The sequence below is a fragment of the Odontesthes bonariensis genome, chromosome 3 (assembly GCF_027942865.1).
Source record: "Odontesthes bonariensis isolate fOdoBon6 chromosome 3, fOdoBon6.hap1, whole genome shotgun sequence".
Classification (NCBI taxonomy): domain Eukaryota; kingdom Metazoa; phylum Chordata; class Actinopteri; order Atheriniformes; family Atherinopsidae; genus Odontesthes; species Odontesthes bonariensis.
In genome coordinates, this window is record NC_134508.1 from 33,544,864 (window position 1) to 33,616,952 (window position 72,089).

General features: G+C 41.5%; 1 pseudogene; it reads right to left on the reverse strand.

Moving 5' to 3' along the window:
• Positions 1-902: 902 nt before the first annotated feature.
• Positions 903-57,729, reverse strand: LOC142376955 (dynein axonemal heavy chain 8-like; annotated as a pseudogene).
• Between the last annotated feature and the right edge of the window lie 14,360 nt (positions 57,730-72,089).

A 72,089-nucleotide genomic window follows, 5' to 3' on the forward strand; every position in this document is an offset into this window, starting at 1 on the left:
TCAAAAGGCAGAGGCCTGCAGGCACTTACTCTGTGTGCAGCTGTCACATATTCAGTTGTACCACCATGGCTGTTAAAGGAACCTGTAATAGATTTAGCACTTCTAGAGTTGAAGAAGCAAGAGGAGTTCAGCAAAGAAATGGTTGAGTGCCATATCAGAGCTCAGTACAAGGATAAACTTGTGTGTTTTACAGACGCTTCAAAGTCACCTGACGGGAAAGTGGGTGTGGCATTTGTAGTACCAGAGCTTAAGATGTGCAAAAAAGAAAGGCTAAACAATGATCTTGCTGTATACACCGCAGAACTAGTAGCCATCCTCGCTGCTTTGACCTGGATAGAGGGGAATAGACCAAGGAATGTGTGAGTATGAGTGCTAATTGCCTCAGATTCTGCTTCTGCCCTGATGAGTATTCAGAGTGCCATGTCGGAGTCCAGACAGGATATTGTTTTAGAAATTGCACAGATGGTAAATGGAATTATAAACTCAGGCACCGATATCAGCTTCCTATGGGTACCAGTGTATGTGGTGCTACTGAGACCGTGGAGCATGTAATAGAGCAACGTGTCAGGTTTGACCAGGAGAGGCAGCACCTCATCCTAGGACTAGAGTCAGAAAGTGTGCAATTAAACATTAAAACAATACTACAGAAGAACTCAAGTGAGATGTGCTTTAAGTACCTTTTTCACTATCTAGAAGCCACATGACTGATTAGAAGGATATAATACCTTTTTTTAATTATTTATCTATTCTTATTTTTTTATATTTAGCTGAGATAGTTTTCGCCCAGACTCACACTCCATTTCAATAGGTGGCGGTAATGCTTCCAAAAGTTGTTTGCCAACTGCCAACAAAATAGAAGAAGAAGAAGAAGGGCGAGGTGAGACCATAGACATCATATATGATCTCCATGGTAAGAAAAGAGCTGCTGGAGCCACCGGAGCTTTTACTTACTCACTGGCTCATTAACGTCCTTGTGATAAGTGGTAAGCCCTCAAAGCAAACTAATGTAATATTTTTATCACTTAAGTAGTTGATCAATGGCTCCATAGATGAGTCTCACATACATAGTCAACAAGTAATTCACCTAATCTGCAGAAAAAACGTTTATTTGTTTTTTGGACAACATTAAAAAGTAATACAGTTGTTTATTATTTGATGTCACAGAGCAGAGCAACCCCACGTAAGATCCAGTGGTCTGGTGACTGGACAGTAGGTAGCACCACTGCTGTGATGTAATTGAGGTCTGTGCGCCTTGGTTTCTTGTAGATGGGGCAGGCGTACAGCTTCGGATCCACAGGAGCATTGGATTTGATGGCAAACATGTGGATGACAGGCATGGGTGTGAAGAGTACTTTGGGTGAGGACTCGATGAGAGTGATGTTCTTTCTGTTCCAACCAGCCCCTTCCAGGAACAAACCATAGACATAAACCCCTTCCTGTAGAGGAAAGGCATTCAATAACAAAATAGCACACGGTTAAATTCCTTTCACATTTCCAGTGAGCAGAAAACACCCACTCACCGTTGGCGAGGCTGTGATCTCCTCCATTGACTTCTTCAGGACATTGTTGTTCAGTGTGACTGTGTCCAGAGCCCAGCCTTTGTTCGCCCTGGTTACTTCTTGTCTCATGGCTGTTAAAAAACCTGCAAACATTCAAGTAAACATTAGGTCTAATAACGTGTAACTTTAGCTGCTGGAAGTCTTTAAGACGTGTCAGCTCCATCATGCTCAAAACTTCAAGGTCTTAACCAGTAATGCAGCCAACTCAGTGTTTGACATTGTAAAAGGCCTCATTCCATCAAAACCACAAACTCACCCTGAGGGTTAAAGAAACCCGTCATCCAAAACGCTTTGGGCCTTCCTTGAAACACCCAACTGTAGAACTGTTTGTTTCTCTGGATAAGCTCGGTGTACCAAAAGCCCAGAGTGGAAGACTCCCAGGAGATCTTCCTCCACAGGCTGGGCACACGAGCGTCAAAAATATTGTCCAGAGCATCACGAAGGTTCTAGGAACAAAGTACATACCAGGAGTTTGAAAGCATTTTAAAGCCTCCTGAAAATCTAATCTAACTCTAACAGACAATCGTTGATGAAAAAACTGAGTAACAAACATACAGAGAAGTGCGTATCTTAAGAAGCAAATATGAAGCGATGTGCTGAGGAATCAGAAATCTTACATCACTCATTATTATTGTGCCATCAATGGCCAGCTTCAGGTCAGTCAGACTCGAGCGCACCACAGAGATGATCCTTTGCATTCGATCCACTTCCTGACGTAGGAAGATGTTCATTGGGTTAAGAGCTCCCATTGTCAACAGTCTGGCTCTGACCTGAACCCATCAAAGTTACAGAGTTTAGATTAAGAGAACGTGTACTTTGGCCTGTAAAAAACCTAATGATCCTACCAACTGACCTCATGTGGAATGTAATTAGCGGGCAGTTTGTCCAACATGTCCTCTGCCATTTTGTGGACGATGGACTCCCGAGTCTCTCCAGATCCCCCTCCACTTTCCTTGGGCTGAATATTTGTGATTGTGTCTAACACCTCAGCAGATGTGTTTGTCTGGTATCTGGTCAACATTCATTATAGAAGAGAAATGCAATAACCTCAGAGACTCTAAGTACAGTAAATACAACAAGACCGCTTTTAAAGCTGCAGTCGGCAGGTTTTCAAAATTGCGAGTCTAAAGTCGGAAAATTCAAACTGATACACTCTCAGGTCCCTCCCCCAACCTCTAACAAGCTCCGAATCGCCCCCCAAACCCCTCCCCCTCTGTGGACGAGGTTGTGCACGTGAGTTCACACCAGTGTGAGCGCACACAAGCTGGGGCAGACTCACGCTCAGCAGCGTGTGCACAAGCTGTGATTGACAGGTAGGATTCCTCCACCCTAACTTGATTGGTTAAAAACAGCCGGGAGCGCTCGGTTTTTGCAAGCATGATTACAGGCTTCAGAGGGAGCTACAGATTTCGTTATTTTTCCTAAACAGCCTATTTAATATTCTCCTTCCAGAATCCCATGACAGTTCAAGCTAATATGACTAAAAAAAAGTTGCCGACCGCAGCTTTAATGCCTCATCATGACGACACTCTCCTTACGTGATATCAGCATTAGCGTGCAGCCCCAGTGCTTGGGGTGAATCCTCAGTGGGTAAACTCTGAATGTTATCCATGTACTCTTCTATTGTCTTACACACCGCAATTTTGTAGCCCGTGTAAAAGCAAAATGTTGGGTCAAACATCTTCTTACTGAACCACACCTGTAATTAAGAACATTGAGCTTCACGTGTCGTATCAAATGTAATACAATGCAACATAAAACACCGGGAGTTGTAACACACGAATCAACAAAAAAACTGGGATTATTACACGAGCAAAACACTTCAACAGGCGTTTGTCATAGTCATCTGTGACCCTTCCTCCATATTGCACCTCAGCGAGCATGTATCGCAAGGTTATCCATGACACATCCTGTGGGGGGGGACACAAAGTAGTGAGTGAGGGAGGGAGGATGACATACAAATATTAAACCAGGGCTGCAAAACGCTCACCTTCTTGGGGCCGCAATCATCCAAGTGTCTTTCAACAAATTCAACACTTGCAGAGAAATCGGCCGAATTGAACTCGTAAGGTATGTTCCAACCTAAGGGTCCAAATTTACGTCGTTCCTTACAAAGCCAAAAAAAAAGAAAAGGTTACCATGTAAAATCAGAAAATCCCTGTGTTATTATGACGAACAGCCTTCCTTCTACTGGAGGAAAAAAGTCACAGACACGAGTTGATTTGTGCTACACTGGAAAATACAAACCACTCAAACTTCAAAAGGCTATAAAATAAACTAAAGCCAACACATTCTCAATATGGTAATGAGGTGGAAAATTTGCCTAATGCATTATTAAAATGGCACAATTGATTTCATTATCAATTATGAAATTAATAAGAAAAAAAAGGCTACCAAATTAAGTAGTGCCATTGTCAAGGTTACGGTACTTCTAAATATGGTTAGTTCACTCTGTTTCTCATATAACCTGTGCCAGGAGCAAAGCATGTATTCTTTTTTAATATTTCCTTTAAATAAAGTTCCACTATGACACGCGTGAACTTAGAATGCGCAGTACCTGCACAGCAGTGTGTAAAAAGGCCACACCGTACAGCAAAGGCTTCCACATGGGCAGGTTGCTGACTTCCAACTGGTTCTGTGAAATTCCTGCAAATGTTCGTTTCAAACCAGCACGTATTCCCTGGGGGGGGTCGTTGGTGAACTTGATGGAAGACTTAAAAGGTAAAGAGTGAGAGACAGTCTGTGCGTGTACAAAAACTTTTAACACCTTCCTTTTTATGACGATGTTGTCAAGTCTCACCTGTAGGAGTGTGATGGAGAACAGATCGTGTGGCTCTGTGGTGATCCACACCCTGAACGTGTCATGCATGCTCTCTGTAACTGTGATAGTTTCTAGCAGCTCATCCATAAACTGCAACCCCAGGTGACAGTTCTGCAGAAGGACCCAACCTCCCTGTACACATCCAGACACAAAAGCCACGGATCAGGTCAAACAGTCAGCCATTGCTGTTGAAAGCAAGAAGCAACACTCTAGCTTGCACATCAGGACAATCCAATACACTCCCACATGAAAGCATTCACCAGATGCCGTCACCTGCTGGAAGCTGCTTTACTTTGTGAACTTTCTATGAAACCATTTGCTTGTCCACATGCACGAGAGCCACTCCTGAGCCTTGTGGTCATATACGTTCGTTCCAACAACACAGTCAGCATTTATGATTACCGCCCTATGAGGGGTGCTTTCACAAATGCAGTTTGCATCTAGGCTTATAAATGGTATGTAATGTTTTAATACTGCCAGCTGGCATTTCTAAGCCCTGGCTGCAATGCTATTTATAAACTCTGATTTCCATTACAAATCCCACTCAGACATGGTCAATTCTGAGTGTATGGCCATTTGCAAACCACAACTGGCAATATTAACACTATCTAAAACATCAGATGAAAGATGACATCATTAGCTTTTCGATGCTATATCGATTTTACGTCTAAATGTTCCCCTTGCTCAGTATTCATTTATTTATCTTTTTAATGGCGGTCAAACTGTTAGCTGGTCTCAGAGTTCACAGGTTCCCTCCAGACCCTGAATTGAGGAGTTCTTGGTCAAAGAACTGGTACCAATCCTGGAACTGCCTCAGTTGGAAAGGCTTAACTCATGCATTATACTTCTTCAGTAACTTCTAAAAGCACCTCTGTCATTGATGTCTTGACCAGCTTCCTTGCATGCACCTCTTGTCCTTGTCCCATAGATATTGCTCTGCATTCTGTAAACCGAAACAGTGGGAGTATTTACATAGACATGAACATATAGAGTGCATTTAAATAGTGCTTTCCCCCCTGGTCTAATCCACCACTCAGGACTTTGCAGTACAAGCCACAGGCCTTTAACTATACTGTACATACAAAACATAATTATCTTTCTAACACAACATAACACACACACTTACACAAGGATGAAACATTACGGGCAATTAAGGGCCACGGATCAAACCACAGACCTTTCAATTAGTGGAATTTTAACAGCCACAATCAAATGAATTTATGCTCAGGAAAACAAATACATGAGCTGGATTGCCCAGTGAACACCCAAGGTGCCACTGCAAAGAGCACACAGCAACCAACATCCAGGATCCTGTTGGTTACCACGGTCACAGGGACATCAATCACAAAATTTGGGTTTCATACCGTTCTAACTGAATCAAAAGTAGATAGCGTCGCAAGTTGGGAACTGGTCTGAATGTAAACACAATCAGACGTCAGGAGATTTTGGCATTACATCTTCAAAAGAAAATAAAAAAGTTCAGTAAAATAAAATAAAAAATGGGGCAGGACAGGGCAAACTCACCGAGATTAAGTTTCTTGGCAAGTGCTTCGATTTGTTCGGTGGGATCTGAGCCCATAGAAAGGAAGCAAATGAGGGGGGTGCGAGGATCACTTTCCTGCCAGGTGCTGTGAAGGTTCAAGAGGACAGGCTCAACGAATCTCATGCCCAAAGAGTCTCCCACATACTTTCTGGCCTGAGACAAGGTGCGATCAGGGCACCAAGACCTGTGAGAAAAAAAGCTTGTGAGGTGATTGCATTTTATAATATGGTGTATTCAAACATGTAATCAACATTCAAGTAGGAGGACCCAACCTTATCAGCAAAAGCTTATGGAAAACATCAAGAGAGTTGTATCCATCTGGAGTGACGCCTTCCTCTGGGGCATCAAGATTGAGCCATGCTTTCCAGTTTTTCCCATTTTGGGACACCTACAAACCATGTCAATACCAAAACTGATGCCACTACAAGCAGATGAAGAATTCAGATGTCCAGATCATTCGTGGATCTATGGCTTACCTGGTTTATAATGTTAGTGAACTGTGGCAGCTTGCTGAGTTCTACCAAGTTCAGCCACACCATATCCAGGATCCAGCTGAATGGCTTTGATGGACAGGTCTTCAGGTCAAGAGCTGCGCCACCTATTGTTTCATCAATTATGTTCAGAGATGTCAAGTCCAAAAGGCAATTCAACTTTTCCTGGGAATGATGCACACCTTACCTTTAATAAGAATCTGAAATTTGTTGTGTTGTATTCTGTTATTCTGTAAGTCAATCTTGAGGGCCAGCAGGAGTGTGAAGATGAACTTGTGGTTTTCATAAAGGCTTCTGACTGTGTATCGGAAAACCTCAAACGTCAGATATTCAATAATATTTGCAATCCGCTTCTGAGTTTTGGAGGCCTTCTCAGACCTGCAAAAGCGCATTAATTAAAAACAAAAAATCAGCATAAAAAAACGAGGGAGACAAAGACACAGAGAACAAAGCATATTTGAAGAATACGACCACACCACAGCGTGGTTAAAGAAACATCTTTGTCAACCTATTGTTCTTTCCAGACAAATTTGTTGGTCATTAGAGGAAGTAATGGTTGGAATAGTTTCCGAGCTTTAATCTCAAACATCTTATGATAAGACTGTGCAGACATACTTCTTAAATCACGATAAAGCCATACCTTGCGAGTGACAGATCAAAGATTTTGAGGAACTGACCCAAGGAGGTCTGGTACATGATATTGACCATGCTCATCTCCGTGATGAGGAAGTACAATGTGCTTCCTCGAGAGGCAACTGGATGGTATTCTTCTTGAGCGACATTGATCTTTACTTCTGCTTCAGCTGCAACACTGAGCTTTGCACTAACTTCCGCAGCAGTTTGCTTAGTCGTGGTCAGAATGCCAATCATGGAGTCATCGTCAACCAAAGAACCTTTAACCAGACAAACAGACACACTTTCACTTTAGGAAAAAGAACAGGTATGACTGGAGAAACTGGCATTAGTCTACAACAGTAACTATAGGACCTTTAGTGCTGCTGAGTTTGTACAGCAAATTGTCTTCCAACTCCTGCATCTTTCTTTTATTAGCAGTTACATCCTCAATTAGTTTCAATCTTTCTGCTTCTAGCTCCTGTTGAGATGAGTGAAAAAAAACCAAGAGCCAGTCAATATCATATTCTTACACTGGAAAAACAGTTATCTAAAACAATCACAGATAAAGTTATATTTTTAAACCAAATGGGGAAAGCAAGCTGCGTTTCTGGAACAAATGGCACACTCACGTATTTTTCTTTGAGGATGACTCGGCCGAGCAGCTGGTTCTCCAGGCCCTTCATGTTTACAGTGAAATCAATAATGGATGTTTTTGCGCTGACCTCTGGAGTGTATGCTGGATTAGGCAGTTTGGTAGTTATATAGAGCTGGAACCCATCCATTACGTTTACCTCTTTGTCTCCTACTTTGACCTATAAAAAAACATTGAAGACAATTTTAAGAGTGTACACATTTTAAAGTTGTATTGGTAAATTTGAATGGACATGAAGGTTAAAAATACCTTGAAACTGGTCCCAGATTTGATAAAGTTTTTCTCGAGCACGTTGTCCAGGGCTGGGTCGAGCTCCTCAAATATATCCTCAATGAGCATTGGGCGTCCCATGGAAATACAATCTTCCAAATGTGTGCGAAAGAATTTGTGGTTGAGGGACGTGACCTGAACATGAAATCAGTTTACTTCTACGACATGCTTTACTTAAGCGTGTAATTAGGGTAAAAATGACACAAGTGAAAATCATTTGGCTATATACTTGAAGTTCGTTGGCCTCTTCCTTTTTCTTAATCCAAGCTTTTCCCTGAGTCTGTGGATCGATGAGGAGGGGATATCTTGTTGCTTTTGTGACGATGATGCCATTCTGAACTGACAAGTCATCTCCCGGGAGTCCCTGAAGGTTCCACTCACTTATCTTAAATATTAAAAATGATAGTCAATGGTTCAAATGATTTTTTTTTACTTTTCACAGGACTAGTATCAAATAAAAATAGGCTGGCATTGTTCTCACATTGGGAGCATCCACCAGGGCAGAAATGATGTTGAGATTTTCTGTAAAAGGGATTTTGTGCTTCCGGAGCTCCGCCTCCCAGATGTCCTTCAACAACATATCACGGAAACTCTGGTTGAATGGACCGCAGTACGACAAGAAGCCGGTGAGCTGGAGTACGTCACCCACAAGTCTGAAAACAAAGGCAGAAGCAGCTGGACTCATATAAAAGCCATTATCAAAACCTTTTAAATCTGTCCTTGAAGAACCAATCCTGAATTCTAGTAATGAACCTCTTTAAAGACTAACCCCCCTTGGAATATAACATTTTGATATTCAATTGCATTTCCTTTGTAACCTGCCTGTTTATTTGTGACTTAAATTCTTTGCGTTGCTCGATCCAGCGAGCTTTCTCTCCACTAAGTCCGTCAATAAGTGCAGATGCAGCCTGCATTTTATTCCTACACATCTCAGCATCATCCACCAATTCCTGAAAGACAAGACGCCTGTGTCAGCTACAATCTCTAGATTTAAGTCAACGCAGTCATGACATTTTTCAAAAGGGTGCGTCACACCTGTTTCTCTTTCATTGCAGCGTCGCATTTGGCCTTGACTTTGTCAAACTCTGCTTGCTTTTCAGCCAGCTGAGTCTCTGCCGCGCACAGCTCGTTATTAGCCACAGTTAGACGGTTCTCTTGAATGGCAAGGTTGGCCTGGAAACAAACAATGCAGTTATACTGTAGCATAAAAAGGCTTTGGGCTAAAAATGAGGTTAAATCACCTATTTACCTAAAATGGATTCAAACAGGCTGAGAATAGAGAGTTTTAAATGGCATTATTGGAGAAGAATAGCCGCCTACGACAAATCTAAAATGAAAAAGAAAAAAAAAAAAACAGTCGCCAACATGATGAACTTTAACTTTACCTTGAGTGGCAACACTTCTTTGTTGATGGCAAAGAATGAGGCCATAGCACGAGTCCATGCGAGCAGACCAGCTACACTACCACACACTTTCTTGGCATTTTCCATGGTGTAATCCTCCATGTCAAAGTAAGGCTGCAGTAGTTCCACAGTTTCCTCGTTAATGCTGTCCTTTGGGAACTGCTGGAGGCTTGTCAAGAAACCAGAGCCACTCATAAGCTGAAAAGGACAAAACAAATGAATTCATGCAAATGCCATTTGTGAGGAAGAACACGCCGCTCAGTTTTGCACTCAGAGCAGAATTATCCAGCTGCCATCTTTTCATCCCCATCCATCTTCAACTTTAAATCGTGCTGCATTCGCTTTAACCCAAAAGCCAGATGTCAAGACTAATTTGTTCTTGCTTTTTGTTTAGTTAAGTTTACTTAAGAAATCAATTTGATAATAATCCAACTTCTTACAGGCCTTCTTTCATTTCATGAGCTTTCAGGCTACCTACTGTACCTTCTCACATATTAATGCACTTTAAGGGTTTTTAGGTGTGAATTGTGTCCAAATTTACATTTGCATGGAAGCATCAAAGCTGTAGAACAAATCTCAAAAAAGGCACACCCTGCAGAAGAGAGGAGCAGAGTTGAGTCCGCTGGCTCACTCCACCTCCTAAAACTAATACTGAAAAAAAGGCCTGCAAATGTGGGCTTGAAAAGAGCTGCTGTGTTATATCTCTGTAGTATTTCAACCAAACATGACACATTTAAGACCTCAGGGCACAATGTGTCTCCTTTAATATATGAGTGGAATTCATATATTTATCATTTGCAACAACTGAATTTTTAGAAAAAGGAAATTTGTTACCTTCAGTGCTTCTGACCATGATGGTTTAAGACAGCTTCGTTCTGGATCACATGTAACAGGGTCTAACTTTTTGTTAAATAAAATCAGACAGCAGTCCATGATCCTCATGACCAGGTGTGGAGGCTTGGCCAATTTTCTCACTGTGGCAATGTCAGCTGGCTTGATGGTCTGTGGAGTTTTTAAGTATATCATGTAACATATCGTAGAATGCACGGTGTAAATATCTTCAAATAAGTCAGAGATATCTCACATTCAGTGCAGCTGTAGCTTCTTCTAAAGCTGGCCTGGCAGCCTCCAGCTTTTCCTCAGCTATAGCTTTCTCATACTCTATTCCATCCACAATTTTCTGGGCTCTGTCCTTCACAACTTGGACCTCATTCTTCACAATGGTTGCAGCTTTAGCACTGACTGTCACCTCTGCCAGCACCTTGGTGAATGCAAAAATAAACATCTCATGCCTTCAAATGCATCATACGCGTGCGTCCATGGTGTTGAGCTTTCAAACAGCTTTTCAGAAATGACAAAACCTCTGTCAGCTATTCACATCAAACCAGAAGCTAATTTCCACAATGAACCTATGAATAAACTGATTCTGCTACCTCACTATGTACAGAACTCAAATTGTTCTTAATTTTATGGTTTTACATTACTGTGGAAGTACTGATTGGAGGAAAGTTGCTCATAAACATCCATCCATCATCAATCTTATCTGCAGGTCACAGGAGCTTGGACGTATCTGATTTACCTTGTCAGCTTTGGCAGATGCAATAGCGAGCTCTTTTTCCTTTACTTCAAGATCTTTTGATAATTGAGCCACCGACTTACTGGCCTCCATCAGTTTGTCCAACCCTGGAAATCAGTAACATCTGGTGTAATCTTTTACAGGAGTAGACCATACAAAATCCTCCATAAAGTACACAATCTTTATAAAGACACAACTGCCTTCCTGTTCAAATTCCTTACCAACATTCATGCGCTCTGCCAAAGTGTTGATATAGTTGTGCTTTTCGGCATATAATGTTTTGTAACCATTTATAAAAGAAAGGTAAGATTTAGGGGTGACGTGAGCTCGTCTTCGAAACCTGAGAGATGAACAACATACAGCGTTAGGACTGTGTTTGATAGCGTATGTTTCTGAACAAATTGGATTTGTGTAAATGTGATACCTTTCAAAGTAACTTTCACATGTTTCAGATACTTTGTGATGATAAGTTCCCATGGTGGTCATCACTAAAGTCTTCACATCAGCTGGACAAACCATGTGAAACTTAGATAAGAAATAGGTGGACACAGCAACCAGAGCCTCATTGGGCCAAGGGGTGAACCAGTCCATTGTGCAGCCGGAAATCAAGCCCGGAAACTTCAGACATCTGGAGCGAAACTTCTGCCCCACCTTTAAACAAGAGTAGAGTAAAACTCCAATGAAAAGGTTCATTTATGGAGGTAGTTATGGGTGTAAGTGTCTATATAATGTCACTGTTGAGCATCTAAACATGCTGTGAATAAAAAGAGATTTGGAATAAAAGTAGCAAAAGTTTGGGCGGTTGCTTTTGGGTATAAACAGAAAATATACAAAGTTTCAACTTACCGGTGAGAAGCACAGAACAACGTGTAAATTCTTCCTAAACCGAGATATAAAGTAGTCATAAAGATTGTCAAAAGTTGGTGGAATTCGAGGAAACTCCTTTTTCATAACTGGGATCAGGTTCTGGGTGATCTCTTGCATCTCATCTTTTGCAAAAAGATTGGAGACCTGAAACGATTACAACATGGTCAGGACCAGCGAAGCTTTTCCTTTGAGACGTTACATTCTGCCCCACCTCTTTGTTTCAGTCATACAGGACCAATTCCAGTCCGTTTCAATTAGACTGAAGATTCCAGTGTTCAGTTACACAATCAGCAGATATTCAGATACGCCTTTATACCTTTATGAGATCTCACCTCTCCAGAAGAGAGAATATTGTTGAGGTACTCGAGGAAAGCCTCATCCTTGATTTCGTTGTCTGTAAAGACGAAGGTGATGCCTTTGCCCTCAGCCCCCGCTGTGTTATACAACAGTTTCAGGTCATCCATGAAATTACTCATGTTGTATGTTCTAAGTAAGGAAAAATAAACACCACATAATTGGAAAGAAGGCCCAGCATTTCACTTTCAGTGCAAATGCAACTACAAACAGCTCATGGCTTCATAGGACACTCATTCTTGTATTTTAAAGGTAGGGTAGGAGATCCTGGATTTTGGGTCCAGCGAAGCTGCATTTTGAAAATACACAGGTAAAAAGTCCCAACCCTTTTCTTCACTTTCCCCCCGAAGGCACGCCTCTAGAGTACATGAACGCGCACGAGCAAGAAGGTGCACGAGCGCTGTTCTGACAGCAAGCATCGATTGTTGCCGTATTTAGTATTTAGTATTTAGTTTATGCTCACTATACGTTTAATAATGCTAGGTGCTAGCCAAGCTGGCTCTAGTTTAGCTTCCTGCCAAGCTTCTGGACGTGTAATTCGTTCACGGAGCAGGGTACGCGCACAGGTGGGGGGGGGGAAGCAGATTGCAGGTGATAGACGGCATCAGAATCCAATCATTGTGAACGGTCCGTTCACAATGATTGCATACTGTTTTTCCTAGATTGTACGTTCTAGAGGCCACTAAAAATTTTCATATTTGTGTCAAAACTTTTAATTAATTGGTTGCAATGGGGGTGTGAAGAGTATTTCAAGCAATATGTAAAAAAATGTTCCAGAAAAAGATCCCCTACCCCGCCTTTAATAGGTACGTTTATCGAATTGAACTTTTTATTTGTTTCCTACTTTTAAGGATAAAATTAATTGCAGTTAATTAGAGCTGATCTTAGTACTGTATTCATGTGCTTGACCAATCACCCGAGACCCTGGAAGAACGTCTATAGTAGGAGCTCACAGTTTATAGAACTCCTTCTGTGGCGTCTTTAATTTCTACTTTGGAGCGGGAGCTTTCCCAGCATAACGGAGACATGAAGGTGACGTGATAGGTCCAGATGAGGTAAGTGTACAGTGACTGGTTGAAGGTATGAACACACCACTGGAACCACTACTATCAAAGGGAAGTAAAAAAAACTAAAACAAACAAACCTATTTAAAACATTGCCTATAAGCAATATATAATAAGAAATTATTGTATTATTATTATTTTTTTGAAACAGAGGAATGGACTTAAAGTGACACCTAGGGCCGACTGAGACAGGTTTGCAGGTTATATCACTTGAATGCAAGCAGAAAAAAAGCCCCTGATGGTTCATTGTCCTTTGGGGAGCGCCTCTAACCCTCAGAGAGCCCCAAGAACAGTTTGATCAGTGTGATTAAAGTCCCTACAAACAGAGCTCTCACAACTATGACTCATCTCACTTGGTTAATGTGATCTGGAAGATGCTGTATCCAGCTATGTATGAGGCCAGGCGCGTCAGACTCTGTTTTCCTGATCCTCCCACTCCCACAAGCAGGGCATTTCCATTGTCAGTGCGAATGATTCGTGAGACCTAAAGAGGAGCAAATCTAAAAAGAATCAGTATTATATCTAGCCTAGTCTACAAGAAATGCATCAGCTATACTCGCTTCAGGTGTCACCTTGACAAGATGAGTCATTGCGTCTTTGAAGAAAACCAGATCCAGGGTGGAGCCCCTTACTACCTCATTGTGCTGAGCTTGATACATCACAAGCTTATCTGATAAGAACTGAAAATCTGGCACCTGAAACAAGTTGTTCATACAGATTATGGTGACAGTTTCCTCCATCAACTTACTACCATGAAACTATCAAGCGCTGATGTACGAATTCAGATTTCACACCAGTTCATAGATCTTAGGGGCATCAAAACAGGCATCATCGTCTTCCTCTCCAGTTGGCTCAGGTGCATCTCGGAGGAAGTCCACAAAATACGGCTCAGAATGAAGCTCTTGAACGAGGTTTGGGTCAACGTGCTCTTGGATGACACGACATACAGCCTTCTCAAACCAATCTCTGTCCTCAGAGCAAATAAACCTGCAACAAAGCAAAGTCTTAGAGTAATGCTTTCTTCCAACTTTTTGTTTTTTAACTTAAAAAAGGATTTTACCTGTCTGCTATCACCCTTGTACATTCACACTTGAAAAGAGCCAATAGGGTGGAGATGTCACCACACTCCTCTGCCTTAACGTTTAACATTCCCTGCCAGATCCTGGACAAGTCCCTCAAATTGAAAATGTAGTGGAACTTTGATGGTGTTGGAAGCATTTTGACCTTCAATGTGGTGTCATAAAACAAGTTAACAAACTTATCAATACCATATACCTATAATCAATTCCTATTATAAACTTCTCATCATATTCCAGGTAAGTACCTTTGTCCACTGCCAAACGATCCTCCCAGCAGACACTAGACATTTAACCATTGATGATATGCTTGGCTGGAATGCCCTGCATTCATGGAAATATCCAGAGCCAATCACACCTGCACAAAAAGAACATGAAGAAACCGTTAACTGTAAAATGAAAACTACAGTAATGGAAGCAGAACAAATGTGATTATTTTAGACCAACCTACCAAAGATCTTATCAATGGAGGTGTTGGCTGGCAGAGTGCAGTTGAAGACTGTAAACTGTCTCTTCAGTCTTTGTGGGATGTCATTTCTACCCCCACCAGGGTGGATCATGGCAGCCAGAATCTGTGCATCCTCAATCGTGGTGAAATCTCCTGGTTTATCCAGATTGTACATGCCAGTCATTTCCATCATCTGGCGGACTATCTCATTTGTGATCTGGTTGGATAGCCACATAAAGTAACTCATCAGATTAAAGCGACAGATAGACAGACAGATGTTCATTAAAAAAAAAAAAGAAAGCAACACCTGATCTCCCCATTCGTTGACAATAGGCATATTTATGTCATCGATGAAGATGGTCATCCTGCGTCCTCCTGGGGGTCCATAGGTGCTGCCAATCCTTTTCTCAATGTAACTTTCCACTGATCGCTGTGTACGAAGAAAGTTTTTGCAAACATGAACCAATGTAGGACTGTAAAAATTCAAGCACAAAAAGCATTTTAAAATATCTTTTACCTGATACATCAAGGGCTCTGTGGCAGATGAGAAGTTCAGTGATTTGAACAGATCCGTCTCAGGATCGTATTTCTTTGCATAGCCTTTGATCATCACTGTCTTCGCTGTCCCTTGTTCACCAATAAGCAGTACGGCCTGTACATATAAAACATTTAGCGTTTAGACCAAAAGTAACATATTTTTAAGTATAAACATTATCTAAATATTCTTTTAAAAACCACAAGATCACCTTGTGTTGTTTGGCAATAGTCTCCAGCAAGAAAGAGGTTCTTGTGTTATCCACATTTGGAACAAGAATGGAGGTGTAGTCAGGCACATGGTCAGTTGGATAGACATATTCCTCCACAAGATTGTTCCAGTGACACCATTCACCTAAAACAAAAGTCGCCATTCTTTTTAGTCACATATAAACCCATTCTCATCCCATCGTTGTCAAAGCTGGCGATGTGCTGAACGTATGCACAATGGGTCCTTTCATGTCTGTGCTGTGGCGCACCACTCGAGGCAGTATCAGACATCTAAAGCAAATATTTCTAATACATCTTATTTCACAACAATTGACAACGTATAACTGATACTAAAGATTACTCTCAGGTGGGTATATGCAGTGCGAAGGGGTCTTAACAAAATCTCCAAATCTGATGCCTCTGAAATGAGACCAGATTCTGTAAACCCTGTTGAGGGTAGCAGGAGGCTGAAGCCTTTAACAGCTGCTATTGGTTAAGAAGGCAGGGACGCTAGAGCGTCCAACACAAGACTAATACAGAGACGGACAATCAGACACTCGCAACTACAGTGTAAGCCATGCAGATACAGGGAGGGCACACAAACCCCGCAATAATACCCTTTTTGCTGTGAAGTGCTAACTTAACCACCATGCCACCACATTCAAATGCTTGTTCACTTTAAACTATACAAAAAAAACATCAAATTGATGCTCTTTTACGTGTCAAATAACTGTACCGTTTGTGTTGACCATGTACTCAAATATAGTCTCTCCCGGCTTGGTTTGAGGCACATCAATTTCGCTTTCATGACCTCTCATGAAGACCTCCAGCTTGTCTCTGTCCTCTAATTCTAAAAGAGCTCCCAGACTCCACATCAGGCAAAAGACAAAGAGGCGCTCAAGGTGCTTGCTTCCAGCAAAGCCCTCTGTCTCCTTGGTTGGGAGGAGGCCCTCCAGCAGATTGACGGACTGAAGAAGGAACATAGTCAAACAATTCAGGCTTCGAGGCATCATCTGATTCTGTTTTTATTCTCAGTCTTTTTTTTTTTTTAAATACACACCTGTATTATGTAGTTACACTCCAAAAGCTCCATTTTGGGTTTAAGGTTTTGCCTCATATACATGTAAACATCCTCAAATGTCTTTTCATATAAACCGATGATGCTCTCTGCCTCTCTAGCAGGGCGCTTCTTGGCCCATCCCTGCAATACAAAAGCCAAGTTCTATCTAAGCACTGCTTACAAAGCATTGTTCTTTTTCAGGAAAAAAAAAGTCTTCAACACTTAGATATCACAAAAGTACCTGGAGGATGGGTAGCCAGCTGAGAGCTGAGGAGCTTATAAAAACCATTCCCACACGGGACACAGTAGCAGGGGAGGCATTATCCATGTTGTGCACCTCAAACACCAACTTGCAGGATGGTGACATGACGATGCGGTCACCATTAGCCAGGGTCAGTGTTTTGTTATCATCCAGGACTGAGTTGAGGTTCTCGATCCATATTGCATCAACGGGACCATCCAGCACAATCCAGATGACTTCCCCTGAAGAGTAAACCCGTCGAAGCAATTAAATGTTTGAGTTCTCCGGCAGCCTCTGGCACTTTGTCAGTCACTAATGAGCCGCTGTCCCACTACTGGATCAAAAGTGGGCGAGCCAGTGTGTGCCAAGGACAACAGCATCTCCACTGTCATTCCCAGAACTTAAAAGGGGCCTGTTTTGGGGTCCCGTAGGAACAGGAGCCTGGGATTTGCCCCAGCTGCTACCCTCGGACCAGACAAGGCTAAGTGTAGTTCCGTATGCGGTGGTGTCAATCTGAAAGGTGGGTTTACATGTCAGGGACGAGGTGCTTACGACCAAGGCAGCTCGGCGGGTCACCATTTTGTTTTGTTGTGTTTTGGTTACAACGCACTGTGCAGTAAACCATACTGGCTGTCTCATGTGACGTCTCATATTTTAGCTCTAAATATGCATGAACTGGCATCTATAGCTTAAGAAAAGTGCTCAGCTTCTGAGCTGACATTTTCATTGTCTTGTTGAAGCCGGGCAGTAATATCGTGCAGATGCAGTATTTAGCATCACATTAAAATTGCAACAACCTTTATATTGTGTTATACTGAATGTAATATGATAAAAATGTCTAAAGTACAATACTATGTATTGCTTAGATATTATTTAATACAATACCGTTTTCATTTGGACAGTTTTATATTTTTTCTTAGGATCTCATCTGTGTTAATCACAAACACTTTCTTAGCTTAGATGTTGACAAAATGTTGGAATTACCCTTCTTAGCTTTGAGTGACCTCCGCCACAGTGTGGAAAAGATTCCATCAGTCCAATCATTAGTTGCTGCATCCAGACGACCAAACATCTGCGGAGCAGTGATTGCTTTGGGGTTCATGCGCATCTCTCTGTGTGGGGTTCCACATTCACTCAGTGATCTCATAAGAACGTTGATAACCGAGGTCTTCCCGGCCCCACTTGGGCCTAAAGTCATCAGCCCATGGCGCACTCGAGAAGACTCATAAAGCTGACCCAGACAGCAACAGTGATATACCAGTAAGAAAAGTACTTTCCAAAAGCTAACTTTATAATAATTATGCTAAACAACAATTTTAAGGCACCTGAACAAGCTTGAGGTTCCACGGTGGGTGGTTAACGAGACCGGCAAGCTCAACTTGATTAGCAACAGCAGCTTGAAGTTCAGTATATGTGCTGTTGTCCTGCTGGATACCAGGGAACAGGTCATTGATAAGACTAAGGAAGAGGGGCTCATCCTCATCCACCTGAAACACACAGATGGATTTTTTTATTCACAGCACTGTATCCAGTGTACAGAGTATACTTTCACACCCACAATTCAATACAATTCAATATATCACAGCTGTTGGTAAGAACTAAGTTTGTGTGATACCAGTTTGGACAGATTCATGTCACGAAGCACTCTCATGACAGTGCTGGACTCAGTGTCATCAGGTCGAGCTCTTTTACACGCCCCAAGTGTTCTCAACACAGACAGGATGTTCCTTAGTCCAAAGTCATAGTGGACCTGTCAAATAGCAGAGGTTATATGTCAGTAGTTCAATAACCAAACAAAATAGGAATTATGAAATGCTAACAAGATTCTCACCTGTTTTGTGAGTTGCTCCTCACAAAGTTTGTAAAGAACAAAGAATTTCTGTGCTAAGTTAACATTCTCATTGAATCCACAACTGGCTAGTTTGACTCTCATTATAATCTGTCGGAGACAAAAGTGTAGAGGGATGTGTTAGGACCACAGCAAAAAGAAAAACGTTTCTCTCCACAGAAAGAAGCCTTGACCCACCTGCCTGTCTGGCACCATCATGGACACTGTCCTGAACTGCACTTTTAGATTTTCAGGAAGTTCCTGACGGCCTGCATATCCTGGATTCTAGATACAGAGGCATGACATATCTTTGAATATACTGTATATCTAATGTTTTCCATCTAGTTTCAAGGAGTTTCTTTTAATAGGACTGTGTGTTTCCATGTCTTACCATGGTGATAAACAGGCCGAACTCTGGATTCAAGTTCACGCAGTCTCCGTCCGTAAAAATGAAAGTGCTTCTGTGTTTCTTTCGTGATGTCAGAACAATTGAGATCTGCTGAGCAGCAACGGAAAGCACTGGCAGGTCGATTCTGTTGAACTCATCGAAGCAGCCCCAGGACCCTGACTGTGCAAGGCCTGGAAAATAAAAACACAATAGGACATCACATAAATGAAACTGTACACCACTGCTCGATGACTTGTTTCATTGCCTAATGTACCTTTATATATCCTGCCGAGTCCTCTGAAGTCCATTTGGTCCGAGCAGTTGAAGACCACAACGTACTTGCCAAGGCAACGACCCATGTCTTTGGTGGTTTCAGTCTTACCGGTGCCGGCTGGCCCAGCAGGAGCTCCTCCCATACTCATGCCCAGAGCCTGGGCCAGTGTGATATAACACCTTTGTAGAAAAAAAAACTGTTCTTGAATGCAACATAGGAATTAAAACCTACAAGCAAAGTTGACTTATTACAGCAAGTTGCTTATAAAAATCAATTTTCTCTTTTCTTGCCTGTCAGTCAGAGGGGTGATGACCAGCCGATCAGTACAGCCTAAGAACTCGTTCTGATAGATGAAGTCGACATTAGTTATGGATACAATGACTTTGTCCAGATCCTCCTTGAAGTAAAATCTGCTCTGCTTCAGCCATTCAAAGTCGCTGATACATTTCACACGCTTCTTTACCTGCAAACAAAGCGGAGCTTAACTCAAGTGTTTTACAGAAAGAAAAGAACAGACATTTACTGAAGAAAAAAACCTTACCAGGTCATTAAAAATGTCACTCTGGTGCACATGAATTGTGACAAGTGTTTCATATTTGACTCTGTCAAATTTGCTCAGGTCATAGGTGGTTTGTTTAATGAGCATGCTGAGTAGGTTGTGAAACCTCTTTTTCGTAAGAGGCATGATCTCCTTCTTATCGGCAGCGATTCTTAGGGCCTCTTCAGAATCTCTTGTCCAAAGCATCTGGATTCCTAACAAGCCCACCTTAAAACACACAAGGCAGAATAAAATGAATCTTGGGAACTCTATGAATATAGAAATCAATTATGATACCATCGTATCTCTCAAAACTACGGAAGCCCAGAGCGGACGTGGTACGTATAAACTTTTTTTTTGATGGTTTTCTCCAGATAACGAGATAATTATCTCGTTATCTGGAGAAAACGATTATTGTTTTCTGGAAATGATCGAAAACCATCAAACAAAAGTTTATACGTACCACGTCCGCTCTGGGCTTCCGTACAAAACTCCAAAGATATTCACACTTGTTATTTAAAAAACTTTTTTCCACAAAGGAGGAAAGTTGTGTCATAGATTTAGTACAAGACTGAAGCTGTGGAGAAAATCTATAACAAAAGCAAATATCACACAGTACAACCTGCTGGAGGTGCAAGCCATGGCGACCTGATAGATACTGGCTTGCATTAGAAATCAACCTGCTAAATGTATTTCCAAGCGGCCACAATGTTGTCTACTCACCTGTGCTTGATATTTGTCAAGGAAAGTGAGAAGGTCAAAGTCTTCATCGTTTATCTCTAGATCTGAAGCTCTGATGATGGAGTGTAAGGAGGCTTGCTGTTGCAGCAACAGCTCTCCAAGCCAGAGCTCCACAGCTCCCTGCGCCATGACACATTTGTCCAGCTGAAAGCAGAAATACACGTTTATCAAACTGCAATTATCAAAGACTTCTAAAAACCGAAGAATTGATACACCCAAGCAATGTTACAGATTAAACTACCAAAGATTAGAAATCTTTTTTTTTTTTTTTTCCATTTACACAAACTGTAAAAGGGATTTACAGCCCCAATTTCAATATAGTCGGGACACTCTGTTGAAATTAGGTCAAAGAAAACATAAAATGTTGAAAGTGAGACATTTTACTGTTTAATGAAATATTTTGAACTTGATGGTAGCAAAATGTCTCAAATAAGTTGGGAAGGGATCTGCAATAGGCTGGAAAAGCAAGTGCTACTAAAAGGAAACAGCTGGAGGAACGTGTAGCAGCTGGATATGACTGGGTATTGGAAAAGCCCCTTAAAGTAGCAGGGAGCAGGGGGTCAGCAACCTGCAAAAAAACTATGTCAACAAATGTTGGAGCAATTTCAGAACACTGTTCCTCAAAGTAGCACAATATTTCATTGTCTACTGCAGTGTTTTTCAAACCTGGTCCTCGGGGACCACTGCCCCGCATGTTTTAGAGGTTTCCTGCTCCAACACACCTGATTGAAATGATCAGCTCGTTATCAGGCAACTGCAGAGCTTGTACTGGTCTACAGTACAAAATATCATTCAAAGATTGATAGAATCTATCTATGTAGAATCTCTGTCGTCGTTGGGCCCTCAGGCAGCTCTGTATTACAAACTTTTTACAATAATTTTGTCATGGAAATCACTACATGTGCTCAGGAACACTTCCAGAAACCACTGTCTGTGAGAACAGCTTGCCTTGCCATGCACAAATGCAAGTAAGAAGCTCTATCATGCAAAGAAGAAACCTATGTGAATGCCATCCAGAAACGCTGCCATCTTCTCTGGACCATGGTTCATTTAGAGTGAACTGAGGAAAAGTGTAGAATTGTTTTGTCATTAGACAAATCAAAATTTAAAATTCTTTTTAGAAATCACAGACGCTGCGTCCTCCGGACAAAGAAGGAGTGGGACCATCCATGAGATTTGTAAATCACTGCATTCCGTTTTTAATTATACATTAAACAGTGGTCAAACCTTTTAGGAATTGGGGCTGTACAATGGAATATTTTTACATGTTGAGAAAACCAAAATGAATCAGTTAAACTCTTTAAAAGCACACGACATACCGGTAATTTCTCCCCTTCCTGTGAGAGAACGGCCAAAATCTTGTTATATTCCGTTGGATGAAACTCTGCTTCGTTGACATTGTCAAACACTCCAAGGAGATGAGACTGAAACACAATTGTATCAAAATTGACTTTTGTCAAGTGATAAAATGTCAACTTGAAAGTTATCCAAGTAAAACTTAAAGAGGTCATAGTGATTATTTGAATTTTCATTTTAAGACATCATGCAAACATTCAGATGTATGGCTGTAATTTATATTAATTAAAACAATAACTGAATACATAAATAAATGAATTTAAAAATGATATATATCTATATATAGGTATATGTATATCCATATATTCATAGTGACAACAATGTTCAAACTCATTCTAACCTGAATTGTATGAGAGTCGCTGGCTTGTCCAAGGATTTCCAAAAGAGATGGATCGGATACAAAGAAGAATCTTGGAAAAAGGAGCCTCTTCTTCTCAAGGTAACTGTTAAATTAGAAATACGTAACATCAACACCCACTGCACTGGTATAACAACAATCTATTTAATTCTGCACATCTTATTTTTTGAGTCAATCTAAAGTATTTGGACTAATGTTGTTCGTAAAGAATTACCCTGCAAGAGATTTCTGACAGAGCTCTAGCTGTTTCTGAAGCTCGGGTAGGTGATGCCCTAACATTGGGTCACCCACACAGCAGTCCACCACTTTTGGCACCTTCTGAGCACGCTGCATGACCTTAATCCAGGACTTGTCGATATCTTGAAAGCGTTTTGCCTCCTGTAATAGAAAAAAAAAGGGCAGTTTGAATTTTACTTAAGGAAGCATTCTAAGGTGTAGTTTTCCCCAGGATAGAAAGCATGAACTGCACCTGTGGGAGGTCTTTGGCGATGTCACCCCCAACAAACACAGCTTCCAAGTAGATCCACAAGTTTTGCACAATAACCCACTGTTCAATGACTTCCGATGATGTTGAAAGATTGGAGAGCCAATCCTGGATCTCTGTTTTGTAGTATGCACTGTACCTGTACAAAGCAGATAAGGACACAAGCTACTTAAAACTTTAAAGGTGTTGTAAAATGCTGTTGGTAAATGTCAAATCTGTTAAGAACAAGATAAGTTTATTTCTACTTCTTCCTCTTTAACTAAGTGCGTACATTCACTTTAGTTTAACAGACTTTCATTATATTGTTCCGGAGTTCAAGGCTCCTTAGGAACTGATTTAATCAGTGGAATGTAAATCTGAAGCTGTTGTTAACTTGTATTACCTGTTGCTTAGCAGTGAGCCCAGTACCATCAAGCTATCCTCCAGGATGGTAAGAATCTCTGCTGTCTCTGCCCCCTTCAGCATTAGTTCTCCTCTATCCTTGAATGTCATCAAACTAAGGGTCTGACCAGACCACAAGTCTTTTACCTGTGACAATTTGGCCTCAATATCCTTCTCTTTTACAGCAGATATGGAGATGTCCTATGAATGAAGAAAGCCAGGCTAAGGAGGTTAGACACATACAAAAAGAAGAAATATTGTTGCTAGAACTGTGGAATTAAATGTATTCAAACTTCCAGCGAACCTCAATATCATCCTTGTACTTCAGCAAAGGGGCTTCCATGATGTTCTTCAGCATAAAGGTTTTGGACTCCACCTCAAATTGGTGTCCAGTTAAGTCTCCAATCCGGTCCCAGTGTCTCCGCATCATGGATTTGTTTGCCATCAATTCCAGCAGCGGGCACGACTCATTGAAATCATCAATGGTCCTCTTTAGGTCAAGGAAGGCTTGCCAGTCCTTTAGTGCTTTGGGCAGCTTCCGGCACCTACAAATAGAGATGATAAACAATATATCTATCACAGGAATACAAAAGAAATCAAAAATACAATGCTGGCACAAAGCAGGTTGTAATGGCTCAGAAATACTCCACCTATTCTGAAATTCCACAAGTTCTGCATTGATCTTTTCAATGTCCACGTCTGTCCACAGGATTTTATAGTACCCACTGATCTTACTCATCACTGTATCATACAGGCCGTAGAGTTTCCGAAGCAGCTCAAGCTCTTTTCTAAAAAAAAAAAAGGAAAAATCCTTAAAAGATATTACAATCTTTGTTAGTTAATATTAATGGAATTTTCATTGATGGCTCTGATAGAAAGCTTTGTCAGGATAGTAACAAACTTCTTCTGGTGTAGAAAGTTATTCTCCGTAACAGGTAAGCCGAGAAGTTGCTCCCCAGAAGTATATGTGGTGAAATTTCTCCACAGTTCATCAAATCTAGCCTGAGTAAAAAGAACATTTTTTGGCAATAAAATTAGATTCAGCAAACGAGAAGAAAACTGCCATGTTTATAAAACCAAAACCAAAATTCAAATTAAATGTAATTTCACATTTTTGTACTGCTGTTTCATGTAGTTTGTAGTCTTTTGATTTGAATTTCTTTTCAATTTGTCTTTATAAGTCTCTATCAAAATAGATTATCTTCCACTCAAAATAAAGCTAAAGGCTTTTCTTCTTCTTCCTCACATGTTTTAAGCGTAAAACATTAACTGGAATATAGAACGGTGAGAGTGAGCAGTAATGGTACCTGAAAGGCTTGCAGCTGCCTGCTGGCTACTTGTGGAGGAATTCCTTCAACCATTGGGCCTTCCTGAAATGCAGGATCATATGAGCTGATAAGAACGTCTACATTTTTCCAAACACCCATAGAAACAAGGTCATTCACAGATTACTTACAGAGTCGTATTCTTCCTTAAAAGAGTAAACATCCTTCTCGAAAACAGCAACACATTCCACAAGGTTTCGTTTGAACTTGGGCTGCATGCAAACCAGCTCATCTTGCACTGATCTCTGAGAAAATCCGAGTTCAAAATTCATTATCGAAGCTTTGTTACAGAGGAACACATCATGAAAAAAATCATTTAAAGAAAAAAGCCTGAATGTCTTGATAGTACTAACAGCTTTAGACTGAAGTTGTGTGAAGAGATGCCTCAGATTGTACACTCCTTCTGCTTCTCTTTTGGTCACTTCTGCTTCATTTTTGGTCAATATTTCAAAGGCTTCCTGTAAACAACATTATTTCATGTTTCTTATCAGTCTGCAATGTTTGCAACTGTAAAGGTCAAAGAGGGAGCTCTGCTTAAGGTACTGTATATGTCTAAAAAAACGAATGACCGTCCTAGTCATACCTCAATAGAAATTAATGTCATATCAGTCTGAATTTCAGCATCTCGAAGCTTTGACAGGGTGCCCATGGCATGACGCACATCTTCCAGATTAGAAACAGAATGCGATACTTGTACAAGGTATTTGTTGATGTGTAAACTGATGTTAATCATTTTCTTCTTGTAATCCTCCTTCAAGTATCTGCAGATCAGTTTCTTCCAGGCTTTGGTCTCAGCCATCAATGCCTTCTTTAATAAACCTAAAAAAAGGAAAGAGAAAGAATTTCCCATGTAAAGCTGGAATCACTCCTTTAAAAGACCAAATTAAAAAAAAAAACTAGCAAAGGCTAACATGTGACGGTACAACCAATATCATGGGTTTTCCAATCAGCATTTACCCTGAAAAAGATTGTACACCCTCCTTCAGTTTTAAGGTTTAACAGATCATAATGGATAAATCCTCTGATCCTTACCAGGCCGTAGATACAGTGCCTTGTGAAAGTATTCGGCCCCCTTGAACATTTCAACCTTTTGCCACATTTCAGGCTTCAAACATAAAGATATAACATTTTATTTTTTTGTGAAGAATCAACAACAAGTGGGACACAATCGTGAAGTGGAATGAAATTTATTGGATGTGTCAAACTTTTTTAACAAATAAATAACTGAAAAGTGGGGCGTGCAATATTATTCGGCCCCTTTACTTTCAGTGCAGCAAACTCAGGCCACAGTTACACATAGCCGGGTATTTAGAGAAACGAATATTTCCCCCCCTCCGTTTTCAATAATAACATCGTGCACACAACATCGTTTTCAAAAAACTTGTCATTTACATCAACCCGCATAAAAGCGCGAATAAAGCCATGCAAGCCAATCAAAATCCTCAGAATCGAGGACTTTCCTCATGTGAAGGAGGAGGTAACGCGAGCAAATATCACAACAAAACTGAAGGCAATAAGAGGGAAATATAGACAGTCAGTGGATACTGGACGCAGGAGAGCCACGGAAAAGTGATGCTCCTCTATTTTGAACTGTGCGAGCAGGTTTGGGGTGGCAAATGCAATAAGGCCAGAATCGTTTGCACAAACGTAAAAATTAGTAGAACTTTAACATCATCCATGATAATCCTGATCAGTAGCCAAACAAACTGTAAACATAAGGCGCTCGCATGACGTTAAGCATTTTCTGGCGCATAATGTGACGTTTAAGAACCTAGAACGCCGTTTCTCCCAGTTGACACGGCAACACATAACCGGCGTTATCAGACATCTCCACTTTGGCCGGAGGTTTTAGAAATAATCGTTTTCTGTGATAAAAACGGGGTTTTGGTGTAAATGAGAGGCCAAACTGCAGGAAAATATCTGCGTCTTCCTATTGTGTAAACGGGGCCTCTCTCCAGAAGTTCAGTGAGGATCTCTGAATGATCCAATGTTGTCCCAAATGACTGATGATGATAAACAGAATCCACCTGTGTGTAATCAAGTCTCCGTAGAAATGCAGCTGCTCTGTGATAGTCTCAGGGTTCTGTTCAAAGCGCAGAGAGCATCATGAACACCAAGGAACACACCAGGCAGGTCCGAGATACTGTTGTGGAGAAGTTTAAAGCCGGATTTGGATACAAAAAGTAGGGATGGCCGGTGAAGCCTCATGAAGCTTCCACAGAGTTCATCTGATTGTGCCAGGAAATGAACCAAAGTTTCGGGGCTTTGAAACCACACAGAACAGTGGAATCTGGTGGTGCACCGCAAGTATCATCTGCTTCAACCAGCCTCATTGTCCTTGTTATACTTTAATATGTACAAAATAAAAAGCGTAAAAGAAAGAAAATTGTGATTTTATATGACAAGTGCTTGTGTTACATTGAAAGTGGCTAGTAGTTCTACTAGAACTACTAGCCACCGTACCTTGAAACCTTTATCTTCCACAATAGAAAATGGTTGCACATCCATAACAATCATATCCACCCACACAGAATCAAGCTTTTGCTTCCTTGACACTACAAAAATAAAATTCTGCATATCAAGAAAATAAACGCAGGGCAAACTTGTAAAATGCTGGATTCAAACTCATAACCTTTGGATGCAAAAGCCACTAAGCTAATCACTGAGCTATCAGTTAAGTGACTGCGTCAACCCACCATCTACATGATGTCTAGTTAAAGACATCATCCATAGCTAAGAATAATAGTACACTTTAGTTGTTTTAAATAATTCAGAAACACTTTGCGTAATTAACACACCTTTCTGTCAGAACACAGACAGAGAGGCGTTTGGTACACGGGACACAGCTGTGTAATAATGGCCGCAAGCGCTTTGTTTGTGATATGTGCTAAATAAACAAGTCCAAAATGAATGTATTGTCCTACATAACTTAGATTCTTAAATGTGCTGCCCCCTTATTTTAAGAAGAGAACTATATTAGCATGCATACCCATAATAATAATAAAGCTTATATTTACACTTGAAAAACAAAAACTAGCAAACATCTTACATCACACAATAGTATATTGTACAATAGTAGGGGTGGGCGGTATGGCCTAAAATGTATACCCCGGTAAAATTTGAGCCACTGACGGTATACGGTATATATCGCGGTATGGTACTTTTGTATATAAATTACAACAGAACAGTTTCTCAGTGGTTACCATAGCACCAAATAAACACTTTCAATCAGGATGTTTGCAGCAATATTAAATTAAATGTATTGTGCAAAACAGAAAACACAGGAAATATAAAAAATATATACGTTATATTTATATTTAAAAAACAAGAAAAGGTACATTTCCTCGAATAAACTCTGTGAGAGAAAAGCCGCTGCCTCTTGGATAACGGAACTTTCATAGGCGCCTTCCACTTATTCAACATGCTCAAATATGCGTCATGTTTCAGACACCCCATTTGTGCATGTTAAACTGCTTGTTAATACGATGAGTGTTTTATTACTTTCCATGTCTTCCAAAAGAGAAAATAATCAGGATTTTGAGGATGTTACCGTTACACACCAGCTGAGACGCAGGGTAGCAAAACATTATGGGCGTGAAAACGAAACTTAGAAAATCGGCTCGGCGCATGCGCAAAACCACAAAGTAGCAAATCTCGACAAGTAGGAGAAATCGACAGAACACCGGCTTTGACTCGTTTCATATTCCGGAGCATGGTTACCCCGCAGGTGGTAAAACAAATTACTCGTGTTACCTTGTCTTGCGATTACTGTCGCACGGCATATCCAAGCGGATGTTCAAAACTTTGCATTACTGCCATCTACAGGACTCATGAGCTATTGCGGTATAAGGTATGGCAAAAAAATCTCTACCGTTGGTGAAAAATACCGCATAAGGTATGATACCGTGCATACCGCCTACCCCTATACAATAGTATCACCTTATTAGGAGAAACCAAGGTGAAGTGATCCCAAGCCACAAAACGTTTCTTGCCAGAAGCCATGGAAAAGAGCAATGAATTGAATTCAATTCTGACAGGGCAACAGAACTGGTTGGGAAACCAGTTTGGGATTCATTCTCCTTTTATAGAGAATAGCGCGCCCAAGTGTTCAAACGATGAGAGACCTCTGAACCGTGGTTCCACCAAACAATGCATTCGGCGCTTCGGACGTCATCAATCACGTGATTAGCGCCATTTCATACACGCCCCGGAACATTGTGCCGAACCACTTTGCTTCACGATGATGAAACAAGCGCCGAAGCGTCCGTGTCAAACGAGCCATCCCTAACAAAAAGATTTCCCAAGCTTCCCAAGGAGCACTGTGCAAGCAATCATACTGAAATGAAAGGAGTATCAGACCACTGCAAATCTACCAAGACCCGGCCGTCCCTCTAAACTTTCATCTGGAACAAGGAGAAGACTGATCAGAGATGCAGCCAAGAGGCCCATGATCACTCTGGATGAACTGCAGAGATCTACAGCTGAGGTGGGAGAGTCTGTCCATAGGACAACAATCACACGTACACTGCACAAATCTGGCCTTTATGGAAGAGTGGTAAGAAGAAAGCCATTTCACAAAGATATCCATAAAAAGTGTTGTTTAAAGTTTGCCACAAGCCACCTGGGAGACACACCAAACATGTGGAAGAAGGTGCTCTGGTCAGATGAAACCAAAATCCAACTGTTTGGCCACAATGCAAAACGATATGTTTGGCGTAAAAGCAACACAGCTCATCACCCTGAACACACCATCCCCACTGTCAAACATGGTGGTGGCAGCATCATGGTTTGGGCCGGCTTTTTGTCAGCAGGGACAGGGAGGATGGTCAAAATTGATGGGAAGATGGATGGGGCCAAATACAGGACCATTCTGGAAGAAAACCTGTTGGAGTTTGCAAGAGACCTGAGACTGGGACGGAGATTTATCTTCCAACAAGACAATGATCCAAAACATAAAGCCAAATCTACAATGGAATGGTTCACAAATAAACGTATCTAGGTGTTGGAATGGCCAAGTCAAAGTCCAGACCTGAATCCAATCGAGAATCTGTGGAAAGAGCTGAAGACTGCTGTTCACAAACGCTCTCCATCCAACCTCACTGAGTTCGAGCTGTTTTGCAAGGAAGAATGGGCAAGAATTTCAGTCTCTCAATGTGCAAAACTGATAGAGACATACCCCAAGCAACTTGCAGCTGTAATTGCAGCTAAAGGCGGTGCAGTTTTTTATTTGCTAAAAACGTTTGACACATTGAAATTAGTTTCATTCCACTTCACGATTGTGTCCCACTTGTTGTTTTCTTCACAAAAAAAATACATTTTCTATCTTTGTGTGAAGCCTGAAATGTGGCAAAAGGTTGAAAAGTTCAAGGGACCGAATACTTTCGCAAGGCAGCATAGAAGTAAAAAAGAAAAAAAAAAACAACAGCTTACCTGTTGAAAGTTCAGTAGACCCAAAAACAATCTCAGGCTTGATAGCATCAATGTCTTGCTCAACTGAGTCGTAGTACTGGATTTCAGATTTAATCTGAATCAGGGATGGATTGCTACCCATAAATTCCTGTAAAAAAAAAAAATGAAGACAATTAAACCGTTATCATTATAGGGGAAAAAACAGCCAACATGTCTTCTAGGGAAAACAAACCTGGACTTTGAGGTTCCTGTCCACATTCCAAATCACCCTGAAAGGATCGAAATGCTTCAAAACGTCACTTGCTTGTTCCTTCTGGGAGCTGATTGCAGTTTTCAGATCGACCACAACTTTTTTAATGTCCCTGTGTTCAAAAACACTCTGGAAGAAATTGTTGCCTTTTGTGATGAAAATAGGACAAAAAAAAAGGGAAAATAAATTAATTTAAACACAGTTTTAACCAAACGTTGATCTTAACAATTTCATGAATAAAACCAATCCTGTTCAAATGATTGTTTTACTTATCAGACACCTGATTGTCAGATGAAAACAGTAAGCTATTTTGACAATGTCTGTTGTGGGATTTCATTTTTAAAGCAGTATTTGTGCAGCCATTGTATTGTTAAAAGTTACATTTTACGCAGGATAACAGCTTTTTGGGGGATTTAGGTTGCTTGTTGACTGCTGATAAGCTGCATCTTTATACGGTCATTTTCTGGTGGAAACTATAGCAATTGACCTTGTTATCCCATGGAAAGTAGTTTTGTTATCCTCAGATAAAAGTAGAATAAACTCATGATCTCGTGATAATGTCGTCACAATAACTAATTGCAGCCAAGGCCCCTCGCTCCTGTTTACACACACAAGTCAGTGCACTTGAAACATCTTCACAGACTTCTGCATGCTCGTATCTAACAACTTAAAAAATGTATGATATTAAAACTAATATAATACATGAAAGTTTAAATGAAATAATCCTAATTATAACTGATCAAATGACAATTTATGGGAGATCCCCATTTGCGGACTTGTTTTATCAGGTGTCTGCTGTCATGTATGTGCATGCTGACAGTTAGTAACCTTTGTTCTGTGTGTCATCTTGACTGTACTCCTTCTGCCAAGCAACACCCTTGCTAACCTCCAACACACAGTCAATAAGTTGATTTATGGCCTGTTGGATCTCATCTACATTGGGAATCATTACCTGAGGACAAATATCAGACATAGTAGCAACATTGTAGTGCTTGACAAGACAGGCAAAGAATTAAAGATAATGTATTTCCCCTGACCATAAACCATTGTAGCGAATGAAAATCATCCAACCATGAGTAGAAAGAAAACAATAACTCACCATATTGGGTTTGTCCAGTTGGGCTTCAGACTGAATCAGTGGGACCACCTTCGGCTTAATCTTTGCCCTCTGGTAAGTGCTAAAATACACATTTATTGATTTTACTCTTTCAGAGGTTATTTCCTTTCTTTGTGATACTGTTCTTCTTATTTAAACCCAGAAATACTCACTTGGTGCCACAAATTCTCCTTTTAAGGATCTCCAGGGATAACTTGGTGCTTTTGACAAGTGCATCGAATACCTTTGTACTGAAGAGTTCATAAAGCTTCTTAAACTCCTGAAATGAGGATTTTTTATTTGAGGCATTAATGCCTGTGTTGGCACACAACAGTTTATAGAAAAGACATGTTTTGCAGTTGGTATCCAATCATACCTTTTCGAACTTGATCTGTTTATCTTTCAATGGACCCTCTAAAAGCCTCTTGCTCTCTCTTGAGAAGGTCACACTCCTCCCTGAAATTTATATATATATGTATAAAAAAAGCTGAGATGCTAATTATACGAAAAGAAAAGTCATTTACATTTGTGCTACACACCTTGAACAGGTTCCTCCACAATCTTGGTGCCTTTTGGTTCATAAATAGCACTTAACACATTACCCAACTCCATAACAGCTCCTTTAACATAACTGCATTTGTAATCCAGTGTCTTTGCCCACTCCTTACAACGGTTCTGAAAAACAAAAGAGGAATAGTTGCACTACAAGCGTTTCAATGAAACAGAATTCAGAGTTCATTGGAAAACTCAAAAGTTTACTCAAACCACGACATCGAGCCTTTGCTCTTTGACAAAGTAATGATTGTTTCAAACTCACGTAATGGATGAAAAACACTTTAACTTCCCTTAATGGATATGGAGAATAAAAATAAGATGGTCATGCCTTATTGTGGTCAACCAGCTGCTGCAGCAAAGATGCACGGCCTTCTGGGAGCTCTATCAGAACAGTCTCAGACATGTCTTTGAGGACATCATCAATTTGTATCTTACAAATATCCTGCACCTGAAAAAGAAAGTGGCATCTAGAAGCGTGGCTTTTGTCCAAGAGAGCTGTCACACCAACCCAAACATATCTGAACAATGTGACATTTAACCTGATGTTGATACTTTTCAGTATCAGTAGAATTTTTATTCATCAACAAACCTTTTTTACAAGATTTTGGAGCTCAGACAGAGCAGTTTCAACATTTTGAAAGAACTTGTCCAGGAGGAGGGAAGACCAGGTCAGCAGCACCGAACCGTGTCGAAGTGCAGATTCCACCTGGACATTTTAAGGATGTAGAATTACAATCAAAAGCTCTTCAGGACACGTCTGCTCGAGACATTTCTCAAATCGGCAAAACCCCTTCCCACTGCCTACAGCAGGGTTCACATTCATCAAGTAACAATTTCCCACTAAAGAAGACGGACCACCTGCCGTACACACGGTATGAAAAGCTTACGTTTTTTATTTTTGAAGCCATCAAACTGTTGAAGTCTGCGGGTATGCTCTCACAAGTGGATTCAAAATCTTCCAGAATGGTCTATAAAAAGGCATACAGGTCAAATTCTCTTAAGTTAAACAATCCCGTAAAAAAAATGTAAATCCCGGTTTACCTTTAGTCTGAGGTGATGGGCATTTATTTTGCTTTCCATCTTGATAAGAAGCGAAGCCTGCGTTGGAACCTTATGCCCCATTTTCAACAAACACTTAGCCTCCCGAATGACTTCGGTTATTTTAGGGTCAAAGTTGACGACTAATTTTCCAGTATTTGGGTGGCGAACCAGCAGGGTAATGTTCAAGACTGTTATACGGAACAGAGAAAGCTCGTTTTAACAGTGTGCAATAATGGAATCGACAGGGGCTGTTTTCTGCCATTAGTGTCAAATTATGACATCAGAACAAGAGAACCAACCGTGATCTAGTTTGGAAACTTTCTCCATCCACGTTTCGTGTTGAAGAAGCTCAAACTCGACCAACATAGCTGCAGTCCCATTGTACATTCTGACCACATCTTGTCCCACGGGACTACATAGGATGTCCGAGTTTTCCTGCAAAGGAAGGGAGATTTGATCGTCGTTAAAATGTCACTGTGAAGTATAACTGTAAAGTTGTTTTGCTGATAGAAACTGTGTCTCACTTTCATGTACAATATCGGCTCCTCTATCTTTTTATAGAGGTGTCTGACCCAACCAATCCTGCCAGCCACTGGTGGCATATTTCTGGATAATGGAATGTCATCCTTCTGATTGTCAAAGACCTGCAAATGAAGTTTACAAAACATACTAAAATCATTAACAGTTTTCTTCCATTTTCAATTCAAAATGTTTCACTCATCTGAAGATTTCTTTCAGCTTAATACGTTTAATAAGGTTTATTGTTTGGTATCTAAGCCCAAGCAAACTGAATACCTTTTTCACAAACTCCACCTCTGAAGCAAAGTGCTGAAGAATAACACCCAAAATGTTGGAAATGTGAGTTGCAAGACAGGGAAGGTTCAGCTTCTGAAAACTATCAAAACAAATTTCATAGATTGCTTATATTTTTTCCTTTTAATGCCACAGTTAGAATAGAGTCTTCATGTCATACTTCCAAATTCTGCAAATTGTACTGACCGCTGTAGCAGGCAAAGAGCTTGCTGAGATGAGATGATGTTTGAGAAGTACGAACACATAAATGCCTGGAGCTGACTCTGTGGAAAAGGACAAGATTGTGGGGATACTCTGAGAATACAACGTCAATATTATTTTCTTTTTTCAGCTTCAAGCTGTGTCGATACAAGCAGTAGATCCTCATTCCTCAGAGATTCTACAATCTTACTAGTCCTTCTTTCTGTTCCTAAACGTGTAATTCTTTTAAGTGTGGCCATGTGTGAATGCAACGGCTGTTTGGAGTAAATGAGTGTTGCTGTGATGTTGCACGTATGAACCTGTTCCCAACTTTCACTAAAGATCTTCATCTGGTTGAGGCTTCCTGAAAAAATGAGCTTGAACCAACATTTGGGTACAAGCTGTAGATTACACTTACCTCAATGTGGCTCATTTGAGCCATGAACTTCACAAAATCAGTTTCAAATTCAGTCGTCCTCGGGGACAACATGTCATACTTCTTCCTTTTCAGATTCATGGACACAGTGTGGAATTGTCTGGCTGATTTCTCAATGCCTTCAATGTTTGACTTTTCAAGAGATTCAAATGTCTTGAACACTGTGATTATTTTCTTGATCTACAAAAGACAATATTCGTCGTCACATTGCAAGGCCTTATGATAGAAGTGGGATGGAGATTTAAGAGAATGAACAAAGACAACACCTTTTCAAGTTGCTTGCAGAAGCTCTCAAACTTGCAAAAAATCTGCATCTCTGAAACCTCAAGGAATGTTTTCCCAGTTTCTTCCATTACTTGTACCTTTTTTTTCTGGAAACAGGTCTGATACTCCTGATATAAGCATGTACAGACCTGCCAAAGATAAAAGAAACATGATGACAGCTACAGTCTACTGATGTCAAAATGTGTAATCTTAAGCCTTGGTAATAATAACCCAAATGTTTAGTAATATCAGCTTCAGTCACCTGCATTTTTCTGATGAGTTTTTCAGCATCTTGATCCCATATAAGACAACTGCCATCGTCAGTAATGTAGGATCTGCATGCTGTGACCATCTGATTTGTGATCTGGAAAAGTGGTCAGTTGTGTGGCTACAGTTTTACAAAGGGAGCTGGATCCTTGCACTGCGTCTTCTCATGAAAGTTACGTTTTCCGGTGACAACTTAAATATTTCAGAAACTGAACACACTTCACTTACTTTGACAAGCAGCGCAGACATCTTTTCGCTTGTATTGTAATATAGTGAAACACGGTAAATCATGTGAATGGCACTGATGACCTTCGGCACATTTTCTGTCATGGAAACCTGAAATCACATTTCATGATTTAGGAGGATCAATGAAGATGAATTATCATCTATTTCTACACTTAAGTTTGCCAAACTTGCAAACTTTTTACTAATTCTTTGTTAAAAAAAATGTATATAAGTTGTCTAAATAATGGCTGCCTGGATAGTACAAAACAATGTAATAAGGACATATTAATTCAGTGTTACCAAACACAAACTATTCATTAGAATCAAACTGTTAAATGTACATACGGGGTCACTGTTGTACAGAGGATGTAAGACTTTCTCAAGTGTTGACAAGAATTTGAAATTGTCTTTTGCCTCATTGACACGATATGTTATCCTCGTGTCGAGATCCCGCCACACCTGCACGGGTACAAGACTGCGTTAATAGGAATCCATTGATTGATTTAATAAATCTAGTCATTCACAAATGATCTTAGCATAGGATTTTATCAGAATACATGAAATAATTCAGGACTAGGCTCAGATGTGACACCAACACTTTCCAGTGAAATGAAACAGTGCCTACTCAGCATCATCTTAATGCAGAACGGCTACATACTGTACTGTGTTAACAAATAATCATTTCCAAAAACTATTTTTTTCATACATCTGTGAAGATCACCTACATGCAGTGAACACTGAATCCATGATCATTGCAAGCTATCCAACGTCGATATCTTCTACATTGCAATTTTCAGGCATTTGTCATGATTTATGTATCACAGACTGTTTTTAATTTCACTTTACATGCAGCAAACCTTAACTACATACACTAAAACTGATACAAAGTGAAAATGTTCAATAGCTTTGGTATTACTCTGTGTACATTGAACACTTGTGTCAGTACCTTCATTATTTTGGAATGGTTGAGATGGAGCACCATCACCACCGCCTTACACTCTGGGCTTTTGATGTGATCGATGATAGAGTTGTACTGTAAAGACATTCGTTTCCAGTGTTCTAACTCACTCAGTGGTCCGGCAGAATCATCCTCTTTCCTCAACAAATCACTCTCCATCAGGACCTGATGACAATGGATACATCACCAACATCACCATTAAGCTTTGCTGTCTGAGCAATCCTATCATATTTCCCAATCTTCCATAACTATCTGATCCATCTTGGCCTGATGTCACCATCTCTAACCAATGAGCTTTGTGCCCATCACAGTCATCGCAAATTCATTTTTAGCATTTAACAGCACAAATTAAGGTTGTTGGATCAAATATAATCTCTGAAATCTACCAACCTGCTCGATTTGTTTGCACCATTGCATCAGAATTTCTTCCAGCCGTTGCACCATGTCAAAGTTGGCAGCCGCAGCTTTCATATCACCCAGACAGGCCAGTTTAGACAAGTCAATATCTGTGACTGTTTTCAGATGAACGACGCTCTCATTGCTCCTCTGGATATCTGAAGTATAAATAAGACAAAGTACAAAATCATCAGTACTGGTTACAAACCATCTTTTGGTTACAGTATTGCTTGTTATTGTGTACTTCAACATAAGATGGTTTTAAATCAGTTGAGTAAGATTTGCCCGAGAGATGGAGCTTAAAGTTACAATCTTTCTAAAGAGCCACCCTCCAATAACTTATTCACATTCAGTTGGCAATAAATGTGAAACATTCTTACCATCTAAAGAGTTCAAAAAATGTTTAAAGGAATAGAAGAAGTTCTTTTTAAGTTTTGCTCCATGTCTAGACTTGTCTACAGCTCCCCAGTTCTGTCCTGTAGTAAGGGCTGGAAGCAGTGCATCGTAGGAATCCCTTATTCCTTTCAGGAGGCCATCCCTGGCATCAATCATTGAGAAAAAGATTTCCTGCAAGGCATCAAGAAAAGACAACCCATCACTTAATGAAATCCGAAGCAGAAAACATTTCAACTGTGAGGGAGAAACATGATTTGGTTTGAGATGTTAGGGTTCTCATGAAAATGTGCTCTTGCTTCGAACTACTGACTGACATTACATCAGCTGTGCCAAACTTTGGTACCTGATAATGCATCTGGTTGAGATAGCAGAGCACACAAATATAGAGAGCGTGATTTCTGTAAATCACGTAAAGAACATAAACCACTTCATTTGAAAAAGTAACAAGCAATCAGCTCTGTAAATTCATATGAATTGACCCCACAGAGGTTGAAAAAAGAAACGTTCAGATTATAAACCAACGGCCAAAACGCACAGCAGCTCACACCTCACATCTGGGCAACAGGAAAAACCAGAGCAGACTAAAAATGAATGTAAACGTGTCAGTCCAAGGGAATGAAATCAAACTTCTCAAAGCCAGACTAATATACGCAGATAATGCAGTTGGGAGTCGAATCCATCCTGCATGTATACACTCAACTAGACTTAATATATTCTCAGCGCTTCACAGATCTTATCCAGGAAAAAGGTAGAGAAGAGGAGGGCAACAAAAAAGAAGAATCACAAGGAGATGCATGCATTTGTAAAAACAAGTAGACCATCCACATCAAAGTCCGCCATCTTTTTACATAAGAAGCCCCCTCCCACGCTCAAGACGAGAAACAAGTTTGAAGCCAACACAGCACACCATGTCGGTGAGTCGTTACTCTGTAAACGGTGTTTCCGTAGATCAAAGGCTCCTCAGTAAACAGCCATTTTTTGTACGGTGGGGTGTTTGTCTGTGGAGGTTTTACTGCTCGCGTTAGTTTAACATAGTCATCAAATAACGTTGTGGAGCACATAACATTAGCTAACTGCTAATAATGCATTAAACTCCTAACATAACCTTAGTAAAGTAAAATATGTTTGGTTTTAATCCTTAGGTTAAAAAGACCAACAAATGAATAACTTTAAAGGGGAACTCCGGGGCATTTGAAGCGTGTTTCCATTGCTAGAGGTTGTCAAATAATGCTAGTATGACACAGAGAGGTGCGTATCTGCGCTCCCTGTGTGGAGATTGCTCTGTCCGCACAGCATGTCATGCGAGGCTAATACGTGGTGGCTAAGGGGCAAGCGCTAACCCTTCCACGTAAAACAACAACTTGCACACTGCAGAAACGTCACACCTCTTTATAACCCATCCGACACTGCGTTCAAGTATTTAAAACATTACAACAATATTACTGGGCATGTATTGTTGTAATGTTTTAAATACTTGAACGCAGTTTTTCTAGAGAATATAATTGTTTTGTATATGGGATTATCCTCCATCGACTCTTCTGGGCTTTCACATGCGCGAGCCTACAACCAGCCGGTGAGTTACATGCTGTTTATACAGTTGTTTTGTAACCTCCCCATGCCAGTAATGTGAGAACCATGCATATGGTTTTGATGGTAAGGCTTGTGACTTTATTGTCGGATGGGTTATAAAGTGGTGTGACGTTTCTGCAGTGTGCAAGTTGTTGTTTTACGTGGAAGGGTTAGCGCTTGCCCCTTAGCCACCACGTATTAGCCTCGCATGACATGCTGTGCGGACAGAGCAATCTCCACACAGGGAGCGCAGATACGCACCTCTCTGTGTCATACTATCATTATTTGACAACCTCTAGCAATGGAAACACGCTTCAAATGCCCCGGAGTTCCCCTTTAAGAACATTGTGCATTATCAAAGATCACTTCGCCATCCTAAATGGCTTGTGTATAAACAGTGTTTATTAGTGAATTAACTTTTTTATTAGAGATTCTCTTTGTATGACAATAACTGGACGTGACAGCTGTAACAATGTTATTATTGTGATGTAATACGTTGCTACACACACTGCCATGAGGTGAGCTGCTCAGGGAGGGAACCCGGAGGTTTAAGGAAGATGCTAAGCTAAGACGTAGCTGTGCCATTTTTATCTTTTGTCTTGTTCAATAAAGTTTCCAGAAGCAAGGGTAACACTTTAATCATCAAGTTTGTATAGAGTAGTGATAAAGAATAAGCTGAAACAAAAGCTTTTCTATAAAGTGATTACATCTTTTGATATGACACATAACACAAGAATAAATACTTAACAATTACTGAGACACGCCACCTTTGACCTTACCTCGTGTATGTTTTCTGGGTTCACAGGAATGTCCACTCTGGTCCGTGTGAAGGAGCAGCAGATCCCTGTGAGGCACGTTTTTGCTAAATTGGCTAAAAACAGCCTCATTGCTTTGCCCCCTTTGCTTGGTCCAGGATATACGCGCCCACATTCTGAAATCAAATCCAAATGGTTTTGTAAGAGATGAAAAAACATTCCAGTTCATAATGTTGTGTGGAATATCTGGGTCTTTATCATGCAAGATAATCAATCAAATTTGATTAGAAGACTTTCCCTAAAATTGTATCATCTATCGGTATTTCAGTTTTTCGAAAATAGGACGTTTTTCCTATTTTACTTCAAAAAAAATACTAGTATATAAAACCCGGCATAACAGCTGTCAAACGGAAAAAATTTCAATTAAAATAAGCATGGACAGTCTTTCCAATTGAAGACTTTCCAGATTTCTTCATACCTATTCCTGGGACTTCGGACTCCTGATACACAAACGAAATGGTTTTGCTGCCCCCCGAGGCGAAGAAATGATCAAAAGCGAGCAGCTAGTCAGCAAGAAAAAAGGAAGAACACAAAAACATTATTAATCATTGCATCATATTACGATGCAAGTATAAAACAACCAAAAACAAAACATAACCTTGGAACGAAACGTTTAGAAAGCATCACACCAAACTGAAGAAAAAGCCACAAAAATAACGCGTTATGAATCAATCCCACAAAACCTCAGCTGATCACCTGACTTCTGATTTGTGTTGGTGAGATATTTCTGCTTTTGATAGCATTAGTACCAGTTTGGAGTCACACTGAGGAGGAACTTACTGAAGGAGAATCCAAAACAAATTCCTCCACCTCTGTTGGTGCCAAAGACAGCCGGTCAGCCAGGATGTCAATCATGTACTTGTGTGCAGGGGTGAGCAGCTTTTTCCTCTCTTCTCTTGCCTGCTTATGTTTGGCCTGAAGGAAGACAAGAGTCGGAAATAGTGTAGAAGTGTATTTGCTCTACGTAACTAGAGCTGTATCTCAACGAATAAGCTGAATCAAATGGGCTGCTTTAATTCTAAAAAGAAACAACTGAAACTTACCTGAGACACACACTTGTTTGCTTTTGGATTGGGTGTGTCCATCATAACGATGTCTGGAAGGGAGAATCACCCCTTAAGCCGTAATACTCAACGGTTCCCTTTATTCCCTCTGAGAAAACACTATTAGCCACTAATGTTGTTGATTTATCAACTTTTTCCTGTAATTCAGTAAATAAAATGCATACAGTGACATCAACAGTCTCCTCAGTTCCTAAGCGCTGGATGTGCAACATCTGATCCATGTTTCAAACATTTTTAAAAGTAATTCCTTCAAATTCAAAGGAGCAGGTAATTACAAAAAAATGTTTTTATTGTGTTTCTATATTATTTAAACTTACTTTGGTGAGGTTCCTGATCAATTTGAGCATGAATAAACGCTAATTATTTTTCTTTCTAGCTGATAAGGTATGTTAGCTCAACCGTTACGTCTCAGTTTATGTTGTTTGTTCATTCACTTTTTCAAGTTTGATATTCTGCTCTTACCGAAACTTTATCATCCGACGTATTTGTAGCTTCCAATGTTCAGCTTTTCTTCTTGTGTCGTTTCTGAGTTTCTGAATTATTGGACCATGGAAATATTTTTCTCCAGCCGTTGAGAACTGCTACTGATTCCAAACGTTTATTTAACCGTTTTTTTGGTTTTGTTTTTTTTAACTTCCTTTTAAACGTTGAGATGTCACGACCGTTGGCGCGTGGATGACGTAGGACTGTTGGATGAGCTAACGTTTTAATAATTAGCTCTCACACTCTGTTTTTAATGGGTTGCTTAAGAATTACAAGTATATGTCCAAGATTTTTTTTTTTCCTGAGCCATTACCCAAATTTTGTTCACAGTAAAGTTTTGTTTTGATTGTCAAGAGCTACCACACGCAGTGTGGTGTACAGTAATGGGACAAAAACATTTATTTGAATGTCAGCTGATGAAATTTTTATTGTCACAGTCAAAACAATAAATAGATAAATGTGATGATAAAGAATGAATAAAGGGTTGTTTTAAGTTAAAGTTGTAGACAAGAATGACCTCTAGTATCTGTCATTATGGCTGTGAACCTGAAGAACCCTCTGGCTGAAGTCCTTCCATTGTCAGTGTAAAGCAGGGGTAGGCAATTAGTGGCCCGCCATCAATTATATCTGGCCCGCAAGATGGAATTTTTGAAATATGATTTTTGAAAGATATTTTTCAAACCTCATGTTTTATCGCCTGTTTCATGAGAGATGCCAGGAGATGCAACATTCAGCCTAATAACAGTGTATAGAAGAAAAAAATGTTTTAAATTAAAAAAAATGAAATGCATTTATGTAAATCCACAATAGAAAAACATGGCCATGGCCCGTAATACCATTGTCAGAAAAAAATTGGCCCAGGTCCAAACTTAATTGCCGACCCCTGGTGTAAAGTGTGTGTATTTATTGGACGGGGGGGGGGGGGGCAACTAGTGCATAGCCTTTGAGGACAAAGAGATACATATTTCTAGGTACCAAACTCGGCAAAATGTCTTCCGTCACAATTTGACCTTCTCCTTACACAGGCCTGTGACAGGCCAAGTTTTAAGAGGTATTATCAAATCCCACATAGCCTGTCCCTTATTCTTGAATGGATAGACTCTATGGTTTAGCGCAACTGCTCTGCAGAAAAATCAACAACAACTTTGTAGTCTTGTTTCAAAATAGACATAAGAATCAGCACCCTCAAAGCAGCGTTCCCAGAGCCTTCATACTCTTAAGGCTGTTCAAGGGCACACAGCCTCGTGTCTTTTGGTCATATTCCCATCCACACAACCAGCAACCTCAAACTGAAAGTTATTTTGATGTGAAAAATAATTCTAAAATCAATCTTTAATGAGCTTTCGGTCTTGATAAAAATGATGGTGCACTTGCACTCAGTGTACATTGAAAGATAGCCCATATTAAAGCTTTGTGTGTTGTTTCATTCACTTGAGGATTTACTAAGTTGATTCAGTGTCACAAAAGGTTGTGTGTAACTGTTGTTGGAATCTATGGCCAGGAGGGGGGAGCAGAGAGCAGAAAAGCAAGACTGAGATATACAAGGAACTGACTCTGGAAGACAAGAAGAACATGAAAACAAAAACAAATAAGCATAAAACAAAGACAAACTTAACAAAACCTAACACAGAACTTGCTTGTTTGCTTGGGCACATCTATTCAAATAGTTGAGTCATTCTGCTGAGTGTATTTATACAGTGCAGTATACAAAAATGAATTTCTAATTTTCAGTGAGTATGACTCTCAGTGACTATTGTGTTGCCTGCAATATGAGGAGAGAGAGCCTACAAATACTGAATAATTCATCATTCTATTACTAACTCGGTCGGCCCCTGAGTTAATTATCTGCTGTTTGATAGCTCCCTCGATACTTTGCTCACAGCATTAGTAGGAACAAAGAATCGTTCCAGTAACACTGTTAATCCATGAAAGACATGTCACGGGCTGACAGCCAGTCACTCTGGTGACTGGCTGTCAGCTGGTGTAGCACAGGTGTGGTGGTTAGCACCGTTGCCTCACAGCAAGAAGGTTCCAGGTTCAACTCCCAGCTGGGGCCTTTCTGTGTGGAGTTTGCATGTTCTCCCCGTGTAAGCGTGGGTTCTCTCCGGGTACTCCGGCTTCCTCCCACTGTCCAAAAACATGCATGTTAGGTTAATTGGTGTCTCTAAAATTGTCCTTAGGAGTGAGTGTGAGCGTGTATGGTTGTTTGTCTCATTTGTCTCTGTGTGGCACTGTGATGGACTGGCGGCCTGTCCAGGGTGTACCCCGCCTCTCGCCCATTGACCGCTGGGATAGGCTCCAGCCCCCCCGCGACCCGACCGACGGATTCAGCGGTATAGAAAATGGATGGATGGATGTTTCACACTATATTGAATGTTATTAGTTTAATTTGTCTATATTCATGTCACTACTCGCAATTTGGTATCATGACAAGGTGTGAAATCTTCAAATAAATATAATCCATTTATTGTGTCAACAGACAAATTTTGCTGCTTTTTCTTTATGTGCTACAGCACATGAAAATAACTGTCAACGCATTGTCACAGCCTTGGTGTAATTGTGACATATGGACTGTTGCATCACATATGTAAGGACAATGTGCTCATTGAGAAATTGAGAAATTTCAGTCTTTCCTTGCATTTTCCCCCACTGTTTCATCTCCTTTTTACACATTACAAACTTCTTGGTACTGAAAATGATGTGATTAAGGTTGGGTGTTAAAAATGACTTGACCAAGCTGAGGTTATAAAAACAGGATGACAAGAGCCAAGAGCTCTCCTCACACCACTCCAGTTTTAGTCACTCCTAACATTTGTCATGTTTGTTGGCCTTACAAGGCGAGGAGGGGCCTTGTCTTAGGATTCCTACATTAAAAACATTGCGAGTAAAAGAAATAAAAGTTTGCTTGAACACATGCAGACCCTGTGTTACAAACTGAACTGCTATCTGGAGACAAAGACCAAAATGAACAGGCACCAACACAGGTTTGGGTGAAAATGAACAGAGAGAGTTAGAAAGTAAAGTCACATGACCTGGCCTCAATCAAGGTTGTCAATTGAGAGCACACTCAGATAGTTAAGGCCCTCAACAAGCATCAATCAACACCCCCACTTGTTCTCACATTTACAACAAGAAAAACAAAAACATTGCAAAGAGCAAAATCACATTTTGGTTCGGCAATCACCTAAATAGAAACCTAGAAAAGGCAAGAAGCTTCCCTTTTGTAGCTGGTTTTGTCATTTGGTCAGCAACCATTTGATCTGTTGGGCAATACTCCAAAAACACATCACCATTTTTTACAGTAGATCTTACAAAATGATATTTGATGTCAATGTGTTTGCATCTCTGTCGGCTAAAGGGATTCTTTGCCAATGCAATTGCCCCCGGTCATCTTCATAAATTACAGGTACATCATAATGAGAGTCAAGATGTTTAAGCATTTGAGACAGGTACAAACATTCTTGTGTAGTGACAGCTAACGCCATGTACTCAGCCTCACATGTTGACAGTGCTACAGTTGGCTGCTTTTTGGTCTTCCAAGAAATCAGAGGACCATTCTTACATAGGCTAACACAATAACCAGATGTACTACGTCGGTCAGTTGCATCTCCTGCCCAATCCGAGTTACCCAGGCTCCGCCCTCGCAGTGACGCAACACCTTCGGCTCTGCTACACTTACTCAGGCAAACTGCTCATTCAGGTGGATTCGAGTTCCAGAAAAAATGGGAACTCCACCCACTTTGTCGGGAAGCAATCGACTTTGAGCAGCGCCAACGGCCCAGGGTAGAGGCGTGTTCAAGGTAGTGACGTGATTGAACTGCCACTCAACCCATGGATTGTACACGGAAGCGCTTCATTCAATATCAACATGGAGCAGCGTCAAGCTTTTGACACTGCTGTAGATGCTGTAAGAAAAGTGTTCGACGGGAGATTCTCGTTAAAAATCGAGCAAAGAACAGCCCTTGAATCATTTCTTGACAGGAAAGACGTTTTCGCCTTGCTCCCTACTGGCTTTGGTAAGAGTTTAATCTACCAGTTAGCCCCGCTGGTAGTTAAATCATACGTCAGAGGAAAGAGTGGTGTAATTGACTTAAGCTTAGGCACAGCCTTTTCTGGCCACAACCAGTAGCAACCCGAGGGAGGCGGGTTGACCAGGCCATTTCGAATCGTATTCGTTATGGTCTTGGTCAGACCAGAATCTCGAAGAGATTTGAAAGTCTATGTTAATCAGGCTAAATCCGAGTCACTATAAGCCACCAACTGTAACCCATCATCACATTTCCTGTAACACAGCATCTTGTCAATTGTGCCTTTCAGATATTTCAGTACATGTTTTACAGTCGTCCACTGCTCTTCTGTTGGCGCACTGAAATATTGTGAAAGTTTACTTACGACACAACTCAAATCTGGTCTAGTGCATGAACTAAGATAGATTAGGCTACCCACTGCTTCTCTGTATTTCCTGAGGTCACTCATCTTTTCATCGTCATCAACTCATTAAGAATGATCTTAAATTCTAAATGACAAAACAGTAACATACAAACTATCAACACAAAATTAAATGAGCCTTGAAAATTCACTAAACATGAGCCCTTTTAAACAGCCAGTCATGTACTGCCCTAAGGGGTTAAACACATTAACTGGGTGGGTCAAACTATGAGTGCCCCCTATTATTTGGTGAAGAAGGCCTACATTCAATCCCACAGGGTGGATGAAGGATCTGCCAGCCAGACTCATTCATTTTTTTGGTCAGAGTTCAAACTGGTTAAAATGGGTTTTAACCAGTAAAACTTTAATCAAGTGACATACTTTAGTCAGCCTCCTTCAGATATGTTCTACAACAACTTTTGAAACATCGATACGCGTAACCTGCATGAAGATGTAATGTTGAGATAACCTGTTAAACCCTAAAGTGAGCATCATTTCCTTAGAGAACTCTTTAGTGCTGCTGGGATTATCCCCCCTGCAGATTGTCGATGGGCCTTGTCCGAACAGAGTAAGCAGGGCAGGGCCTTTGTTAGAGCCTTTCAGACAGAGATACCCCTCCCCGATTCCCCCTGATCCCGAGGCGAGATTGGTCGGGTATCCGTAATTGAGTCATCTGACTCGGTCGGACCTTGCCTTCCACAGCTGAGTAAACCAGCACAAAGAGACTCTGGCTACTTTCCAGGTTAAGTGTGCCGCGTGTGTGCACAATTCCAGCACATTAGCCCCATGCTGTTAAGATGCAAAACACTTTTACTTGACCTCTGAGATGCCCGTGGCTTCTTTCTGTTAGCCTCATTCAGACAGAGCTAAGCCCATAAGAGACAAAATGCTGCTAAAGATGAGTTGAACCAAAAAGCATGGAGATTGAGAGACTGGAGAGACTGCAGCACCAGCAGAGGAATGATAGATTCTTCTTCTGATCTATAAATACCACAGTTAAATAGTTCTGGAAAGCTTGCGGACTTCCACCATGTTTCAATCAAAGCAGTCTCTCCGGCATCAATCTCAGGTGTACTCACACAGAAAAAAATTGAATTGAATTGAATAACTTTACATTAAAGCTGCAGTCTGCAGGATTTGTTGTTGTCATACGTAAAGTCCTACTTTTTGGCATTTTAAGAGTTTACATGATCTATCAGAACGCTTGAAGTTGAAAACGGTGACCTCCGTAGTCGCAAAATGCAAGAAATGCTTATTTTTTAACCGAAAAATAAAAAGTTATTCAACTTTCTGTCCCGCCCCTTCAAAACACATGAGAACTCGTGCACGTAGACGTGCACGCCAGATGCGCCTACACGACTCCTCATTCATCAACTCACCTGTCATTTGCGATCATGGAAGACACAGTAAGTAGACTAGCCCGTAATGAAGTTCAATAGTCCAGATAAATAAGCGTGGGGACGAGCCTACCTTGTATCGCGCGTGCACAATCGGTGATTGACAGGCAGAAGAGCCCAGCTCGTAAACCTGATTGGTTACCTTTTACCGGTCCGGTCTGCAATTTTGTAAACAAACCTGCTGGCTTTGGAGGGACCTAGCGGGACATATAGGGGACCTAGAGAACTCATTTTTTTTTGTATTGGGGTATTTAATGTACTACTTTCAGAATCCCCGGACAGTTCCAGGCATTATGCTTGAAAAAGAGTTGCAGACTGCAGCTTTAATGCCAGCAGTGATCCCAGCAGTCTTCAGAAGTGCAACACGCTGAAAGAATAACAGGGGAGGCCTGTGGTTGCAAGAAAAGCTTCAAAGTTGCTTGATCTGTACGTTTCCATTTTTTACTAAGACTGAGGTGCCCAATATGATGGATTCTATAAGGGAAAAATTATTTTACGTGCACATCTCCTGCAAAACAACTTAGTAAAAGACATTAAAGCAGACATTGTTCCCCGTGATGCATACGAAAGCCATGGGGTTCAACTGGTCGTTCAACTGATTTTACACCTTCAGCGACGTGTTTTTTCACTTTTAATGCAATAAGCAGCATGACTCCACAGCCAAAGTCTTAATGACAATGATTTTGCTTTACTTTTACCTGTGCGGATGATACTCAAACAACAGCTTCCCATCCATCATATGGAAAATAATGTTAAACATCTGCTCTTACTTTTCCTCCAGCAGGTGGCTCTTTGATCAAATTCAGTATAAAAATGTGCCGTCAGTCCCTGACAAAAAGAGTCTGCTTATAAGTTCAGATGGATGTGGACTGACATGTTTATAATTTCTAATGAGATTAACACTCTAGACTAAAAGTTGGATCAATGATTCTGACACAACATATCAAACGGGATCTTTTTGCACACGTACCGACGTGATGCTTGTTAACAAAATGAAACACAAGTTGATGTTGCTCAGTGGTGGGGCTTCTCACAACAGCTTTAAACATACCGGGATCTTCAGACACTTTGATTGAATAAAAATGGACATAATATGCAAGTTTCAGCAACGGATCATAATTGAAGGCCTTAAAAAACAACCCATACATGCAGTTATTTTTCACTTTTATGACATAAAAATCCAAAAAACAGACACATGTCAAAGTTGTAACACAACAAAATAAAGATGCCAAAGGGGATGGGCAGCTTTACAAAGTAGTTTGTGTTCACATCTGGTGATCATTATGCCAACCAAAGCTTTCACTGCTTTGCTGCACACATAAGAAAATATATGAGAACAAACATTAAGGCTGAAGAAACACACGAGGCAGTTAAGCTGATCGTTATTGTATCCAGTGGATAGTAGGTCAAAAGGAAAGTGAGTATGAAGAGGGTACAGATGAGAGAGCACTGGAGCCACCTCGTATGTAAATGATCACTTCTCAACATAACATGTGGAAAGTGTGCGGCTCTCCTGCTCTTGTGAAATAAACAAATCAGCCTTTTCAGAATGCTGATAAATAGCGCAGAACAATTCATTTGAATAACAGCTTACCACCTGAGATCAGGTGTCAGCTATGAAAAGATGTGAACGTAATTAAAGGGTTTGAAAGGGCTGGCTATTCCATAAGAACAGCTTGTCATGCTTTCAAGTGGACAAGGGCCCCAGCATTTAACCCCAGCAGCTTTGAGGAAAGTCTAAGTGCATCTTCAGCCAGCCTGTTGTTGCTTTTTATTCTTGGAGAAATCACTTGGCCTGATCTGACTCTCCTGAGTGGATATAATGAGGAGGAGGTGTGCATCATCACCAGAAAACAATTACGTAGGTGCTTGGGAACCAAACAGACTGTACGGGCAGAATATTGCATTATCAGCAACAGTAGCTGTGAAGAATAAATGGCGTATAAATAAATTGATCAAATAAAATCTCACAAATATGTGGCTTGTGTCTGCAATGGGAAATGGTACAACTGACATTCTGCCCCCGTCAAATGATTCTACATCAGTCCCCCAGCTCAGATGGGGGATGTAAACGTAAAACCCAATGGACATTGTTGCTGAATGTGTCGTGCTCGGGTCTGCTGGACAAACATTTACAAACCAAAACTTCTCAAAAGGAGGCCCTGAAGCTGACATGACCGATCCATTTCACCCGTCTGCACAGCAGCTGGAGGCTCAAAGTCCACCTATTTAGGACCAACTCCTGTGGTCCAGTCAAAAATAATAAACTATATTTTTCATGCTCAACAAAAACTGTGGTCCGTCACATCCTGTAGGATGGTCCAACGGCATTCCTTCCTGTTTCAGAAGTGATGGTGTTTGGTCCCAGTGGCTCTTGCAAATCCCCTCCTGTTGACTTGGGCCCCTTGGTGCAATACAGGAAGCCAACAGTCGCAAACTTGGGTTTTAAGATGGACAGTGATTTTAAATTGGACCGGCAAATTGGTGCAATAGTGAAGTCCAGCTTTTTTTGTATCTTAGTCTCAGTGTATCTGGTCTTAGGTGAAGCCCTTCTTTGCACATACGCACTTTGAAACAGTAATCAACGCCTTTATTACATCTCGGCTAGATTACTGCAATGCACTTTATTCAATTCAATTCAATTCAAAAATACTTTATTTATCCCAGAGGGAAATTAAATGTTGATGTAGCTCAATTAAATCAAAGAGTTATTATAGATGCTGATGGCTGTGGGCAGGAAAGATTTCCTGTAGCGGTCCGTTTTGCATCCAAACTGAAGAAGCCTTTGACTGAAGAGACTCTGTTTTCTGATAACAGTCTCATGGAGAGGATGTTCAGGGTTGTCCATAATTCTCTTGATTTTATGCAAAATCCTTCTTTGCATTATTGTCTCCAGAGGTTCCACAGTCGTCCCCAGAACAGAACCAGCCTTCCTTATCAGGTTGTTGAGTCTTTTTAGGTCCCTGGTTCTGATGCTGCTGCCCCAACAGATGATGCAAGAGGAAATGACGCTCTCAACAACAGACTTGTATTCTGAGTTGTACGTGGTACCGATAACAGATTAGATAAATTCACCCAGCAGGTTGACTGTTTTCGATTCCTTCTTTTACTAACTAATAGAACATACAATAGTGTGTGTGTGGTGCTGGTGCTCCTTTTCTATACAGTGTTGTGTGTGTTGGTGAAATATTGCTTTGCTTATCCCTGGCTTGGGTCTGTGGGACCCATTTTCAGGTTTTGCTGAAGGAAAATGGTATGAATACTTTTTTCACAATGAGATTCACTGGCCAGAGCTCAGTGCTACGCCGTGTGCTACCCCACCTCAGCATGCTGATAGCCCAGCTGCTGATACAACCTCCACACCAACAGGGCCTCCAGTCACCTCACGCTATGGTCGGATTACCAGGCCACCTAAAAGACTGGATCTCTGAAGGGAAAGAAAAATATGTATTCTGGTTGTTGCCAAATGTTTATGTTTGTTTATGAAGTTGCTGCTGCCAGTATAAAACCAGTTGTATTATGTTGCCAAATCTTTATGTTGTTGTCGCTGCCGGTATAATGTACAACAGTGATAGGTTTTGGCATGATAAAACAAGTAACTTTCTTGAGTACTCAGTAGGCCTTTGTTTCAGGTCTCAGTTCATATGCCATTGCTTTAATTAAGAAAAGGGAGATGTTGCAGGACATGTGCTGCCACCTAGCCTGGCGACGCCATCCTACGTACTTCCGCCCAAAGATTTTGGCTCCGCACATAGTCTGGCCAAATCCCCCTACCTCGGTTCGCTCAGTGTTTTGCCAATCAGCAAACAGTTGCGAGTGGTGACGCAGAACTCACGCGGGGAGTCCATTGTAGTCCATATAATTGTAGTTCAACCGCAGCGGAAATAAACATGGCGACGGAAGAACGCTAGAAGCTATCCATGAAGTTGTCTCAACTCTGGAGATCATTACACAATTAAAACGAGAGCAAGAGGAATGCCTCGTCAATTTTGTTAGTGGCAAGGATGTCGTAGCTCTCCTTCCAACTGGCTTTGGGAAAAGTTTGATTTATCAAATGGTACCGGTATAATGAAAGCGGATGTGGGAAGCGTGATTCGCGAGCTAGAGCCTCGCGAGAGTAAGCATGAACCTCGGCGCATAACCAACGTCATTTCTAAACATTATCATTGGTTAAGGGAACTCCGTTACTCCAATAAATTTAAGTTGCTGGGTAAGGTCCCGCCCTCCATGGAAACGGATTCCTCTTGGGTTTTCCCAGACTGTTTGACAGAGTCAACAGTCGGCTTTCGCCCAGGCTAGCTGCCACCTGCCTTTATAAATGTGTTGCTGCTGCCATCTGTCTTTGTTATGTGGTACTGCATCGGTGGTTCTCCTGGTGTATGTTTACCCACTGTAACTTGCGCTCTGCTGTTTTACAACATGAATAGTCAAGTATACCAACACCACTGTGTCCTCGTTCATGAAACAAAGTGTGTGTGTGTGTATATATATGTATATATTAGTGGTGGGCATAGATTATTTTTTTTAATCTAGATTAATCTCACTGAAATCTTGAAATTAATCTAGATTAATCTAGATTAAAATGGCTCATTCAGGGGGGACAATCCGCGGCGTTCACGGAAACAGACGTGTAAACTTTGGTTCCTATCCAAACAATAGTCGTTTAATCCTGAGACTGTTGCAATTGCCGTGTTGAGTGCTTCCATACAATAGTGTAGTAACCCCAAGCATACCTTTCTCACTGCAATTAAGTTTTATTTCGGATTTATTTCGGATTTAATTTCGAATTTAGTTTATTTTCACAGCTGCCTCTGCTATTCCTGCTCTTCTCAGGTGTACCTAATGTAGTTTTACATAATTTGTAAAAGTGATGTATATCTTGTATAACAAATTGTAAATAACAACATGTTTATTCGTGTTCCTGCCCTCTCTTTCCTCATGTTTTTTTCCGCGGGGGTGCTGCACAGCCGCGGGGCCTTTAAGAATTGAACATTCTAAATGTGACGTCACGAGCTACCAAAGCTACCAAAGCAAATTCTCAAGCGAAGCTTCTCCAGCGAGTCAGCAACATTAGGGCAGACCAGTTTATTCACATGCATGGCTCCAGCAGTTTCTCTAGCTACGCCAACTTCTCATATTCAGCACTTGTTGGGAGGGCCAGATGGTGCTGCTGTTGAGATAGCGTTGTGTGCAGTGCGTCTCTGTTGCGCCACACGCGCAGTATCCTCCCTGCGGCCACCATATTAGGAGCGCTGTCTGTTCCAACAGGGCAGATTTTGTCAACTATCCCCCACAGATAAGCGACCTCCATAAACTGCCTAGCACAGGCTTCTGAAAAGTAGCGTTCTTCTGTTTTAATCACACCTAACGGCAGACAAAGTACATCGGCCCACACCCGAGCTAAAATATCAAGGTAAAAGTCATCACAGTTTGCTTAGGCTACCTATTTTGACCCAGTTCCCAACCCAACTTTGAGAATAGATTAACGGCGATATTTTTTATATCGCCCGATAAGACTCTCAAATTATCGCAGCACGTTAACGCCGATAACGGCCCACCACTAGTGTGTGTGTGTGTATGTGTATATATATATTTACATACATATATATATATATATATATATATATATATATATATATATATATATATATATATATATATGTATAGTGTGCGTACTGTAAAAAAGCATAAAATCTATCTCTCTTTGTTTCTACATTGTCCTGCTTTTTTGTCCTTCGCCAATCACATCGGTGGTTTTTGACTGCTGGGCGTATAAAAAGAAAAAACACATGAAAGATAATGTTGCTAATATTTTGCTAATGTCTCTTCAGGCTCCCACCAGCTGCAACATCCCACCTGGGCCAGCCACACCCACCACCTCCACTGGGACGTCATACCGCTCGGTATACTTTCATACTCATGTAACCTAGCTGGCTGTTTGTTTGTTTGTTTGTTTTCTGTGTGGTATACTGTTTCCGTTTTGTTTCCAATCATGGTGGCATATTTTACACTAACACGTGACAATATAATAACGTCTTTGGTATTTTGTTTATATTTTAAAACTCCTCAGGGTTCCTGCTCCAGCGCTACCATACCTTTACCAGCAACAGACCTTGCTCAGTAAGTACTCATTCATATTCATGTTCATATTTGTTTGATTTACTTCTCATTTACCTCTCAGTAACCTCTCATCTTTGATGGTCCATGTTATTTAGTTAAACATTCCTTAAATAAACAAACAGTACAATCTATAATTCTCTTCAGTCAGAAAGATGATGAGTGATGTGAATGCTCATCTGTTAGGTCTATAATTTCCTCTTGAATAACCCTTGTTTGTTATAGAAACATGCCAAATGTCATATTCTTTGCTGTGTTCTAGAATGACTAACAAGGAAGACATCAGATTTCCAAAGAGGAGCTTGAACATGTTCTTTCACTGAAAACCACCTTTACAGAAGCGGCATCTATTCTTTCAATCTCGAGGCCAAATTTCTACAAGTTACTGCAAGACTATAACATCCCAACGTCAAAATTTAAGAGCATCAGTGATCAACAATTGGATCTTGAAGTGTCACAAATAAAAACTGAACACCCAAATATTAGAGAAGTGATGCTTATGGGGCATGTCCGCTCCAAAAACATTGTGGTTCAAAGACAACGTGTAAGAGATTCACTGCTAAGGATGGACCCAGTTGGTGTCTTAGCCAGGAGAAGAACAGCAATAGTTCGGCGAGTGTACTCTGTCCCACATCCAAATTTTATATGGCATGTCGACGGAAATCACAAGTTGATTAGGTGGAAATTGGTTGTTCAAGGTGCCATAGACGGCTACAGTAGGATGTTGATGTGTCTTCACTGTTCCAACAATAATCGTGCTGAAACTGTGAGAGACCACTTCACTGCAGCTGTTGGACAGTTTGGCAGACCACTGCACATCAGGACTGATCACAGAGGAGAGAACGCTCAGATTTGGGAGGACATGCATGCAAGCAGGGCTGAAGGCTCTGTCTTAACAGGAAGTTCTGTACACAACCAGAGGATCGAGCGTTTTAACCGAGACTTGAACAAAAACTGCAGCCATATTTATGCACCCATTTTTTATGAACTGGAATCCCTGAGTATCCTAGACATAGATAATGCAACAGACCTATTTTGTCTCCATTAGCTCTTTCTACCCAGAATCAACCATACTTTGGAGGAATTCTAAGCTGGATTTAACAATCACTCTATCTCATCTGAAGGAGATAGAACACCAGTTCAGCTTTTTAGTCTGGACAATGATTTGCCTAATCTTCACAACCCAGAACTCTCAACAGCAGGGATAGTTTTTTGTTCCTCACCAAACTCTAGAAGAGGATTTTCCCCATTGAATGGCAGGGATTTGCAAGAACTGAATGATGCCATTAACCCTCTTCTACATGACAACAACAATGGCAAAACATTGTTTCAGAGAACACAACAGTTTATTTTGGATAAACTTGTAAATGTGTGATCTCAGCATAACATGGACAACTGGGTAACATTAGCCTCATTGTACTTTCAAAAGTCCACTTTTGTAAAGAGCTTGAGGAGGAGTAGGATGAGGAGAAAGAACACATTCTTCAGTTTGTCACAACATATTCAACATCAGTGAATCTGAATAAACATGGCTTTCAATGGTGAGGAGGGGAATTAAAAAATGTAATCTGAAAAGTACTCCAAATTTCTACTTAAGTACCTTACTTGAGTAAATGTACATAGTTTCATTCCTTCACTACTGTTTGTTGAGTATAAAAAAACTAGTAACTCTAGTTGCTAATTTAACTCGAGTTAAATTCATAACAAGATGAAAAGAATGTGGAGCAAGATGGGAAAACACAAGCTATAGTCTTTATTTTTCAGCTTTCTTATGTAATGCAATTGAAACCACTGCTTTCTAATATGAACAAACTCTATATGCCTCAAATCTCCTCTATGGAATACATTTACACATGGACACCATCAGCCACTGGGCTGTAGTGGAAAGTTTTAGGGTTGTTACCATGCGAGGGGCAGAGGGTACACAGAACAACACAGCAGCCTGATGAACTGATTTCAGTGAATTATTAGTAGATTTACAGTAAAAATTAAAACTAGGACAGCACATTTATGCTAAAGTTGTGCTTGCAACAACAAAGCCTTTACTTGTACTTTAATGGTAGCTGTTAAACATCTCAAAACACAACAATACTTTAGTCCAGTTGTAGACAACATAAATACTAATAGCACCTCATATCCGAAACTAAAGAGTGGAATCCTGACATTTTTAAATGGTGCTGAATAAAAATCCATTCATTAATGCCACTAGGAAGCAGTAGTTGAATTCATCATCATCAGTCATTGTTGTTGCATTCACAAAAAGGTGAAGCTCGTTGGCACACGTATGTGCAGTGGGAAGATATTTGTCTTCATCATGAATAAATATTCATTTAGGAGTTGGATGAAAAACCAATGGCTGGGACTTTGCTGCTCCCTGTAGCAAACGCAAAGATGTGACCAGGGCTCAAAGTCTTCAGGAATGCCTCCTCCTCCTCGGTTAGAGTCCTGTCCCCATATGTGTCTCTCAGCTCTTTATCTAAAACAGAGGTCTTCAACAGGGGGTCCGCGGAGGTACTGCAGGGGGGTCGCGAAATCTTTGGTTGATTAGACAATTTTTAACATTTAAAAAAAAAAAATAAAATTTTTTTTTTTTTCAAACAATTTTTTCTCACAAATTTTGTGCACACGTGTGCCATTCACAGATGCTTTGAGGATTCATTGCCCCATCTACATGCATGTTTAAAGTTAAAATCTGTGGATTATTTGAATAGCTCAGTGTTGTATGCAAGATGTTTGTTTATAAATGGCAGTGGCACGGCAACCCTGTGCCTTGCACATGTTTAAAATAAAGACATGAATATATTAACCTGTGTATTATTTGAATAGCTTAGTATTGAATGTACAATAACAGAGTAGCTATATTTATAAACGGCACTAGGCCCCGTTAAATATAAAACACAATTGTATGCCATATTAATAGTAGGGGGGTCCCTGCTCCAACTCTCCATCAGTTTGGGGGTCCCTGGCCTGAAAAACGTTGAAGACCCCTGATCTGAAAGCAAAGGGAAACCAGTGTTGACTTGGAGACTCGGAAATACTCAGGTTTAAGAAAGACTGAATCAATGACTAATTGAATAACTAATGGTTTACTGTAGAGGTATTTTGGTGAAAAAGCAATGTTATTCTTACAAGCTATCATAACAACTGTATTCTTGTTACATGGTACATAAACATTAGATAGGCACAGCTTCATGAGTTGTAAAGAATAAAATAAATCTGTACGTTTCCTGGATTTCCTTATTGTATAATATACTGAATTAAAAATACAAACTTACTTTCAAGACATTGGAGAAACTCCCTAAATGTTCCCATCATCAACTCCTCCCTAACTCTTCCGTTGCTCCCCAGTACAGAGTAGCTTGGTTTGTGAATACCAGCTACAAAATCAGCTGCTCGACCTTTGACCTTTCCTGGTATGTCAAGCAGCACATGCAAGCTGGGGTTCTCTCTCAGGAGTGATAAAACCTAGAAGGAAATTCAACACCATAAATGAAAGGCCATAAAAATGAGTAGTTATGGTTAAAGGCGGGGTAGGGGATCTTTTTCTGGAACATTTTTTTACATATTGCTTGAAATACTCTTCACACCCCCATTGCAACCAATTAATTAAAAGTTTTGACACAAATATGAAAAGTTTTAGTGGCCTCTAGAACGTACAATCTAGGAAAAACAGTATCCAATCATTGTGAACGGACCGTTCCTTCTCCCTGTGCGCGTACCCTGCTCCGTGAACGTCCAGAAGCTTGGCAGGAAGCTAAACTAGAGCCAGCTTGGCTAGCACCTAGCATTATTAAACGTATAGTTAGCATAAACTAAGTACTAATACGGCAACGATCGATGCTTGCTGGCAGAACAGCGCTCGTGCACCTTCGTGCTCGTGCGCGTTCATGTACTCTAGAGGCGTGCCTTCGGGGGAAAAGTGAAGAAAAGGGTTGGGACTTTTTACCGGTGTATTTTCAAAATGCAGCTTCGCTGGACTCAAAATCCAGGATCTCCTACCCTACCTTTAAATGGGGATATGGCAATTCTTAGTAATTTTACCACAGCACGGAGCAAATATGATACAGAACTGTGAGGTGAATCTTACTCCATAGTGGGACAAGCCATCAATGAGTTGATCAAGACAGCTCTGCCGTTGCACAACAGTATGGTATAGAACTGCATTTTTCACAAACAAATCTCTGTTGGCCATGGTGACAACAAGTGGAAGACCCTCACCTTATATCGCCATTAGTCACAGCTGCTGACTGCTTTCTCCAAATCATCCTGCAAGGTTGCCTGTTGAACCTAAATATTACAGATCAGATCTTTAAAATCTTATTTTCTCAGGGTGGTCAGTGGTGTAGTGGGTTAAGCAGCCGCCCCATGTACAGAGGCTACAGTCCTTGCTGCAGTGGGCCCCGGTTCGAGTCCCGCACCGGACAGTCGTTTGCTGCATGTCTTCCCCCTCTCTCTGCTTCCTGTCTCTCTCCAACTGTCCTATCATTAAAGGCATAAAAAGCCCCCCCAAAAATCTTATTTTCTCAAATGACTGCATTTAATCAACATTTACAGAAGTACTATGTAGCATTTCACTTACACTTAGTTACCTACCAATGGCAAGAAAGTCATTTTTAGTTATTTATTGGGTAATATGAAACCAAAATTATTTTGATAATGCATTCTACCAAAATAAAAGTAACTGTACTGCTGTGGAATAGTCAAAAAAAGCAAAGGCTTGCTACAATAGTCTTCAGGTCAGAATATTGCCCATTACCTTTTTAGGTTGAAGGATGTCCCCAGACACAATGTAGTCCACGACACTCGGGGACAGGAATGCAGGTGCTTCAGCCCCTACAGTTATTATTACTGTAGACTTCATCCTGCCAATGGTTCCATACAGTCCATTTTGCAAGTGGAGAATGTTCAGTCTTGGTGTGCATCCATTTGGTGTGCCTGAAAGATTATATAAATTAACACCGCATTCTGTATCGTGTACTCTGGCATTTTCAAACCAATATATTTAGAAAAAAACCTTCAAAAGCTCCACTGTCTTGGAAGATAGGCTTCACCAGTAATCGGAAAAACTCTCGCCTGGGACCTCCAAGGTCGGCAGCATCTTCCTCAGCGTCATGTTCATGGCTTGCAAATGTGACATAAAGCATCATGTCACAGCTTTGTGCAAAACAGGTTCTCTTAAACACACGTTGGGCTGTTGGCCAAGCATTGGCTCGACTGATATAGATCTGTCTTGTTTCCGATGTTATAACTCTCTCACTGTGAGCTTGTAGAAGGCCTGCAACTTCTTCTTTGCTCGGCATTTCAGATGACCTATATTAAAAAAAAGACAATGACAAAGATAAACAGACCTTTGGCTACCTCTGCATTTACTCCACTATCACCTTCAGTGCATGAGGAATTGTTCCATGTTGTTTGCGATGTTTACGCTGGTGTAAACAAGAGTTTTACTGTAGTAAAAAAATACTTGTAACTCTTACTTTAGAATATTAACAGCACAGTCTTCTAGTAGACAACACTGAATTGCCTCTTCAAGATTCTCATCTTCCTCCAGATGAACAGGGCTGAGCAAACGAAGATAAACAGGGACAACAGAAAATTCAGCAGAAAGCCCAGAAAGAGAGAGAGAGAGACTTATATCAGAAGTTCATAATGTAAATAGACCAACATCTACACTGCTGTATTTCTATGAAGCCCAAACAATATCTTACACAACTTGTGCCACATTATAAGGAAACAATCGTCTCGGGTCCCCTGCCTGGCCCTGATTTTCTCTTGAGTGCTGCTCTCTGTCTCCTGACATCTGGCCTCACTGTCCCTTGGTGGTGAAGGCACTGGACTCCGCATTGCATAAAGAAAAGGAAGTCAAAGGGAAATATTTTTGTAATGATGTTAATCTAATCTTATCTAAGTGCAACTTAACCCTAATTCCATCTTTTAAGCGTGTTTCCTTTAAAAGGCAGCCTTTAAGGATTTAGGGTGAAGCAAAACTGAATGAGATGAGCAAGGTTTGAGAGTTGCCTCTCCCATTCGGTACAAATGACTGAATTGTGCTACTAAGCTCTGTCTACATCTCTTATAATGACTTGTAGGTAGATGAATGAAGACATCCAATCCAAATACAGTTTACAGGTCGCTTACAGTGATCCCACTGAGTCTGACAAAACAAAAACAAACTGCTGCTTAAATTCTGTCAGGTTGGCATTTAATGTTAAGCTTTGGTCACACTACATGACTTTCAAAGTCTTAAAGGGATAGTTCGCCTCTTTTGACATGAAGCTGTATGACATCCCATATTAGCAACATCATTTATGAACATTTTCTTACTCCCTGCTGCGTCCTGTGAGCCGAGTTCCAGCCTCGTTTTGGCGTTGACGAAGGTAGTCCGGATAGTTGGCTGGGGTCACAAAAATAAAGCGTCTTGCTTCTCAAAACAATATCTGTTCAAAAGAGTAATACATTTGCATCACAAAATCGGTAGCCATAAAAAAATCAGACCTCACAATCGCATGGCGCTATTTCTCTCTCCCTTCATATCACTACAGGCTGTGTAAACCGAAAAGCAGACCGAGCAGTCCCCTGCTTCCGAGCAGTAAACAGGTGCAGCTGTCGCTATGAAGGGAGGCAAAAATAGCGCCAAGCGATTGTGAGGTCTGACTTTTTCTGGATAACCATTTTGTGATGCAAATGTATTACTCTTTTGAACGCATATTGTTTTGAGAAACAAGACGCTTTATTTTTGTGACCCCAGCCAACTAGCCGGACTACCTTCGTCAACGCCAAAACGAGGCCGGAACTCGGCTCACAGGACGCAGCAGGTTTTTTTTTTTTTTAACCCTTCTGCTTGGGGTACCTAGCACACAGGTTCCAGGTAGCCAAGGTAACCAGTCAGGTTACGAGCGGGGCTCTGCTGCCTGTCAATCACCGATTGTGCACGCGCGATACAAGGTAGGCTCGTCCCCACGCTTATTTATCTAGACTATTGAACTTCATTACGGGCTAGTCTACTTACTGTGTCTTCCATGATCGCAAATGACAGGTGAGCTGATGAATGAGGAGTCGTGTACGCGCATCTGGCGTGCACTTAGGCCTGCACGAGTTCTCATGTGTTTTGATGGGGCGGGACAGGAAGTTGAATAACTTTTTATTTTTCGGTTAAAAAATAAGCATTTCTTGCATCTTGCGACCACGGAGGTCACTGTTTTCAACTTTAAGCGTTCTGATAGATCATGTAAACTCTTAAAATGCCAAAAAGTAGGACTTTACGTATGACAACAAGAAATCCTGCAGACTGCAGCTTTAAGCTGAAGAAGCTTGGAAGTGGTTCCAAATTATGGATGTTATGTGTTATTTGCTGTTATTTGCTATTTACGCTTCGGCACGCACTCCGCCCACCCCTGAGGGTCCCCTTTGTACGGTGGGAACGCAAGCTGACCCCAAAGCGAGCCGAACCGTAGCGTACTGCATAGTGGAAACGAGGCTTAAGATTTATATGCAAAGATAAATGATCTTTGTAAAAATTGACAACAATGTCAAGTTTTCAACTATTTACTTGGAATTGCGTTGTTTTTTCTGCATAACCAGAAAGAAGATAAACGAGCGACTTTATCATTTGACCACAGATGTCAAAAGAGGCAGACCCTGAGGAGGAGATGGGCAGAGTGGAGTGGAGTGGGTCCCTCCGCTTTCCTAAAGTGACCCACTTGAACAGAGGAGTGAACTAACAGGTCTCCTGTAGTGTATCCCAGATATTTCATGAGGACCTCAGGATGCTGAAGGATTGTTCCTTTGAATGTGGTACAGCCTTCTGCATTTTCAGTGGTCAGTCCTCAGAACATGGTGGAGTTTTTATTTTCCCAAAAGCCTCTGCACGCATTCTCCAAACATTCATTAGTGGTTCTTGTAAATCTTTGGAGAACCACAGACTAATGTTGACTGAATGTTCTGTGTCCACGTGGCGCCGACACGCTGCAGCACTCGCTGCTTCACCAAAAAGCCACCTGCCAACTTTCATTTGAACACCGTTTCAGCTTCATCGATGTGGCATTATTAGGAGGCCACTTTTACAATCAGCAGTTAGCGTCCGACCGGCTTGTGGTGGTTGTTTTCCACCTTGTGGGTAAACCATTCATGCTTTCATAAAGACTATAAAATGTGGCAATGCAACCTGGGAAGTTTCAGTAAGAAGTAGAGCAGAATCAGCAGTTTGCAGTGAATGAAAGCTTTATTTTGACTCTGGATGTATACAGCTGACTGAATTTGGTTCAGCAGTTGGCAGAGTCGGAGGGTCCTGCCTGCGGATCAGCACACTGCAGAGCCGGGTCAGTCAGTTGGAAGACGATGGGCATCCCTTCAGTCCTCCTTCTGAGTTTCCTAAGAGACGCCAAACAGCACCCGCAGAGTAAACATCACAGCATATCTGCCGGCTTATGGATTTTAAATTCTAAAAAACATTTCTATGATGAGGAAAACCAGTTGACTGTCAAAGGAACAGTAGTATTCCTATGTTTAGGCTAAGCTCATTGTTACAGGTTATGAGGTTATGACTCAATCATTTTTTGTTTCATTTATCTAGAGGATTCCCAAAGAGCTATGGATATCACAAGGACTCTTGCTGAAATGATTGTTAAGGATATACACCTGTGGTTGAAGATGAGGGTTTTAGGAATTTTGTAAAGACACTCGATCATCGCTACAAGATTCCAAGTAGGAAAAATTTAATGGGAGACAAATTGTAGCTATTGTAGCTTTCTTTCACCACAGCACAAGAGCAGCAGAGAGGCTCAAAGAAATTCAGAAACAACCAAAGTTACCAGAACACAAACTGATCCAGTCAGCTGAAACATGGTGGAACTCTGTCTTTTACATGTTTGAGAGACTACTTGAGCAAAAGGAAGCTGTTACTACAGCACTTTGTCTTTGTGGAAAACGCTCACTGTGCTCGAGTGAGGAAGATTGGTCCATGGCTAGTCTCTCCATTGATGCCCTGAGACCATTCGAAGAGGTCACAAAAGAGATATCGACAGAGAAACATGCCTCAGTTTCAAAAGGGATACCCCTGGTTCCATTACTTCGGAGGTCAACTGCAACTCATGAGAGCCAAGGTATCAAGCTAGCTGCTGAGCTCTGATCACGATGCCAGCACCGTCTCAGAGCCATTGAAACCTTTTATGGTCTTGCTGTCAGCACATTCCTGGACACAAGATTTAAAAACCTCGGGTTCCGTGACATGGCAAATGTTGAAGCTGTGAAAAAACGACTGATCACTGAAATGCAGTCAGTGAACCGGACCTCAGTGTCAGCTCCTGAACCAAGTACAAGCTCTGCCACCGGCTCTGTCTCAGTGGCTGCTCCTGCAACTACCTCAAGCTCACCTGCAGCAATAGGTGGGATATGGGCAGAATTTGACTCCCAAGTCCTTGCATTCCAGGAACATCGCACACCTGGAACTGATGCCTTTATTGAAATGCGCCGGTACTCAGAAGAGAAGCCAATACCACGGGATGGAGACCCCCTTCTTTGGTGGAAAACAAATGAGCAGCCTCACTTTGTGATGTAGCTTTTTCTTTTTAACATAATCTGTTGTGAAACCAAACTTCTTTTTATCTCCTCTACTTTCTGTCTCCTTTGAGTCATGTCAAGGTCCTTGTACTTATCACCGTGTTTCGTTTCATAGTGTCGTCTAATGTTGTACTCCTTAGTTATAGCCACGCTGACTCCACAAACAAGACAGACAGGTCTGTCTTTTATATATGTAAACAGATATTCTTCCTCCCACCGGTTTTCTGCCTTTCTTTTCGACATTTTTGGGAAGGGGTAGCACGGTGAAAGTTTCTGGGTCTTGTCCTGATTGACGCGCCAAAACAACAGCAGAGCATTATGGGATTTGTAGTATTAGCGGCTAATGCGCTGTATACAAAAATCCGACGAGAACTCTATGGGCCCGCCATCTTGCCTGCCGCCATTACTGCGTGCCAGCAGAGTGTGACAGTCTGACAGTTGCCGGTGCCCTCTAATGGTTTTTCAATGAAAGCATCCTGCAGGGCTGCCGCTAATGGGACCAACACGCAAGGCACGCAGTAATCGCGGTGGTGCTTTACTTTCGGGTTTTGTCTATAACACTGGGTGGTCAGCTCTAGTAGTCATTTGGGATTGCCTCGCGGGCCAAATATAATTACACTGCGGGCCAGAGTTTGACACCCATGGTATAACACAACTTTGTGTGTCATGTGACAGTTTTATATTCAACAGAAACAACTCATCAACATCTTTCAGCTCATTTGTACAATTTCAGCTTTAACAATTGCACAAAATGCCACTGCCTCTTTTTTCTGTCAACATGAAGGACACATCCATCAACACGAACCTGATATTTACTGTCAGTTATCTCCACATGCTAAACCTGAACAGGGAGCGTACACTTAATAACAACAATAATGCATAAAATGGTGAAAGTCATCCAGTTCATCTCCTTTAATGGTAATTGTGAAAATGAATAAATAAAAGTAACACTTTCACAGGACAGTGTCGGAGAAGTTAAAGCAATAAATAAAGCGTGAGTGGTTGAGGTGAACCTCTGTTTGATGGCACAAGCCTCCATCTTCTCTACAGGAGGAGCCTGAACATCACAGCATCTCCTCTGTCGTCTCCTCCTGTGTCTGGGTGCTACTCGCACATCTGGCCTCTCTCACAGTCACAGCTTTGGCCTGAAAACATTACATCACATTTATTTATGTGTGTACACGTGCAGCATAATGTTGGCAGACCACCAGCAGAACTGAACCCCCCCCCCCCCCCCACAAAATGCTTTATTTTGTAATGCAAACCAAACCTTTAGCAAATATCGATGCAGTTTATTCAGGAAAAAGGTTTTCCACGAGGAGTAAAGGCCTGTTTTCTGCATCGCGCAGGCTTTTATTCACTCATTTCTCTTCTCTACATCCCCCTTCTTGATTTAACTCTCAGCCAACATCTTAAATATTTAGAGCTAATGGTGTCACATGCGCTCTGGGGCCGGACCGAGGTGCTTTCAACCTGTACCAGGCAGCTCTAAAATTATTTTTCACCTTTGTTTTTGGGTCCTAGATATCTAACACCTATTCCAGAACTGATCCAGTCCAGTCTAAAGAGTGTCGTTTTTCATCTGGACCCGGTTCAAGGTGGTCTAAATCCCCCCAAAAACAGTGAAATGGTTGCATGTCCAACTTAGTGATTGTGAGATCAGGACACACCAGAAACAGGAAATGATCCTGACTGAATGATCCAGTCAAAAGAAAGAAGTGAAACGTTCCATTTTCTCTGTCGTCTTTGTGTTTTGCTCTTCAGGACCAGAATCAGAGCAGAATCGGAGCAGAATTGGAGCACAATCTTGTAGTGTAAACATGTGTGTTACCTCTTGTATGTCCTTTTCGTGGGAGAAGATGTTGAGCTCTTCCAAAGCAGCCACAGTGAGTTCCTCAACACTCAGTGAGAAGCCCAAAAATCCCTCCAGGGTCTCCCAGTCTTCCAGATTCACACACAGGTAACACAGGTCTCTGATCACAGGCAGCTGAAGGATAAAACATCATTTAGTAGGGGTGGGGGAAAATATCGATACAGTGACATATCGCGACATTTGGCGTGGCGATATTGTATCGATTCAGAAACACCAAATATCGATATTTTGGTCACATACACCTAAAAAATAAACTTTGTATTATGCACCAAAATAAAATCAATTGCTTCTTTAGTCCACTAAATGGTGCTAACCGTTCACTGTCTGGTGCGCTCAACACAGCGAAGCGCGGCTCTCGTAAAATCTGGCTGGCACGTGAACTAGGTCATAGGTGATCACAGCACAGCAACATGTCGGGAGGAGAACTGATAAATGCGCCATCAAAATTTAAGTCAAATGTCTGGACTTATTTTGGACTTTTGAACAAAGAGGGAAAGAAAGACATTGACATGACACATGCAATCTGCAGGGACTCTAGTGCGAAAGTGAAATACTCCGGGAACACAACTAACATAAGAGTTCACCTCTCTGTTACCACCCAGCAGCACTGGCAGGTGAGGGGGGCCAAACGAAACCAGCGCTTGCAAAAACACAATAATTAAAAAAAAAAATAAATCAACCGACACTGGACACTGAGATTGGCAAAGCTACCTTCACATTGTGAGCGTGCAAGGAAGTTAACTCAGTCCATTGTTTACTTCATGCTGAAAGACATCCGTCCATTCAGCGTGGTGGAAAATGCCGGGTTTTGCAACATGTTAAAGACGCTTGAGCCCAGGTATGTGATTACGTCTCGCCATTTCTTTGCCGAGACGGCTGTGCCTAAACTCTACCGAGGAACTAAGCTTGAAGTCGAAGAATCCTTGAGAACAGCAGGAAGGGTTGCATTAACTAGTGACGCTTTGACGTCGAGGTCAGTGGACTCGTACATGACTGTAACATTGCACCACATCACAGAGGACTGGGAACTGCAGTCTTATGTAGCCTACTCCAAACGCGAGCGGTACATGAAAGCCACACCGGGGCCAACATCGCAGACCTCCTGCGAAATGCAGCAGAAGAACGGGGGATTGCAGACAAACACTTGGTTGTTGTAACAGACAGCGCTTCTAATATCTGTGTCGCTGTGTCGGGATACGTCCATGTCAACTTAATCTCGCATCACAGCAGGAATTAAAGCTGCCAACAGTAGCCAGGCTTATGGCGAGAGTGCTGCGCATCGCTGCCGCTTTGGAATGAAAGCAGAAAATGTTGCAGCTTCCGAGCCACAAACTCAAAACTGACGTAACCACGTGATGGAATAGTGCAGGGGTGGCCAACCCGCGGCTCCCGAGTGACTCATGAGCAGTCCATTTTATTGGAGTAAATATTTGAAGTAAGGTGAATTGACTGAAAACTTTTTTTTAACAGATAAGCATGTTGATCAAGATTAATTATGTTGGTATCCTTTGCAGCTGAAAATTTGTCTATATATCGTGATATTTGGTATCGTGGTGTCTCTGGCGATTCCCACCCCTACTGATTATATCGAATCGCAATACTTGTAGAATGGCAATTATCAAGAATCGTGATAAAATCGAATCGTGACCAAAGCATATTGTCCCATCCCTATCATTTAGGTCATATTTTTGCACAGCAGAACACAGAACTTTGTCCCGCTCACCTTCTGCTTCATGACTTCCACTTTGTCCTTCAGAGCTGGCACCAAACTGTTGGGCGGCAGGCCCGTCTCCAGCTGACAGATGCGGTCGCTGTATTTGCTGACCTGTGAGCTGAGCTGGTCTGGCTCCAGCTGTCTGAGTGTGGTCTGGAGGCGGGGGAACATTAAAGGACACCGTGGAGCTTAGAACCCACACTTCCTTGTATGAGTGATCAGTCTGACATCAGGTGTGCGCCTCACCTGCTGCCATCTGGCCCGTAAAGAGTCCCATTCCTCCAGGGAGTCCCACAGGAGCTGCGTCAACCTGAACTCTGCAGCCAAGTCCTTCAGTGAGCGAAACTCAGTGGCCTCCATCTTTATTCGCCAGAACAGAGGAAGAACAGAGCTGTGATGAACCAGGTTTAGACCATCACCCCACCTGCTCCTCCCTCCCAGCTGCCATCCTGACTGATTGGAGTTTGAATGTTTATCAGAGTAACTGCTCAGAAACTCTGATCCGGGGCGGCAGTGGTTCACCGTGTAAATGCCTTCATGGCCTCTGGTTTTAGAGTTTCCTGTTAGCAGTGGTTACTTTGGGCTCAGTACTCAGTTAGGCTTTGGTCCTTTGTGTTGCTCGTAACTGGAGGCAGTTAGTTTTAAAACTTGTCCTAAATGACACTGAAACACAATTACCTTTCACCCATGTTGGAGGCACAAGGTTTAGGGGTGTGAGTTAAGTGGAGAAAGAGAACTAATACTCTAACATCCCTCACCAATCTGGAGGATCCCGAGGTGTTCCCAGCCCAGATGGGATATATAATCCCTCCAGTGAGTTCTGGGTCTGCCCCGGGGCCTGAAAAAACCTCCAAAGGGAGGCGACTAGGAGGCATCTGAACCAGATGAACTCCGTTGAGCAGCTGAAATCTGGGATTCAGCAGGAATGGACCCAGATTCCTCTGAAAAACTGCAACAATCAGTATCCTCAGTTCCCAAAGCATTAAAAAGTGTCATTAAAGGAAGCTGATGGAGCAAGATAGGAAACATGACTCTGGAACAGCTTTAACTGAGTGTTGCTGCTTCAGATTCTACATTTGGTTCTGTTTCCTAAATACAAAGAAGCTGGTCAGTGAAGACTCTGAGAATCTTTTTTTTTTCTTGTTTCTGTTAAATAAACTTTTCTGGAAAAAGGGTTTGTGATTTCTGAGTTAGCAGCGACTCAGAAAGATGCTGGAGGTTGTAAAATGTGGGAGTGGCCAGGCTGAAGTTTGTGAACCCTAACTGCTGAATATCACTGCCGTTTCTGCTCTGCACCGGAAAACAACTGCGGCACCTTCAGTTTCTGCTGGAAGGAATTGTAGGAAGACGCCTGAGCCTGAAGATCTTCGATGGAAATCTGGACTTCCTGCAGTCGGAGACGCACTTGGGAGGAATCTGCGTTGATGTTGAGGATATCTGAAACCTACACGTAAAAAAAAATAAAGTAGAAGCAGCGTACATGCACACGAACACATCAGGAGCACGAAAAAAGAGGAGTATGTGGAGTATAAGGATAGCTTGTAAGATATCCATCACTGAAACAGAGATAATCTCCAGATACCTGTGACCGGACTCTGATTTCGTTGACCTTGTGCTGTAGTTCCTTCATGTCTGTGCTCAGGGATCTGCAGAACTTGCTCATGCTGGAGTTTCTCTCTACTGCTGCACAGGCGATGTTGCCAAGGAAGTCGTCCATGTAGGGCTCCACTGAGGCAAACTCCACGTGGTCGTCGAGGGGCATGGGAAGTGAGTACATTCTGATCAGATTGTACATTTTACAAACTGACTCCACCTCCTTTCCGATGTCCAAAGTCTGGGAGGGACAGAGGATGACATCAAATACAACATTTGCTGTCACCTTTGACTGTAATTGGTTATTTACTCCTGTTAACAATAAGCGCACGCCTCACCCTGTCTTCTATCTCATCCAGGTATATGAGAGAGCCGGCCATCTCAGCAGTGGTAGAGGGCCGTAACTCCAGCTTCGAATTGGCTTCTCGAATCTCGGCGAGAATGACATCTCGTTTCTTTCTGGCCTCCTCGTTGATGGCCTGAAGTGGAAGAGGATAACGCTGATTTCTGCACAGATTGGCCATTTGGTTTCATCGCAGGTTGTATTACCGAATCGTGAGGTCTGATAGGGAGCAGACTATTTCTATGATCTAAGAATTGAAAAGCTCGTCCTGACCTGCAGAGAACAGATGGAAGAAGTCACAATCTGGTCTTTGAGCTGTGTGTTGTTCAGCAGCAGCAAACCGAAATGTCTCTTCTCTTTGATGTCTAACGCCTGCTTGTGTTGACTGTTATAAGATTCCAGCATTTTCTCAAAGGAGACCAAACCTGTGAGGCCAAGTCAGAATAAACAGAATGATCCCCTTAAACATAACTCCTAATGTACAGCTTGCATACACTGATACGTAAACCGATCAAAAGGTAACTCTGCTTCTGTGAAGTCTTTCTGTAAACCTTCACTCAAGCTTTCTTTAAGCAGGTAGAGCTGCCTTTGACACACGCGCGAAACTACCAGGGTGGCACGGGGTGGCAGCTGCCACCACTGAAAAGGGGTCTGCCACCCCACCTGCCACCCCAGTCAAAAAATACCAACTGATGATTTATTGGATAATTATTATTAATATCGTTTTAAGATCAAATCAAATGCAAAACAATCCGAAATCGGTGTCAAACTGCAGAATGTTAAATTTGAAAAAGAAACACGTTGGTCCACCCCCCTCCCCCCCATCACGAATGGTTGCATCCATATCGCAGAATCTCTTTGCCTTGACGTGGAGTCAGGACTCAAGCTGTCAGATGGAGCCTGTTCACAGGTGGATAACATGCAACAAGTTTAATATGGTTTCCAAACGTTTATAATTCCTCATAGATGGAAGGCGCTGTACAAAATAAAAGTATTATTATTATTATTTTCAAGCCAGTTTGAGTCTCATTCATGAAACGTTCGTAAAGTTACGAACGGATTTGCACCAAAAAAAATCTCTGGATAACCGCTAGCTACGTTTTACCTCATGTCACGGTTAGCCACAAGATAGCTTTTCAAGCCAGTTCGGTAACTAGATAGCTGGCGCTACCTAACTGAAAAACGTTGATAACTAGCTAGCTGCTGGCTAGCCTTTGACATCTTGAACTTGAAGTTTGTTAAGAGATTTGCTGCACAGCACAGCAATCGTCGCATACAGCTTCTGTAAATTTGATACTGTATAGCAATCAGTTGATATACATGTTTTATTATTGTTATTGTTAATGGGGGAAAAATAAAGAAATTGTTCTCACAAACCTGTCTAACCTATTCTGTACACATACACTCACAAAATACTTTGGCAGGCAGGCCTTTGAGGGAGGGCTTTACTTCTAGGATAATGCTGGAATTTTGTAAAGTGCTGGGAAGTCCTCAAATTTCTAAATCATTCCTATGGCTTGATTTTGCTTTCAAAGTGCCTCAGATTGATTCGATTGAATTAACAACGTTCAACATTTTCCATCCATTATCTATACCGCTGAATCCATCGATCGGGTCGCGGGGGGGCTGGAGCCTATCCCAGCAGTCAATGGGCGAGAGGCGGGGTACACCCTGGACAGGCCGCCAGTCCATCGCAGGGCCACATAGAGACAAACGAGACAAACAACCATACACGCTCACACTCACTCCTAAGGACAATTTAGAGATGCCAATCAACCTAACATGCATGATTTTTTGGACAGTGGGAGGAAGCCGGAGTACCCGGAGAGAACCTCAACATTTTCCACCGGGGGGGGATATATCAAATATTGAATTTATCACACTTGGGTGTTGAAAAAACTGTTGTATATGGGTTCATATAAAGTACAAAGTAAGATGGGCTTCCTAAAAAATTTGACACCCTACAATATATGCCTGCCACCCCATGTATAAATCAGTAGAATTGCCACTGCTTTGACACAGTAGATCCTGCCACCTGTACTCTCTGAGATGGGGAAACCAGGCATGGCACCGGTCATACCTCAGGGACAAACACCTGGATCCACCCTCCTTCTTGCATCACTGCTCTGCAGATGATACCAAACTGTTCCTATCCCACTGTGATCCCACTGTTTCTGTGCTCATTTATCTGATTTACCCACATGGAGGAAGGAAATTCACCTTCAACTCAACCTCTCAAAGACTGAGCTGTTTGAGATCCAAGCCAATCGTTCAATCCAACAGAAAAACTGCCTCTTCAACTTCCTTCTAAGCGAAGGCCACAAGAAACCCAGGTGCCATGATGGATGAGCTCTTCTTTTCTCCTTCTCTACCTTTAAGAACATCTCTTCAGAGAACACCTCCTCTCCTCTCACCTCTAACAGCCGAACACGCCTGACCAACACTTCCTTATACTGAAGAATACACACTGAAGCTTGTTATTCCCCATTTGTACGTCACTTTGGATAAAAGCTAAGTGACTAAATGTAGATGTGGTGTCATTTAAACTGTATAAATTTAGTCAAACAAACTGAATTTTTGGTTTTCTTTCTGACTTATTTGTGTTGGTTTGAAACGCCCCAGATTCTTTGTGCTGTTAAATGTCATGTTTATGTGATAGAAAACAGAAGTGGTGCTTATGTGCTGCAGATTACCTCGATCCTGCTGCCCCATCACACCCACATTCAGACTCTTCTTCTCTTTGGAGGACATTAGAAAAGACTCAAACGTGTGACAGTACACCTTTGCCGCCTTAAAGGCCTGCTGGACTAAATCCTGAAGGGGAGGGAACAAAGGTCAGTCCAGACAGAGTACAAGCTAAACAAGTGAACAGGAAGTTAAAACCCACCCTGATGCTTTGCTTGACACTTTGAAAGTGAGTATCTGTCTGGAGGATCATCTGCAAACAGGGACCTTCTTCGTATTTGTTCTTCAGCCCCTATAATTCAACATAAAACTGCATTAAATGTAGGCATACTGTGATATTAATGACATATCAACATGAACATTTAGGACAGTTATCCTGACTACACCCATCAGGCTGTTGGGTTTTTACCTTACACTCGTCGGTCATGGTCAGCAGATCGAAATCAGGATCTGCTCCGAGCGGTTTAACTGACATCACCGTCTTCTCAAACTGCTCGATGACCTCTGCGACAGCCTCCTGCAGAAATCATTCAGGTGTAAGGTTCTGAAGAGGAAAAGGAAACTCCAAACTAACAACTGAAATCTAAACAAACCTGCCAGTCTTCCTCGGAGGGTTTGAAAGTCAGACCGTTTGAGTCCAGCATCGGCTCACACACCAACAGAGGACGGACGTTTGGGTCCTGCGACGCCGCACACTGAAGAGACACACCAGCAAAAACCAAAGTCAACGCGGCTCTGCTTCTGCTCCACAGGCTGATCTGCTGTGAGTGTCCTACCTTGGTGTCGGTTTGAGCTCCAGCAGCCTTAGCGTTGCGGCTCCAGCTCTGACTGACGGCATGGCCGGGCGTCCGAGCCACCTGCTCCTGGATTACAGTCAGAAGCTTTTCGGCTGCGTTCACCACCAGGTAATGCCAAGTGTAGACCAGCAAATAGTCGACCAAATGAATGAAGCTGGGCAGGTAAGAGACAAAGAGTGGGCGGAGTGATAACTGACCGGGGGGGTACAGTACCACACTGAGTAAAAGGTCAATTAAAAACAAGTTCAATCATTTGCAAATTATTTAGCCAGTTAAAAATAGTATAATATAACATTTCAGATGATAAAACTAGAGATTTATTTTCTTTGTATGATAGAATCTGAACTTAATTTATGGATGCAGGTTTAAACCATGTGCACCGAAATGTACACTGAAATGTTTTTAATGGACTTTTGCCACCGACAAGCATAAAACTGAAAATAACTTTGGAATAGTGGGGGGTGCTGCAGGGTACCGGAGTCCTTTCTGCGAGCTATTCGGTCCATTTATAACCAAAGTAAGATCTGTGTCCATGTTCTTGGTACAAAGCGGAGCTGGTTTTCTCCACCAGGCCTGCCCTTCGTCACCGATCCTGTTTGTGGGATCAGTGACATGGTCATGGCTTCTTCAAGCCATGACAATGTCGGGATGAAAGTCGGCTCCTCCAGATCTGAGCTCCTGGTTCTGGGTCGGGGATGAGTCTCTGCCACAGCTGGAGAAGTTTCAGAATCGCCCACCCTCCAGGGGGAGGAGCTCCACCATCCGGAGGGAGCTCGGAGTCGAGTCGCTGCTCCTCCACATAGAAAGGAGTCAGCTGAGGTGGTTCATCTGGTTAGGATGCCTCCTGGGAGGAGGCCCCGGGTCAGAACCAGAACTCACTGGAGGGATTATATATTCCATCGGACCTGGG